At 36.8% G+C, this 72,089-nt stretch overlaps 2 protein-coding genes across 2 annotated transcripts; both read right to left on the bottom strand.

Annotated features, from left to right (window-relative positions):
- Positions 1-45,377: 45,377 nt before the first annotated feature.
- LOC149923289 (uncharacterized) lies at positions 45,378-46,811 on the bottom strand. Its single transcript, XM_090163796.1, has 2 exons — positions 46,273-46,811; positions 45,378-46,126 (listed from the first exon to the last, which is right to left on the bottom strand). Exons 1-2 carry the CDS (start codon positions 46,522-46,524, stop codon positions 45,884-45,886), a joined length of 495 nt encoding a protein of 164 aa, XP_090019922.1. The 5' UTR covers positions 46,525-46,811; the 3' UTR covers positions 45,378-45,883.
- A 6,153-nt stretch (positions 46,812-52,964) lies between these two features.
- LOC149923288 (uncharacterized) lies at positions 52,965-63,270 on the bottom strand. The gene is made up of 3 exons (XM_090163222.1): positions 63,159-63,270; positions 56,812-56,962; positions 52,965-53,305 (listed from the first exon to the last, which is right to left on the bottom strand). Exons 2-3 carry the CDS (start codon positions 56,927-56,929, stop codon positions 53,034-53,036), a joined length of 390 nt encoding a protein of 129 aa, XP_090019348.1. The 5' UTR covers positions 56,930-56,962; positions 63,159-63,270; the 3' UTR covers positions 52,965-53,033.
- Between the last annotated feature and the right edge of the window lie 8,819 nt (positions 63,271-72,089).

The raw sequence follows: 72,089 nt of genomic DNA, 5'->3' as shown, positions 1-72,089 counted from the left end.
TGTTTGGACTGGAGCAATACGGACCAATATTTTTGGGTATTATTGACCCAACCTTTTTAGCGTGTATTATTGCTGTACACTCTGTTTAAAAAGTCTTCGACAGGTGAAAGTTTTGCCCTCTTTTTAATTCTGCTAGAAAACTACAATAGATAGATCGATGGAACCAATTGCAACTATTATTTATTTTGAATTCACAATGGTTGATTCATATTTAGAAAGTGGAAAAATTATTCCTCTACAACCAACGGTTGAGAAGTTATCGCGTTTACAAACTTTCGTCGAAACTAGGAAACACCTAAAATGCATCAAGTGATTATTAATAACGCAACTTCGACAGCGATCCAACAACATATATTTAAATTAAGGCTGGTTTAAAATTGTGTTAACAATTATTATAAACAATTTATAACGATTTAGCTTTTTACAAGCTTTAGCGTATAAAAAAGGATATTCTTAAAACCACTTGCCAAGTTGTCCTAGAAATTTAAATTTTTTAAACCGGCCTTTAATTAATTATATTTTCAATGTTGTTGAATCGCTGTCGAAGCTGTGTTATTAATAATCGCTGGATGCATTTTAGGTGTTTCCTAGTTTCAACGAAAGTTTATAAACGCGATAACTTCTCAACCGTTGGTTGTAGAGGTATAATTTTTCCACTTTCTACATATGAATCAACCATTGTGAATTCAAAAACGCACGAGTCAGTGCCGTAGAACCAATATTTAAAAAGTTGTCAACCATGAGTTTTGACGGTACCCACCTAAACTATTAATTTTTGGCAGACGAAACCGATAAATAACGAAAGATATTGGAAAATAAATAATAGTTGCAATTGGTTTCATCGATCTATCTATTATAGTTTTCTAGCAGAATTAAAAAGAGGGCAACAATTTCACCTGTCGAAGACTTTTTAAACCGAGTGTACTTGTTTTATGGAGATTATATTTTGTGTTTTTTAACTATGCATGACAAAAAAGGAAAAACTGGGAAGTGTTATGAAGGGTTGATACCTAACGCTCGACTCAGACCTGAAGATGCTCCTGAATAGGACGCGAAACTAGTCGTCGCCTTTTATAATAAGTTTTAATCTACAAAAAGTGGTTTTTATTGTCGTCTTTAAGTTCGTTATAAGAAAAATTCAACTAAAGAATATTTTTAATTTTTACTTACCAGAAAGGTGATAACGTTAATATTAGAGGTTTTCATTTTACTGTAAGATACAAAATCAAAGTAAATTTCTTTATTGATTTTTAAAATAATTATAATATTGTGGACACTTTCATTTTATGCTACGAAAACCAAGATATTTTTAAACTTATGAAACATTCTACAAAGTTTGTGTAAGTTCCTATTAATAGGGCGTTAAGTTATCCTTTGCCAAATGAAGAAATTCATAGTTTGTGTAAGATATTGATCCCAGATTTTAGTGTTAAATAAGCGCTGGCTATTTACTTTTCTGTGCTAAATATTTAATTCAATAGTTGCTCGTTTTTGGATTATCTATTAAATACTACATGTCAGCTGTAAATTTTCGTCCCCTTAGGATTAGTAATTTAGTAGGGTTAAATAAACCATAAATTGCGGGTTTCAGGGGTAAAAAGCTTATTTTATTTAAAAATATAGATCAATCAAAGAGACACCGCGAAAGATTTTGAATTTGTATACAGAGCGTATCAGCTAGGCTTATACCCAAGGCACCACCACCGGAATAAGTAATCTAGTACTATTCTTAATTCAGGATACCGGGTTACATGGCGTAGGAGGGTGGTGGCCAACCATTTATGCCACAGGAGCCAACATCTCCCTGCACTTAGTAATACCGTTTACCTGTACAAGGTATTACGGAAATTAGAAACCAAAGATATCGGCGGAAAATCCCTTTAAAGAGTGGAGAGAACTTGAAAACTCAACGCAGAAGGAGTTGTTCCAAGAGCTTTTAACCTAAGAAGTAGAATAATAAAGAATCTTATAAGCGTTCATCATTTGAGGAATTATTTCTTATTACTTATTTTAATTCGCAATCAGGGCACCTGTCGTTTGAAAGAAACATACCTAATTTAAGGCCAATTCGCGTGTGCAGTTAACAAAGAGTCTTCGACGAAACTTAATTTCTTTAAATGATTGGAAGTTTGCCACGACATGCTCAACCAAACTTCTCTCATGATAAAATGAGTGTTTGAAAGTGTTGTTACGAAAACAAAATACGGTTAGAACAAAAACTCATTAAAAATAGATCATAAACACATTATAATGATGCGTTGTTGATCTGCTGAAACGGTTAATAGCTATGCCAATACCAATCGTAACGTTTTCTTTGTCAATAGCAATTTTAAATTGAAATTAAACGAGTTGTATTACATATCTTTATCGATTCATTTTACACTAATTACAATTTATTTTCATTTAATAAAAATTAAATTTTAGAATCGTCCATCAAACTTTTTCAAATTAACTATTCTCAGAAATATATCAAGAAAAGTTGCTCTCCCAATAAACAGTACCGAAGAGAGTACGTTGGGGGGGGGGGGAGGTAAGTGAAATTGCCTAGTAAAAAACGAAGTTTGTGAAGTCATCTAAGTTTGAATTGTTACGGTAGATTTCAATTTAAATGTTTTATTAAAATTATAATCGGTGGCGCCATCCGCTGTTAGCGGCGGGAGCTATATACTATACAAAGGAATTAATAGTACTAATGTACTTTGAAACTTATAAATGGCGCCACCCGTATAATGATACAGTTGACGGCTGACTCAGGCGGGGGGTCTATTCCCTACGTATATGTAGGGTCGCCTTATAAGCGGGGCCACGGGCAATTCGGAAGCGGATTTGGGAGTTTTTTCTCCGGCATATGTAAGCTAGCGAAACCTTTTCTTTTGCGTGGGGCGAAATTTGGGGGGGGGCAAGCCATCTCCACGGGAAAACAAGTTTTGGCTGACGTGTCGACGGGTTCAACCATACGTGAAGCCACCAAACTGCGACTCACAGAAAAGTACGAGGATCTCAAACAACAATACGGGACTGGAAAACGTAAACGCAAAACTAAAAAGAAAACAATTAAGAAAAGACCAAAACGCGGTGGAAAAAAATCATTAGTAGGCCGGAAACGAGCTAGAAAGGTCGTTGATATTTTCTTCTAAGATCATGGGGCACTGTGAAGCGTTGAAAAGTGAACTTGATATTTTTCAAAGCGCACCGATCCAAACGTCAATTGAGGGAGGAAAATGGACCACGTTCAAACCCATCTCTTCGCTGAGAGGCGATACCGTAGAGTTTAATATTCCAGGAAGCGGAAGTACATTGATTTACCGCTTACGTACCTACTTGTTAAAGCTAAAATCGTAACCGATGACGCGGGTAAAGGTTTATTAGCGTCGGACGTTGTGGGCGGTTGTAATAATTTTTTTGCACACGTTATTTAATCACGCGGAAGTTTACCTTAACGGTACCCTACTGTCGCCGTCAGCTTGTTCGTACGCTTATCGGGCGTACATTGAAACGTTGTTAAATTTTGACAAGGGTGTCAAAGCGTCCCATTTAACAGGCGCGCTGTGGTACAAGGATACGCCCGGCGAAATGAATTCGGTCACGGCCAACGAGGGTTTTAAACAACGGAAAGGATTCACGGATCAATCGAAAGAAATAGATTTAATTGGTCCGCTGTTTCCTGACGCGCTCAATGTCGAAAAATATTTAATTAATGGGGTAGATTTACGTATTAAACTATCGCGAAGTAAAGCGAGTTTTGCGTTAATGCGTACGCCGAAACCCGGGGTTGACTATAAAATTATCATTACAGACGCGAGCTTGTTGGTACGTCGAGTCCAAATTGCACCCAAAATACTTATCGCTCACGAAAACGCCTTGTCACGAGCAGCCGCGATGTACGCTTTTACACGAACCGAAACAAAAATATTCACAATCAACTCGAATATCCGAAACACAGTTATTCTCAACGTGTATTTGGGTACCCTCCCGGGTCGCTTGATTGTCGCGCTGGTGGACCACGAAGCTCACAATGGAAAGTTGGCAAAAAACCCGTACGCTTTCGAACATCAAGATTTATCGAGTTTAGCTCTTTATGTGGATTCTGATAGCGTTGATTCGAAACCTATTACGCCAAACTACGACGCTGGCCAATATATTCAAGCTTATCATACTTTATTCACGGGTAGTGGAATTCATTATAGAAACACCGGGATCGATATTTCCCGGGAAGATTTTGCCCAGGGGTACGCGTTTTACGTTTTCGACATTTCAAACGACCATAGCGCGGGTGAAATCATTATTGGAACCCATCCCGACAGGGGCAGATGCGTTTGGAGCTTTCGTTCACTAAACCAGTCCCGCAAACGTTAAGCTGCGTAGTTTTTGCTGAATTTCAAGCCAGCTTTAGCGTAGACAAAGATCGTAACGTTTCTATTGAAAACGTGTAATTATGCATGGATCCGAGATTTTAGACATTTTGAGACATACGCGCAATTTTATGGGCGTATTCGCCTCGGATTGTCTACCCGATAAGATTAATAGTTTCCCAGCGTCACTGGTTGTAAATCTGGACCCCCACGATGAACCGGGCAGCCATTGGGTCGCGATTTACCTTGATAAATTAAAACGGGCTTGGTATTTTGACTCGTTGGCGCTACGGCCCATTTTGCCCGCTATTAAACTTTTTTTACAACTAAATTCGAGAAAAATCACGCCCAACAAGCGGCGACTTCAAATCGACAACGAGCGTTATTTGCGGACATTATTGCGTTATTTATATACGTCACCTATCAAAGCGTAGAAGTCACCAAAGCTTCTTTAAGGGTTTTTCACGAAGATACGTCAAAAATGATATAATGGTCACGAGAAAATTTAACAACCTGTTACGTCATTATAAACGGAGTATAAATTCCCATCGCGGTGGCATGGCGAGAATGGCCGTTGTCGAATTTGACTTTCTACTCGGAAAATCCGCCTCGCGCTCCGGCGGAGAAGGGGCCGACATTGTCGTGAAGGAGCTAGCTATATCAACAGTATCGACCCCTCTCGCCGTTCAAGCTTGGACTTTCAAAGAACCCTATCCAGTACAACAACTTCCGAACGCCATTAAAAGACAAAACGGCTGGGTGTCTAGGAACCTTCACGGTATTTGCTGGACCGCGGGGTATCTGCCATATTAGAAATTACCCGCCTGCCTTATATCAGCTGTATCGAGTGCTGATATGATTTTTACAAAAGGAGACGTAAAGTGTAAATTTTAAGCCGATTATACGGAGACCACCATATACGATTTAGAAACTTTTGACTGTCCTCGAGCTGCGACTTTTGATACGCCCCCGCCAGTGAAATGTCTATTCCGGCATCAGACTCTAAACACCCGACAACCGTGCTCTTTGGAAAAAAGTCTGCTTTTCGCAGAATGGATTACCCAGAACCGCGCTGAAATAGACAGTCAAATACGATGTCCATTTTAAATTTTTTTTGACTCGTAAAAAGAAAAATAATTTTTGTAATATATATCATCTTATAATTTTTTTTGTAAAAAAAAATATTTTTAATATCTTATAAATCCGACTCGTTATTTCTCATTGCTCGCGTCATTTTTTAGATTACGTAATTAATAGTTCATTGGGTCCATTCATTCGCCCAAGTTGGAAAAATATTATTAACATATTTTAGAATTTTAAAGTGTAAAAAGTACTTTTTACGGTCACCCTTTAAAATAAATAACAATGTATTCAGTATAAAAACGTTTATTCACATTTTCTTTACAACGGTTTTAATATTATGAATTTGATTAGTTTTACAATATTCTTGGAAATAAATCAGAGCAGCCATTTCCTTTTCAGTCGGCATTTTTAATTCGCCGAGCGGGGTAGCTGAAGTTGACTCGGTTGATTCCTTTGTGCCACCGCGCTTTTAACATGCCACAATAAGTTCGTTAAGATAATCGATAATTTTATCATCTGACATTTCTTCGTTCTCCGTGTAATGGAGAGATTCACTCGCCTCACAATCACACGCCAGATCCGATTCTTCTTTTATTGTATTACAAGATAGATGAGTCATTAAATGTTGTTGGAAAACTCTCACGGACCGGTATATTTCCGCGCATATCCAGCATTTCTTTGGTACCCTAAGCGGAGACATCTTCCTCTTTCCCATAGCGGGTGGCTTATGAAAACCCCGACGCATCGACGTAATCTTTACGCTTCATTGTGTAGATTACGTCATCTTTATTGAGTCATTTTTTAGATTACGTCATTTTGTAGATTACGTAATTTTTGGGGTTAGACCCCCGAAATATTATTCCGCAGCTCAAAGAGAATCGGGATGGCTAGTCACGAGGATTTCAACACCGTAACCGTTCGGCTAGAAACGTTTAAGCAATGGGACAACGTACACGTGAAAAAAGAAGACTTGGCCCACGCCGGACTTTTCGCTGTAGACTCGGAGGGCATTGTCGAATGCTACCTCTGCCACGGGCAGTTAGGCAGTTGGGAAACCGGCGACGTACCCCAAGCGGAACACAAATTTTATCCCAACTGTCCGTCACCCGCCACTTTGGAGGGCCAAGATATCCCGCCATCCGAAAAATACATCTCCGGCGGTCCCACAACCAGCCCCGACGCCGAGGGACACGGCGACGAAATCGTCACTCTTACCGTCAAACGCCTCGAGGTAGAACATTTAATGAAAATGCTCGTAAAAACGCTAATTTCAGATGGTTCGTTTCAACCCTTTGAGTGAATTTCGGTATATACCCTACGAAGATCGACGTAATTACCATGATATAAATAAAATACATTTCCAAAGACGTATTTTCAATGTAAATCGTATTATACAGCCTGTACTCGAAAAATATCTTAATAAAGACATATAATTTGTATACGCTCTGCTCTTTTTTTTTCCAAAACACTTTTAGCGAGGACGCCCGCTGGAGCTATTTTACGCTACCCTTTTACACCCCTTAGGGGACCCATATATAAGATGGAAAGTGTTTGAAAATACTGGTTTGGAGGCGGAAAAGTGTTTGTCGGCGGAAACCCATTGAACTATTTATTACCACCTCGAAAGACAGGTGCCTTAGGGGGACATTCACTATGACTGATAGGTTTTGACAAGTTGTTGAGGGGACCTATTTAACTACTCGGGTTTATAGCTGTTTGCATAACATCGTGTCAGATGATTCCACCGCACCTACCGAATAGGGACAGGGGGGAGATAAATCATCTAACCTATTGACCTTAAATGGGGGGGTGTGATGCTTACCACCTAAGTTTTATGAGGGGCGGGTTATAACATCGTAAATCATCTAACCTATTGACCTAACCTCTTAAATCAGCTAACCTTTTGACCTAGCGAATATTGCCGCAAATGGGGGGAAAGGGCGGGAATGCTTACCCCCAAAGGGGGCCTGTTTCACCCCCCCCGCGGGACCTCATATCGGTAGACGGACTCACTTACCTCTTGAATGTTTTGTATAAATGTGTTATACTAAAGTTATAATTATAAAACGTAGCTTATTTAACTTTAATGAAGTCTCGGTCACAAATCGCTTCAAAGCGATTTCGAGGTGTAAGTGTGACCGAGGTTTAGGTTTACTAGGTGCCGAATTCTTACGCAGAGCAGAGAAAACGACACTTCTAGGCGATTGTAGACTTACGCCATGGAACAAATTAACGCTAGGGAAGGGTTACTGTAACACTCGGTTTTCACTGGGCGATTTTCTTTGCGTATATAATTTCGCAAAAAGAGCGGAAAACGTAAAATCCGTTTTCCTGAATTATTTTTTCGTTTGTGAGTTTTCATTGACGAAACTATTTTTTTTTTAAATTTCGAATACCGAACCGGAACAGAACTGTCTCGTGTTTAAAAAAAATCAATAAAAATGATATCGTCTGTAAACAAACATGGAGGACGACGTAGTTGTCGAAGTTATTAATACCCTTAAAGTTTACTTATTGTATCGAAGTTGAAAAGAAAACAATACACTAGTAGATTCTGGGTGCGTGATTTGTATCTTAGAAGGTTTCGCCAAGAAGACAAGCAAATCTTGTACAGGAAATGAGAGTGTGTCCGAATTTATAGCCCGGTGTACCTAGTAACAAAAACGATACCACCCTAGTGCCCTAAGCCGGTGTCCCTCTAGCTCGGACAGGTGACAAATCCAGCATGGGTAGTAGAACCCTACTACTGATGGTCGCACCTTTGACGCAACCCAGGTAGCAAAATCTCGTTGATAAACCGTTTGTGAATCGTTGAAACTATGTTGAGAGATAAATGTTATGAAATGGTTGACGATGTCACCAAAGTAGACCGATTATAAAACGGTTGATATTAAGTCTTTTAGTACTAACAGAAACCCAAGCATAAATGTTATATGATTTGACGTTTATTTAACGTATATATTAATTGAAAACCAAACAATTTGATGATGTTAAATTCACCAAGTGTTAACGTTGTAGGATTGACATCTAATAAACGTCGCTATTAAACATTTTAAAAATTATTATACAACTAGACGGGGTGCCCAGTATATCCCTGGGAAATACGTCTGTTACGGATAATAATGCACTTGCTTCCCTTCGTATTATGCCTGTTATATAAGAGTACAGATACTTATCAATAGTACCAATAATAGCACGAAAGTACAACGCTGTCATAAATCTCTCCACGTATGGCACCGTATTTTATATAACCAACTGATTTATGCAAATTTCAAACAATTATACATTGATTACACAATAATTTCCCTTTTATCAAACGGCCTAGTGTCTATAAAAGAAGGCTTTTAAAAAACATTACTATACTTTAATCGTTTTCCGTGTGTAGGGCCAAATAATGAAGAATCTCGGTCTTTTGGCTAAGACCAAAGTGTAGTATCTTGTGTATAGCGGATATACCTAATTATTAAATTAATCCGATTAATTAAAGTTGTTTTGTCGACCGTAACCGTCGAAAACCACAGTTAGGGTACCATGAGATAGTATACCAAATGTGGTCGACCTAAGTGGAAAACTGTAGATTCCTATAGCGGACAAACAAACATATAAATAAAGTTTATATTTAGTTAAATATTAACCACTTCTGTAACATGTTTTAATTATAATATTCTTATTAAAACATGTTTAAGAAGTGGTTAATATTTAACTAAATATAAAATTTTATTATTAGTGGGATTAAAAAATTAGTTGATAGCTAACAAACATAAAAACGTCTCATGTTTTTCAAAAGATATACCTTTAAAAAAGTTAAATAACATAACGTTATTTTAACCTAAATATCCATATTAAAAGTTACGTTTTTGAATGTGGTTAAAATAATTAAAATAACGTGGTTTTTTCAACCTAACTATTTTGATAAAAACATGAGTTCTAAAAGAGGTCAATATTTTACTAAATATAAACATTTATAATTAGTGGGATAATAACCATTAAACGTTATTTTGACCTTAAACCAAATATTGACCATTTTACAAACGTTATTTTGCTACCTGGGAAGCCACTCAACCCAGCAGAAGATGCAGCAAGAAGTGGGCCATTTCCCACTTCGCACACAGCAGTGGGATTAAGAGTGGATGCTGTAGCAACTCCAGCCGACACCATACCTATGTAGGTAAGGAGGCAAATTCTTTTTAGAGAGCTCCTAAAGGGGAACCATGGGCACACAGCAGTCCAAGTAACCCGGCACAGCCGGCACCGGAGTTGTTTTAAAAGGCCGGGAAACAGGACGGCCGTGCCCTCATACGGAGGCCCGCCGCCCCACAGCAGGCGGCCAGTCTACCTGGACCCTCTCCGTTATCCTGAGCCGAAGCTCAGTTACCAGTCCAAACCTGACCGAAATCGGAGGTGGAGATAGGACCATTTGATCGGAGCTAACATCTCCCATTGCGCCACCGCCCTTATGGGTTACAAGAGCCGGACCCCGACTCCCCGGTAAAGCCACCATTTATTGCACACTACGACCCATTTAGGGCAAAGGAAATGAGACAATCCGAATTAAATTTTGTCATTTTAACTTAATACACTGCAGAGTGCAGAACGCTGATGATATACTATATCAGATATTATCTCGAAATTTCAAAATGGCGACTTGAAAAAGGTAAACACAGGCGCTCCCTCGGTTTCCTAAATCACGTGACTAGAAGACTGGATATGATTGGTCTACGTCTACGGGGAAAAAAGCAGCAAAATATTTATCGCAAAAATAGAAATATGACCCGCGATACAATAAAAACGCGACGAGAAGAAAAACACACGACACGAAAAACGACTAAAAAGCCAAAAGGGATAAAGTTTACAATTAGTTTGATGAAAAGGGGAGCACCGACCGGGCGAAGCAGACACCGAAAGGAGAAACCGAAGGGGTAACCAAAAAAAACATGAAATGCTTGTGAACAAAATCCTAAGCCGGAGTCGCGTTTTTATTATCTCGCGCCTCTTCTTTTTATTATTTATTTACTAATTATTTTGTCGGTTAGTCTTCAGTAACCTTTCCGCCTCGAATGCCTTCCGGCCGCAGTACCGCTTAACTAGTCTAATAAACTTTAGTTTCCTCTTACAATGTTGTTTTTTTTATCTTTTCCGCGATATTTAATGTTATTTCAAAATGTGTTCATTATAATTATTAGTGTTATTATTAAAATTTTTGATTCAGGAAAAGCAGAACTTTTCTTCCAAAAATGTTCCGACTACGGTCATTTATTGTACGTTGTTAGCCATGTATTGCTAACGGTAAGGTGTTTTTCGTTTTTCCTTTCACATAATTTTTTTCAACTTTCGGTATTTTTGTTTTTTTAATCTTGATTTCAAAGCATTAACTTGTTTCTTGGTTGAATGTTCTTTTAGTTGTTGTTTAGTACGTCTAACTCACTGTTGTAACTACTTAATTTATAATATTCTGAATAAATTAAACTCGGTTGTTTTGTCTCAATTATTTTAATTATAATTAAAATTTTAAACCGGGCGGGATTGAACCGGGATTACGTTTTAAGTAAATAACTCTGAATTGCGGAGATATATCTTTAAGGGTCATCTCGAGAAATTATTACCACTGGGGACAATTTTTCGAGGAGAGGTATATTTTGGCTTGCCAACTTCTTACTGTGTAAGCTGGTTTAGGGCCCGTTGCAAAAGTTCTAGCCAAATCTTTAGTCCCCGCAAATCGGCTAGGTCGATTGGCGAGCTAGAAAAAAATGGGTTGCAAAAGTCTCCGAAGTGCGATCAAGCAAAATGAGATCTAGCCAAAATAATTCTAGCCGAAATCACGCCTCGCCCACTTTATAATCAATAGGAGAGTCCTATTTTCGCGGTAAATCGCGAGGTTTTTAGGCAGACGACAGAGAAACGGCTTTCGTGAACTCAGTGAAAATTTATCTTTTGTGAAGTTTGCTTTCAAGAATTTTTGATAATTTTCTGTAGTTTGGTGGTTGAAACGTGAAAAATTATGGCACCGCGGGAAGGATATAAACCAAATTATAACGCAGAATGCAACGGTGGTCGACTTTTCAACACTTCACGCTCAATATCATAGTTCTAACTATTAATAATAGTTCATTCCATAACTTCTTAAATACGTGTTTTGGTAGTCGGTAATACCCCAAGAAGTCTTTTTCATCCAATTTCAATGGATTTTGGCGTATATGTTGCACTCTTCTACGTTTTAAAACAGGTTCTCCAGCTTCGTTTTCGCGATTAAAAAAGCCACCTAAATCAAAAATTTATAAATATTTCGCCATTTTTCCCGTTCTAGCCGATTGGCGAGTGGGTTAGACCAGTCGCCAATCGGCTAGAAATATTTATCGCTAGCCGAGTTGAAAATTATACTTTTGCAACGCGTTTCTCAGCTAGAATCACCAATCGGCTAACCACGCCTATTTTGGCTAGAATTATGACGTAACATTCTAGCAAAGCAAACTTTTGCAACGGGCCCTTAGTTGTAATTCGAAAAGTAAGTTTAGGGGTTGTTTATTAAAAAGTTGCGTAAGGATCGGTGTTTTAAACGTTGATTTTGGCCCTGTATATGTTGCAATTTTACTTTAAAGGTATATAATTCTACCGTCCCTTACGAAAATGGAGGATCAGAATCTAAATGTGATCAAAAATTAGACAGATCAAACGGGGATCCAATTAAAATTGGATCCCATTTTGTTTTTACTTTAAGACCTCTCGATAAAATTTAGGATCCAATTTATATCAAATTGGGATCCAAATTGGATCAAGTAAGGATAGATTTTATAAAATTTGAATGCCAATTGGATCCAATTCCGTAAATTTGGATCCAATATATCACAATTTGATCCAATTTCCTAAGTTGGGATCCAATATGTATCACAATTTTATACATATTGGGATCCAATGAGATTGGATCAAAGTGGGATCCCATGAGATTTTATCAAAGTGGGATCCCATGAGATTGGATCAAATTGGGATCCCATGAGATTGGATCAAATTGGGATCCAATGAGATTTGGAACCCGACTGGATCCAATGAGATTTGGAACCCGACTGGATCCAATGAGATTTGGAACCCGACTGGATCCAATGAGATTTGGAACCCGACTGGATCCAATGAGATTTGGAACTTGACTGGATCTAATGATATTTGGATCAGCTCTTAATTCAATGAGAATTGGATCCAGTTGGGATCCATTGAGATTTGGGTCCAGTTGGCATTCAAAGAGATTACAAGTACGGAATTTGGGCGGTAAGCAATACTTTGAAAAAGAGGTAATTTTCATGGCATGGATTATATTTAAAAAACCTTGACAGCAGATACTACACTTTTCACTTAGCCGTGAGAGTAACTTACACTGAAGCGGATTTGACAATAAACCATAGCCAAATGGACGAGAATAACGTCCAACTTTGCGGATAAATTGTTTGATTCTTTCGTTGATCAGATTCTAAAATTATTTTTTTAAATTTCTATAAAACTACCGTGAAAAGTATTCTGTAAATTTCTATAGACATATCTATAGAAAAATGTGTAGGAGAATGACCCATTGCTTTAAAAAATTATACAAAACAATGTTAGATTTTTTTATAAAAACCCTAAGTAAAACCTTTTGAGTAATTTTGAGTTCTTATTGTATAGAATCTTGGTATACGGGTTTATAGTTAAAGTGCTAGGCCAACCAAAATAGTAGCGCCATCGTATTTGGCTAACTCTTCAATGGCCCCACTCTGGGTAGCTACCCAGGCCGAATACTCGGGGTTAGAGAATCGTTTCCTTTCTAGACTATTGCCGTCGAGACCCTGGGATCTTTCGGTCATGGCGGCCTGGAATTAATACACGCGATTGGCCGCAAAATTCGGGAGGTGTATGGTGACCCGCGATCGACCGATTACCTGGTATAGAGAATCGCAATCGCCGTACAACGAGGCAATGCGGCCTCTGTTCTGAACACTTTTCCGCCGGGCTCCTCACTCGAGGAATGTTTGTTTTTTCTACCATAATTGGTTACATGTTGTTTCAAATAATATTTATTCTTGTACATTATCTTAATAAACCCAAGAGGAATAAATCAAATAAGGACCAAAATAGTTATATATTAAAGACTTGTACAGTCTAAAACTACGATAGATCCTTCTTAGGTGAAAGTTAAGCCAGTTCTGGCACGTTGCATCACTACAGCGGCGCCAGAGAGAATATAGCAAAAGGAATAGCACGCAATTTTTTCAGACGAGGTTTATAAACCCGCGTTTGGACTCCGTTTACGAAACAGAAGCCTATTTTTTTTATACTGAAATATGTTATAAAAATTAAACTTCGGTTTACTGAACCCAGTTTTATAAGCCTCGTCTGAATAGGGTATTTGCATGGTTTAGTGACCTAGGGCTCTACTTACAGCTCTGTTTCCGGAAAGCCACATGATCGATTGATTCTGCTCATTCTTTCTGGCCTGCTCAGAGATAATATAATCTTGGGTTTTGACAAACTACTCTAAAAATACTCCACCTTTTTAAAATGCCGCAGCAAAGGTTGAATCTGCTATTCCTCTTGCTTTATTAGCTCTGGTGGCGCCGTTATAAAATCCAAAAAAGGAAGATCAACACAGTTTTTTTACTTAAAAATGCCTCAGACCTTGTACCTTTAAGACAATGGTACAGAACTATTTCGAATAAACGAATCTGAATTGATACTCAACTCATGTAGTTTACTTAATAATTCCGGGCTCATTTGTATATACACAACGACGTATGTAGTAATCAGACCTAAATAAGAAATCAATAGACTCATATTCAAACACCCTCCGACACTAAATGCAATAAGTGGGTGCGAAATCTGAGATTGTAACATCATTATTTGATTACCCAGATTTAATTGCACCGTCGTTTCGCCAAGTTTGTGCAATATCGGGAAACCCGTATCCACCGTGGCTGGTAACCTGGAACCTACGATCGTCCCAACTAATACCAGAAACATGTACTGAAATCTATCCAGTATCTGGAAAGACCAAACCAAAAAATCCATTTTCGAAAATCCGACCACAGTTATTATTCTCTTTAATCCAATGCAAGTGAATACTAGACTTTCGAGGTACCAATTCAAAATGCAAATGCAAAGATATTTATTCAATTCTTCAACTAAATCTCTAAGACGGTTTATATCCTTTCGTACCACGGGGAAGAGTTTGACAAAACTTTTGTTGTCTTGTCTCATGAGATAAAATTTTTCGTTCACTGTTTCCGCCAGTTTGTTGAGGCTCGACGCGAGGAACATAAAGGCAACGCAAAACCATATTAACTGTCCAACAAAAAAGGTATAGAAAGCGACATTGTCCACAACGATAGCGAAGTTCATAACCACTGGATTTATTTTATTAACGTCGCAATAGAGGCACAAGAGGCTAATGGATCGAATAGCGATCTGTCTTCCCAAAGTGGACAATCCGAACAACGAAGACGCGACGGACATGACGATAATATAGCAACAAAAGAAAACTACTACTTTCTTGTAGGTGAGTTTAAGAGACAAGTATCGTCGGCGCGATTCATGTTTTAAAGTTTCCAGAATAGGACCGACCACTCGCTTCAGATTCTTCGCTTGCAGCTTGATTTTGATCATAAGAAATAGAAAACTGACTTTTCCGAACAGAAAGTCTAAGAACGATACAGACATAACGATATCCTTTCGCCAAGCAAACGACACAGCTTCTGCAAAACAGGTATACGTGACGTAAAACGTGATTGCTATAAAGTAAATTATCCATGTTATTCGTGTTCCTAATCGCTTGTACTTATTTATCACGCGACATGCTCGTAACAATATCATTTCAGGTACGTTTTGAAACTGACCGCCGACGTTGAACTCTCGTCGTCAAATAAAATTTCGTTATTAAATTCATTCGATTTGGAAATGTGAAAGTCTTTCGGCGTATGGGCGTGTACTAAAGTCAGAAGCTCTCAGAAATCTTTAACAAAGGCGTTTCCGCCAAACATCAAAATTGATTTAAGACTTCTTTTCCCATCAATATTTACACAATTGCACCCGAAATAGTAGATGTTAGACTAAACAAATTCATCTTTCTATACTGCCTATGTAATTCGCTTGATTCGTGTACCTTCGAAGACTTACCATAAATAATTTTTATATAGCTCGCCAATAAATACCATATAAAAAGAAAAGGTTTGTTTTTCACTTAAAAAAACAAAGACAAATTGCGATGATTTTACTAACTTAGTAAGTAAAACCAGAAACACATAATCCAAAGAAATCATAAATCTTTTACTCCCAATGCGAGTTTCTCGGGGGCGGATTAACACGGACGGAACCCCTGGGCAAAGAAAATTTGGGCGCCCTTTGACAGTTTTTAAATTCAGAAGGATCTCAAAGCACGATATTTTTAAGGAAACCAAATGTAAGGAGTAGGACAAGATCCATGCCACTGAAACCGTTGTAATTGTACAGTTCGATTTACCTTTAACATCGAATCTTAACCTTGAACTCAAGAGAAGCCTTGGAATCGAACCAACATTGAAAAATTATCTGCGGCAAAATTTCAATTACTGAACATCGTAAAAAATTACAGCAACACAATCGAGAACAACAAGAGATGACAAAATTTTGTTTTTCAATGGATTAATAACATTTTAACGGTAATTAAGAACTGCTTCAATGTATCTTTTGTTGAGGCGCCGGTATACTAAATGTAAATAGCAGTATTTTGAAAAATGGGTCATTTTTGTGGCAGGCACTAAATCTAAATAGCAAATTGGTCTTTGAGGCCAGGGGGGGGGGCGTTAAATTTTCTAAGAGCTTACCTTCACTCTCTCCTTGACACACTACGCAAAAGCGTGTCACGGAAAAACGCTGGAACTTCTCGAAGATAACTATCCTAACTTTTATAATCGCGCAATTTAAGCTTAGGTCTCTTATAAAGTTCTGGAACGCGCCGCGCGTGCAAAACAATTTTTTTGAGTCTTCAGCAGCGCGCGCTTTTACGTTGTTTTTCGGTCTCACCGAATTCGCACCAGTGTCGCAGCGGACGCTCGCTTTTCGATTTCCCGAAATTTATTTATTTTATTAAAAATTAACCACTCAATATTTTTTGATGCGGTTTTCGCCATAAATTTTAGTTTTTAATGGGCTATAGGGCTATCTAACTTGTTAAAGCTTGACCGTTCCCCTTTAATAAATCTTTAGACTATGAGTATTTACGGCGAAAAACTTTCAGATCATAGGTGGCATTTTGTCGGACTCTCTAAAATTAAATTGCTATAGTAAACCGCAAGCGGTCAAAGAGGCACAAACAGATATAAAATATATAATACGCAGTGCCTATCTACCACCATCTTTGAGGGGTAAATAGTCGGGATCTATTAGTGGAAACTTAGATCATGGCTATTTGCCCCCAACTTTAGGGTAGAAAATTTCAACGACCGCTCGGACTAGGCTCTTTACCCCTGTCTCCGTGGTTGCTATTTTCCCCCAACTTAAGGTGTTAATAGTCCAGTGGCATAGCTCCGGAAATTAAATGAATTGTGCACTTTCGTATAAAAGCATGAAATTTCCCATGATGGCTAGGAATGCCATAAAAAAATATAAAAAATCGAGCCACATCAAATTATCCAAGATGGCGGCGAAAACTAACTATTTTCTCTTTTTGTTGTCCCATTTGATTGATTTTCATGTTAGACATGTATTTTCGGGTGCTGAGTACGAATTTGAAGTTGAAAATAACATTAATGGACATTTAAACTAATTAAATGAGCCCCTGTAATCCAAGATGGCAGCCAAAATTATTATTTTTATTATTGTTGTCCGTTTTGATTGATTTTCATTTTAGACATGTATTTTTGGGTGCTGAGTACGAATTTGAAGTTTAAAATAACATTAACATTTTTCTATTATTGTTGTCGGATTTCATTCATTTTCACTTAAGTTAAGAATATTCGGGTGCTGAGGACGAATTTGAAGTTAAAGATTAATAATTTCATTTTTAAACTATTTAAATAGCGGTCAAAAATTAAATTATTTTATAAATAATTGGTTTCCCGTAAAAACAATTTGGGAAATAAAAGAATATATATCTCCATTTCACCGTGGTAGTCTAGATAGTCCTTTCGTTTTACGGGTCCGGTAACATAATACGATATATCATGTTTACGAGGTCAAAGGCTTCTTTTTTTAGATTCCCAATTTGTAATGCTTTGCCCATTATAAATGACGTCAACAGGTCAAAATACACAAAAAACAACGCGTTGAAAATTTATTGAAGAGTTGTCGTTGAAAACGGGTAGATTTGTCCGAGTAACACTGTGCTATAGAGTTAATGTACCGCATTACGGGTAGTAATTGTTTTTATAAGTCTATATCTACTACGCACTTTAGTGAATATGTCCAAAAGTTTTCAATTAGTAGACCCGAGTCAGCCATCAACTTCAGGCTTTTCGGCCCAAAAACAAAAAAAGACAAACTGGAGCTTGTGTATGCTATGCCAAGAAAACACCAAGGAACAGTTAACTTGTCCAGCAAAGATGTAGAACAAACCGTTTACGCATTATTTGCTGAAAACGTTAAAGCATTTAACGAGCTTGGAGAATTTTCAGATGAAACACTCGCGAGACTAGATGAAGGGATAGGTATAGAAGCGCCCATGGTGGCCAATAGTGCTAAATACCACTTATCTTGCAAGTTGAAGCATAATAAAACCAAGTTAAAATGAGCACAGAAACGAACCTTTAAAAATAACCCCACTCAAGACAGAGATTCACCTTTGAAGAGAAAACGATACAGTCAAAAATCAGATTATAAAATAAAAGAAGAACGTTTTTTTCTGTGGAAACGAAGATGACAAAGAAAGACTGCACGCAGCAAGTACTTTCCAAATTGATAGCCGAGTTCGAGAATGTGCACTTCTGCTAGGGGACACTAAATTTCTGGGTCGTCTTAGTTCGGGAGATATGGTGGCGATTGACGCAATGTATCATAATATTTCCCTAAATTCACTGTACTATCGTGCAAGGAAAGCTTCTGCCGAGAAAACACCAAGCTCTGAAGCCCAAAACTTGATATCAGGAAGAGTCTTTGTAGAGCTTGTTCTGTTTATTAAAGAAACTCGAAGAGAAAAAAACGTAGCAAATATTTTCAAACTTTCCGATCTTTCAGGCCTATACAATACAAGGATGGAACAACTCGACGGATGTAGTGGTTCAAGAATTAATTCTACACGTTTAAAATAACGCCTGTTGCTTCAATTTCCAGACATGCGCCCACACAAAACCGGGAGGGATGTGTACTTGGCCTTCGATGACGATATCGGAGCTGCTTTGACAAAGCTTGTGAATTAGACTCTGAGAATGATGCTCTTCAACTAGCACATGCAGCCCAGATTGTTCGCCGACACATATTTGATGAACACAACTGCTTCTTAAATGGTTTCTCTGAGGAATGGCAGATAAAATCCATACACCCATTGTTGCTTCAACTTGTCGGCATGATTTTGGAGGGTCCGAACATTCAAAACAAGGTAGAAGATTCTTTGTCTCAAGTAGCACTTACGATCGCTCAACTTTTAAAGTTTAATAGTGTCAAGCATGAAAGATCAATTAAGACGACACATATGAAGCACAGGAGAATCCAGGAGACTAATGTACCCATTTACATAGGTTTAATGGTACATGCTCAAACACGCAAAAAGAAAATTGTTGATCGACTTTCAAGTCTGGGAGTAAGCATATCATATGATAGAGTTTTTCGTATTTCTACAGAAATGGGAAATGCAGTGTGTCAACAATATAATATAGAACAAGTCGTTTGCCCCCCTAAAATGTGGGGTGGTGTGTTTACAACTGCAGCAGTGGATAATATAGACCATAACCCAAGCTCAACAACATCAAAAGAGTCATTTCATGGCACTTCTATCTCTCTCTTTCAGCACCCCAATTTCAATGGCGAGGGCCTTGACCGAAACAATCCCACAATTACGGGTACTAATGTATCTAAGACTATGAATTCTCTACCAAAATACTTCAAAGAAGTGCATCCAGTTGTTTGTAGTGTAAAAGGATCAGCAGTTCCACCAACGAGTATTGCATCGTTAAACAAAGAAAATTTTCCGGAACACGAAATAGCGGAATACAAGTGGCTAGATTATGCAAAGGAATCTATCGCTAAAATACTGTGGATAACATATCCTGGTCTGCATACCACGCTAGCCTACTTCCTACAACGAAAGAATTTGTTACAGGTCCCAGTGTGTTGCTTCCTCTTTTCCTTGAAAGTGCTCATACTATAGCAATGATCAAACATTCAATGGACGTTTTTAAGAACACCGTTCAGCATCTGAATGCTGGCCAAACACCGGTTATCGCTTTTGATAAGCCGTTATTTACATTGTCGAAACAAATTAAATGGAAGTGGCCTGATACGTACGGAGAGGAAAAGATTGTGGTAATGATGGGTGGTTTACATTTTGAAATGGCTTTCTTGAAAACGATCGGCGATTGGCTTAAAGGCAGTGGCTGGGTTTAGGATCTGGTACAAGCTGGTGTTGGAACAGCTGGAGTATGTGATTCGTTTTTGAGAGCGGCACATATTAAACGTACAAGCAGGGCGCATGAATTAACAGTATCGGCACTGTATATACTTCAGAATCGTGCATACCAACATTACCAAAGTCAACAGCTGAGTGAAGAAAATTAGCTTCTGGAGTCTTCAGAATGGCGTTATTAAAAAATAAATCCATTCCTCAATTTAAATACTGGGACACTGTGATCAGATTAGAAATCCTTTTGTTTGTCTACGTCCGTTCTTTGCGAAAAGCGGACTTTAAACCGTATGTAGCTGCGTTGACCACACCAACTACGCTCGTTGGACACCTGTACATCTCAGATACATGGCAAAGCTGGAAATCAAACATCCTACCATCCACAGAGAGTTCAACGCTGGAAACTTCACAGTGAAAAAGACTAATCGGATCTTCTCCGCCATACCCCTTGACCAAGCTCACGAACAAAATAATGCGGTTATTAAAGGCGATGGATGAGCTGTTGGACTTACAGACAACCCAAATGCCCTCAGGCGGAACCTGAAGTGGCCAGATTCATCAACGAATTTCAAGATGAAATTGGAGGTCACTGTTGTGCACCCCACCACGAACAAGCAACAAGTGTTCAGACGTCGTTTTAAAAAAAATGTAAATTCCCTTGTTGAAACCATAGAAGAATTTGGCAACCAATTTTTGGAGGAAACTAGCGATCTACTTGTTTTAAATTCAAAAGACATTGCGGATGCTGACGTCATAAAGTCTAAAGCCAATGTAGAAACAATTGTTAAACAACAGTTCAAAACATTCGTTACTGAACGTCTCGTTGATAGAAGTAAACCACTTGATGATCCTATTAAACCTAATAAATTTCGTCTGTTCCACACGCCAAAAGCAAAACCTTCTACGAAAGGAAAGCAACAGATACTGTCATTGAAAAACAAGGTGGAACTGTTTTCTCGCCTCTACATTGGTTGCCAAACAAGAGGGGGTGATTTGGATTCGTTCTTTAAGCATGAGAACCAGGCTTTTCCTCCATCACTCTCTGATGGTGGAAAGCTTCGTCTTGGTGTAAAGAACGATCTCCTTAAATGTCTTGAAGAGGAGGCAGAACCGCAATCAGATGTCCCCGAAGTTACTTGTTTAATTCTTGACGGCGCAGTCATTGTACAAATGCTGCCACCTCACTCAAAGACTTTTAGTCATTACGCCAAAGATATATTCATAGTGTCCAAGCTTCGAAACGTAACGCGGTTAGATTGGATTTGGAACAATTACTTTGAAAGCTCTCTTAAAGCTGGGGCAAGAACTAAACGGGGGAAAGGGACAAGACGACGTGTGGTTGCGGAAGCAAAGGTTCCAACCAATTGGAAAAACTGCCTTAAAGAAAACGAAATTAAAAAAGAACTGTTTTCATTCTTGTCTTAACAACTAATGCGCCATCCATTAGGCAAGGGAGACAAACAGCTAGTGGTAACCGATGGAAAGATGGTTCTCAGCAACCCTCCTCAAAATATTATCTAAGAAATATTTCCCTGCACTCATGAGGAGGCGGATACTCGGACATGCAGTTCACGCAGCCAACAATGGCCACCACCAGATTCTTATACGTACTGTGGATACAGACGTTATTGTTTTAACGGTAAATGCTACCAATAAACTCTCAATCCGTCGAGCTCTGGGTGGAATTTGGTACGGGCAAGAACATGAGATATTTTTCTGCCCACAATATAGCCAAGAGTCTTGGGCCCTCAAAGTCGTGTGCTCTACCGATGTTCCACGCCCTAACTGGGTGCGATACGGTATCTAGTTTTGCCGGCCACGGTAAAAAGAAGGCATGGGCCACGTGGAAGGTATTTCCAGAATTATCAGGAGCCCTTCTAGCTATGTCATGTGCGCCAAAAGATATCTCAGATAACGTATATGAAACCATCGAGAGATTCGTCATTTTACTTTACGATCGAACAAATACACACAGTGACATCGACAGTGTGAGGTAGAGAGCTGCAGAGCAGCGAAAATACCATACCGTTTCCGCTCCATTTTGTTTCCCGGTATGGTACATATATATCCGTTTCCGGTCCGTTTTGTTTCTCTTCCGTTGTTTCCGTCCGTTTCCAGTCCGTTTAGATTCTCGCCTATTATTTCTGTCCGTTTCCGGTCCGTTTTGTTTATCGTCCGTTATTTCCCTCCGTTTTCGGTCCGCTTTTTTTCTCGTCCGTTATTTCCGTCTGTTTCCGCTCTTGTTTATTTCTAGCCCAATATTTTAGTCCGTTTCCGCTCCGGTTTATTTCTAGCCCATTATTTCCGTCCGTTTCCGCTCCGGTTTATTTCTAGTCCATTATTTCTGTCCGTCTCCGCTCCGGTTTATTTCTAGCCCATTATTTCCGTCCGTTTCCGCTCCGGTTTATTTCTAGCCCATTATTTCCGTCCGTTTCCGCTCCGTTTGATTGTCGCCTATCATTTCGGTCCGTTTCTGCTCCGTTTCATTTATAGTCAATATTTTCCGTCCGTTTCCGCTCCGTTTTTTTATCCGATATTATTTCCGTTCGTGTTCCGCCCTCTACCGCAGATATTTCATCCCCCAAAACCGATTTTCTCATCACCCTCCCCGTAGACTGTAAGGTAATGGCGGTCGATTTGGAAGGCGCGTTTAAGAGTCTATAGTCTCGAAAAATGAGGAAAAATTATTTTATTTTCCTGAATACAGAAATTTACAGAAACAATTATTATTTCTATTGATTTGAATGTAAAACTAAAACTTTACCGCAAGCCGGGTCACCCCGCCAATTTATTCCCCCTTTTCGCTAAACGGCCTTTGTACCTTTTGCGATTCTGCGCATTGGTGTACGCAACGTAGTCGTAAAGGCTTCAATTGCAGTTATGTTTCCCACGAGCCGGTGAAGAAGGGGAATTATGATCTCACTGTCTGGAAAAGTGAGAGACCCAATCAGCAGTCAAGAGAGAAATGAAAACAGTGTCCTTGCTTCAATATACGACGTTTTTTTTCGGAAATTTACTCCGATCCCGTTCCGTTACAAAGCTTTTTCGTAAAATATGCTCCGATCCCGTTCCGTTATAACGATTTTTCGAAAATTTGCTCAGATCCCTTTCCGTTACAACGATTTATCGAAAATTTGCTCCGATCCCGTTCTCTTACAAAGATTTTTCGGAATTTTGCTCCGATTCCGTTCCGTTACAACAAATTTTCGGAAATTTGCTAGAAGTCAATTCCGTTCCTCTACTTTCGGAGTCCGCGGAAACGGAATAATTTCCGCTCCGTTGCAGCTCTCTAGTGTGAGAAAAAATTATTTACAAAGAACTCTAATGTGCAGAACATACCGCCGTCAAAAGCCGATCTTAGACAACACATAAAAAGAGCAGTGTATCAGGGAGGTCATGTGTGGGGTCAGAGTGAAATTGCACATCCTGACCTACCGTCACCAATCAACTGGGGATGGAATTAAACGGATGGTGGAATCCATGAGCCCCATTGGACTGATCTACCCGATGCTCTGTCATCATGCTTTGAGCTGATATCGTGAAAATGTAAAAAACTGTGAGGGGTATAGATGTAAATGTAAAAAAAAAGAACTTCGGTGTACCGGACTGTGCGGATGTGACGGAGATTGTTAGACATTTCTTTATAAATTTACGTGTTAATTTTTTTAATCTATAGAAAAGGAAAATTTCATGCTTTTATACGAAAGTGCACAATCGTTCTGCTATGCCGCTGGACTATATCTTCAACCGCGCGGACAAAGCAATTTTACCCAAACCCAAAAGTCGGGGGTAAATAGGCACATCGAACGTGGCCGGCTATTTTCCCCCAAAAATGATTGATATCTCAATTTCGGTGGGAAATAGACTCTGCCGCGCGCATCATGCTATTTACACTCAAAATTTGTGCCTTTCATTTTCAGCTTGTTCCTCCAGTATACAGGGTGTTTTTTTTGTTTCGGAAAGTGATTTTTTTCAGAAACTATGTTATTTAGAGAGTTGAAATTTTTAATTTAATTTATCCATAGCGGCATAAGTGGTATTATTCTAAGTACCCAAGTCGCGCTGTTCTCTGGGACGTGTTCTCCCCCTTTTCGTGACGTCAGCACGTGAGGTGGTCCAGGGGGCCGTTGCGAGTGCGAAAAATCCCCGAGAGAATCGAATAGAGAAAGATTTGAATTTTATTTCTGCTAGTGGCCCCCACTAGTGTGCCAAACGGGAATTATTGGGGCGGAGGGTTAGGCAGGGTTAGGCCGTTTCTCTTGTATAGGAGATTTTGGGGGAAAGAATTGTAACGACATATATATACCTTTACCCATTAACCTAATTAGTCATTAACTACGTTCTAAAAAGGGGTAAAAAGGGGAAGTCGGTTAAACGTATGTTTACCTTCGCTACATTAATCGTTAAATTAAGGAAATATGAAAATTAAAAAATACTACTTGATAATTAATTAACAATGTAAGTGATCGAACAAAGTTTTAAGCCTTATAAACCTTGCCCTGGTTATAACGTTCAAAAGCGTGGTGGCATGTCAAGTGAAAAAGAAAAAAACTTAAATTTAAGTTTTAAAATAAAATCCACTATTGTACAGTTTGAGATATATATTTTGCGCGCTACACACGTTTCAACTCGATCGCACGAGTCTTCGTCAGGCACTAAAAATAATAATATTTATTTCTTAGCAACAAACGATATAGATGTTTTCTCGCGACAACTTAACGACAAAAAAAACCAATGACAATTATTAAGGAAAGCAATAAAATATATACGAATAAGGCAAGCGGGGAAGTTTAAAAAAGGGATTTGTAAGGGAATATACGATGGTGTAGCGGACCATCTTCACGGTTAATTTGTTTATTAATTTTTGTCACACTCGTCAAAAGTGCAAATAATAGGTTTATGCTAAATATGCGTGAATCCATTGAAATTATAAAAATGAAAAAAATTAATAAACAAATTAACCGTGAAGATGGTCCGCTACACCATCGTATATCCCCTTACAAATCCCTTTTTTAAACTTCCCCTCTCGCTTTATGCGTATATATTGTATTGCTTTCCTTAATAATTGTTTTTTTTTTGTCGTTCCGTTGTCGCGAGAAAACATCTATATCGTTTGTTGCTAATAAATAAATATTATTATTTTTAGTGCCTGACGAAGACTCGTGCGTGCGATCGAGTTGAAACGTGCGTAGCGCGCAAAATAAATATTTCAAACTGTGCAATAGTGCACTTTATTTTAAAACTTAGTTATATGTAAAAGGCTTAGCCAGTTTTCCATAACTTAAATTTATTTTTTATAATGTATGGCAGGATTAATGTCACCAACAAAATTACATTATTAAAAAGATAAAGGACTAACTAAACAAATAAACGAGCGTATTTCGTAACAACAAGCAACAACCCAGCAACACAAATCGTCCCTGGTGAAGAATTTCGGTTTATTTCTTCCCGTAACAATTTTAATTTTAGGAGAGCGTTTGATTTTAGCGAATCGGACTGAAACAATCCACTAAACTATCGTTTGATCGAATTGGTGAAATAACTAGTGAAACAGAGTCTATTTAAAACCGATAAATTTAGCTTTATTTTTGAGGACTTTTATTTTTTACAAGGTGAACGCATTGGCGTTCGTAAGGTCAATGCTTTAGTTTTCTCCGATTTACAGTTCTTTTTCATTGAATGCCAGAAGATACCGTTCAAGCCCCGCTCGTTCGCTTTCCGCTGCCCCCAAGAGATAACACTTAACACGTGTCTTGGTCCTTCTAGAAAAGGAGCATCCGCGAACAATGCGGGGGTCCCCGGTCTCATCTGGCATCCATTAAAAGGGCTTGTCGAACTCGATAATGTGTACGAATACATCATTAACGACAGAAAGACAAGTTTGAAAATACAAAATACTTTTTAAGAAAACCTTTTATTTTTATCTTTTAAATATTTAGTTTTTAAACTTAATATTTATTTTTAACATTCCACATAGTTTAACAGTTTCTTAACACCTGGGACGTCCCAGCATGGTCCATAGAGCCCATCTTGGTCCCGTCCAAAATTCATCCTACGGGACGAATAACAGATGTCCCATTTTAGTCCTCGTAGTAAAAATTCCGCGACATCTGATATTCAGCCCAATCGACGTCGCATGGATCTCTACTATTCGTCCGAAATGTTTCGTCCATCAATGCTATCGAGAGGCGCGTTTATCAGCAATTAATTTTAATTTGTTTCACCTGTATTTGTAATTGAGCCGATAATGATTAATGAACCACAAGATATTAATTTTATTATGAATATTATTATTTAAATTTACGAGTTTATTTACCGTGAATTAATGAAATTACGTGTTAAATCAAAACTACTTAATTATTTAATAAATTTTTCTGTTCTTAATTTTTCTATTTTTTTATACTATTATTTTCTTAATTTTTATTTCCATTATTTTCATTGTATTCTGATGATAATTATTCTATTTGATGAATTATTTCTACAATCACAGCCAATTACTGCGAAAAAGCGGATCTAAGCTGGCCGCGCTAAAGTCCTTTTAAATTATCTGGTAGCCCAGTTTGTAGTTTCTTTTGTACGACGCCATTACTCGATAGTTTGGAATAGGTCACCATAATGCGTTCTAAGCAAACGTTAAAGATTATAACGTATCGCTGATAATATATCATAACTGTTGATTTTTTTAATGATTTTAATTCGATTTTTTAATGTGTCTTTTACAGAGGTAGGAAGACAATATGTTTGATCAAAGTCTATTTTGACTCGTTACCTTTATGGAGTATTCATCTTCGCTCTCACTGAATGGTGGACTTATAGCTCAAATATGTTCCGTGAATAGTTTAGTGAAATTGTAATTCCAAAAGTAAGATTAGTGGTGTAGTCTCTGAAAGCAGAGATAGGCAAAAACCAAATTTCCAAGCTCGCGCTCTTCTCTTTCACAGTGAGTAGTTCGAGCCCACGCTCGCGCTCATCTCTTTTAGTTCAAAAGGGCGAGCCCACGCTCGCGCTCTTCTCTTTGAGTACAAGAGGGCGAGCCCACGCTTGCGCTCTTCTCTTTGAGTACAAGAGGGCGAGCCCACGCTCGCGCTCTTCTCTTTGAGTACAAGAGGGCGAGCCCACGCTTGCGCTCTTCTCTTTGAGTACAAGAGGGCGAGCCCACGCTCGCGCTCTTCTCTTTGAGTACAAGAGGGCGAGCCCACGCTTGCGCTCTTCTCTTTGAGTACAAGAGGGCGAGCCCACGCTCGCGCTCTTCTCTTTGAGTACAAGAGGGCGAGCCCACGCTTGCGCTCTTCTCTTTGAGTACAAGAGGGCGAGCCCACGCTCGCGCTCATCTCTTTTAGTTCAAAAGGGCGAGCCCACGCTCGCGCTCTTCTCTTTGAGTACAAGAGGGCGAGCCCACGCTTGCGCTCTTCTCTTTGAGTACAAGAGGGCGAGCCCACGCTCGCGCTCTTCTCTTTGAGTACAAGAGGGCGAGCCCACGCTTGCGCTCTTCTCTTTGAGTACAAGAGGGCGAGCCCACGCTCGCGCTCTTCTCTTTGAGTACAAGAGGGCGAGCCCACGCTTGCGCTCTTCTCTTTGAGTACAAGAGGGCGAGCCCACGCTCGCGCTCTTCTCTTTGAGTACAAGAGGGCGAGCCCACGCTTGCGCTCTTCTCTTTGAGTACAAGAGGGCGAGCCCACGCTCGCGCTCATCTCTTTTAGTTCAAAAGGGCGAGCCCACGCTCGCGCTCTTCTCTTTGAGTACAAGAGGGCGAGCCCACGCTTGCGCTCTTCTCTTTGAGTACAAGAGGGCGAGCCCACGCTCGCGCTCTTCTCTTTGAGTACAAGAGGGCGAGCCCACGCTTGCGCTCTTCTCTTTGAGTACAAGAGGGCGAGCCCACGCTCGCGCTCTTCTCTTTGAGTACAAGAGGGCGAGCCCACGCTTGCGCTCTTCTCTTTGAGTACAAGAGGGCGAGCCCACGCTCGCGCTCTTCTCTTTGAGTACAAGAGGGCGAGCCCACGCTTGCGCTCTTCTCTTTGAGTACAAGAGGGCGAGCCCACGCTCGCGCTCTTCTCTTTGAGTACAAGAGGGCGAGCCCACGCTTGCGCTCTTCTCTTTGAGTACAAGAGGGCGAGCCCACGCTCGCGCTCATCTCTTTTAGTTCAAAAGGGCGAGCCCACGCTCGCGCTCTTCTCTTTGAGTACAAGAGGGCGAGCCCACGCTTGCGCTCTTCTCTTTGAGTACAAGAGGGCGAGCCCACGCTCGCGCTCTTCTCTTTGAGTACAAGAGGGCGAGCCCACGCTTGCGCTCTTCTCTTTGAGTACAAGAGGGCGAGCCCACGCTCGCGCTCTTCTCTTTGAGTACAAGAGGGCGAGCCCACGCTTGCGCTCTTCTCTTTGAGTACAAGAGGGCGAGCCCACGCTTGCGCTCTTCTCTTTGAGTACAAGAGGGCGAGCCCACGCTCGCGCTCTTCTCTTTGAGTACAAGAGGGCGAGCCCACGCTTGCGCTCTTCTCTTTGAGTACAAGAGGGCGAGCCCACGCTCGCGCTCTTCTCTTTGAGTACAAGAGGGCGAGCCCACGCTTGCGCTCTTCTCTTTGAGTACAAGAGGGCGAGCCCACGCTCGCGCTCTTCTCTTTGAGTACAAGAGGGCGAGCCCACGCTTGCGCTCTTCTCTTTGAGTACAAGAGGGCGAGCCCACGCTCGCGCTCTTCTCTTTTAGTACAAGAGGGGTAGCCCGCGCTCGCGCTCTTTTAAGAGGAAGAGCTAGAGCTCGCGGTCTGCTCGTAATGAGAAGCGCCCTCTCTCAGAGGCCGATAGATTCTGGGAAATTCACATTCAGAAAAAGCACCACGTGATGCGATCGGTGAAGAAAGACGGGAATCAATTGTTTTAAATTTCGCTCTCTAAGGGCGGCGCTGAAGCTCGCGCTCGAGCTCTTCTCTTTTATCTCAAAAGCTGAGGCTCGAGCTCTTCTCTTTTATCTCAAAAGCTGAGGCTCGTGGTCTTCTCTTTTTTTTCAGAGGCTGATTTTGCGCTCGCGCTCTTCTCTTTTATTCTTAGCGACCATTTATTTAATAAATTATAATTATAAATTTTAATAAATGGTCTCGCGCGATATTATTTTTCAAATATTACTACTTTCACGTTTGCTTTTGTTTCACTTGAAAACCAAATTAGGGTTAATTTTCGTGTTTTACGTTGTCACTATTTCTTCAATAACTTTTCAACCACAATTCCGATTAGAAAAGTGAACCCAGATTTGGTTTTTAAATAGGATAACGCGTCGAACGAGCCCAAACACGGCAAATTGTACTAATTTTTTCGTGACGCCATTTCGGAGGGGTTTTACTATTTCCGGTATGGGTTGTGCCCTACTAGTGGTAGTGCATTATCGTAACCGGCATAATATTTTCGTGAGGGTATTCTTTCCGTGAAGCCCTCACTCGGCTCTTTACCTAAAATAGAAACAAATTGACTGCCAAACAAAAACGGCCAGAAACTTTTGATCAGGACTGTACATGAAGTTTTTTCATCAATTATTGAAAAATATAGTAAAGAAAAATATAGTTATAAAACATTTGGTATAAATATAAATATTCACGATTAATTTAAAATTTTAAAATAGAAAGATAGCGTAACTTTTTTTATCACATACTGTCTACGTCATAGATAGGTTGATGTTTATTGGTTGCTACTAGTGCGAGCTGGAGATAGAATTTTTAGGGGATTACAGGAGGAAATTTTACTCCCATCGCTTTCTTTTGATCCGAGTTTCCCGCTTTAAGACCCTCATTCGATGGAAAGTAATGGAAAGATAAGCCACTTTTGTTGTTATTATTACTGCAGGAAGAAACTGCACAATACACTGTGGCGCCCACGTCTTCGGTGGCATCTTTCCGTAGAATATAAATATTTTTATAATGACTAAGTATAAGAAATAATGATATAATTCGTAAACAATACCTTCTTATCGATTTTTTCTTCAATTTCTACTTTGAAAATAATATTTTTACACGTAGCCGGCTCGTGAATCTCGAACCGCGTGGTCCGCGAAAAGAAAGTAAAAAAAACGCGCTTACAAATCCTCTACGCGATAGTAGAAAGAAGACTTCTGGAAATTCCCCGCCGCTCGAGCGCGCCGAAATCGACCAAACTCATGACGTCAACAATTAGTAAAGTTTTGACGCGGCTACTGAAATACCATTATTTTACATTAAAATATAAAACAAAATACTAATTGAAAGTGCTAATATGTATACAGGGTCTTTTTTTTTTTGCTCGGAAAAGTGTTTTTTTTTTCAAAAACTATTTATAGTACCGATTTCAAATTTGGAAGGTCAATTCTCTATACCGGGGGACATCAGTTTGAGAAATTTGAGCGTTTTCGGTAATGTTTTTCACCAATTTTGAAAAATTATTTTTCGACCACTAGGTGCGAGATAAAAAATTTCTATTATAAAGTTGTAGGCCGTCATCGAAAACCCTTAAAAATTGTTCACTCGACGAAAAACAACTTATTTATCAGTGAAAATTCGAGCTTGAAAAATTTACAAGTTGGTGAAGCCAAATTACGATTGTTTGAAACGATAATTGAAAAGGGAACAAGTCTAATACAAACGTAGTAGAGTTTTCACACTTGAAAAAATGTACACGTTTGGTTTTTAAATGCAGATATTTTATTCACATAAATTCTTACAAAACATTTTCAATAATATCACCATTGGCTGCAACACAGGTTTGTGCGCGGACAATTAAGTTCTCAAACGCTTTCTCTACCATTTCTGGTGTGACGTCTCGGCAAGCACTGATTATTCGTCTAATGAGTTCCTCCCTAGTTTCAATGGGCGTGGCGTATACCTTTGCTTTAACGAATCCCCAGAGAAAATATTCCAGCGGTGTTAGGTCAGGTGACCTTGCTAGCCAATGCACTGGACCATTTCTCCCTATCCACCTTTCAGGAAACTCGTTGTTGAGGTGCTCAGTTACTTGCCGGGAAAAATGCGGAGGGGCTCCATCTTGCTGAAACCAGTACTGACGTCTTTCAGCCAATGGAAGGTCGTCGATTGCGTCACTCAGTTCGTTCTGTAGAAAATGTAAATACCTTTGGCCGTTGAGGTTCGTCGGCAGGAAAAAGGGACCAATCAAACGGTTTCCAACAAGTCCAACCCAAACATTGACCCGTTCAAATTGAACCTGGTGATGATATTCAAAACCCCAATGTGGGTTGATGTCAGACCAAAGATGGCTGTTTTGATGATTAAAGGGCCCATCTCTAGAAAATGACGCTTCGTCGGAGAACAAAACATGGCGCAAAAATTGTCTATCTTCTTGGACAGCATTTAGTAACCAGTTGCTAAATGCATAACGTCTTTGATGGTCTCCGTCAATTAGTCCTTGGTGGAGCGTAGCTCTGTATGGGTGATAGCGATTCTTACGAAGAATTTTCCACTCACGATTTGCAGAAAAACCCAAATCAGCAGCGGCGTTAGCGCAACTGTGACGAGGATATGCCACAAAGTACGCGAGTACATTGTTCTCGAAGTCTAAATCCGGTTGACCCAATCCGCGAAACCTAGGTTGCAAGTTACCAAATTGATTGAAATCGTGAATTGCTCGTCTTACTGTATTTACAGATGGTGCTCCATTTGGATGTCTTTCTGCGAAGATTTCAGTCACTCTTCTAAGGTTTTGCGCTGCTTCTCCATAGTAAATGGCAACTATCTCGGTACGCTCAGCTACTGAATAACGAGGCATTGTTCGAAATATTATCAAACACTGATAATAATCTCCCAAAGTTTTCCTTTAAATACCCAATGCATGTTTAGGATTGACCTATAGCCTCGTGTTTTTTAAATCCGGTCGTTTTTTTAACCAAAGTTTCAACTGGATTAGGTAATTCGGTTTCAATTATCGTTTCAAACAATCCTAATTTGGCTTCACCAACTTGTAAATTTTTCAAGCTCGAATTTTCACTGATAAATAAATTGTTTTTCGTCGAGTGAACAATTTTTAAGGGTTTTCGATGACGGCCTACAACTTTATAATAGAAATTTTTTATCTCGCACCTAGTGGTCGAAAAATAATTTTTCAAAATTGGTGAAAAACATTACCGAAAACGCTCAAATTTCTCAAACTGATGTCCCCCGGTATAGAGAATTGACCTTCCAAATTTGAAATCGGTACTATAAATAGTTTTTGAAAAAAAACACTTTTCCGAGCAAAAAAAAAGACCCTGTATATATTCGGATTCAGGACTTAAAAATCTATCATAACGTGTAAGCCAAAGAACAAAATTTTAAATTAATCTGAGTTGGCACTATCTCTTTAAATGGCTTAGTTTTATTTTGCTTCTGATTTAAATATGAATTTTATTATATTTTTACATGTGTATAAGGAAGGTTTTTTAATTTTTCAATAGTTTAGTCCGAAATTTATTTTGTTATATAAAAATTAAATAACTATATAAGTTTTGTAATTTATATGTTAACTGCTAATACTTAAGTTTCCAACTTTCGAAAACTTATCGCAAAAATTTAATAACTTTATATAATAAATTTAAATTCTTAATTTTAATGCAGTGTTCGTGTTATTACAATCAAATTGTACACTTGTTGCTGGATTTTTTCCATTATCTTGTATTATTAATGTTTTAAAAAAAATGTTAATATCAAATTTGGCTTTATAAATTATTTGTTCAGAATACGATATCCAATGAACGTCCTAGTTTTATCCCTATTGAACCAAATTAAAGACCCAAACACATCTCTAGGTTTTATAGAAAGACATCCAGGGCACGGCCGCCGTAATCGCCGACGGACGTCCGAAAACTCGTCCCCGGGACGTACTACGGCTCTTGACAAACCGGACATTTGGTCGTCCTTAATCGTCCAACCGACGTCAACACCGGATTTTATGATGTCTTACGGACGAAGGCAAGATCCGAGTGTGACGTCTATCGGATGTCCAAAGGACGTTTTTGTGTTTGCTAGGAACTAGAAAAGTATGATTTAATCAGCTTTATTCTTGCACCCGTCCTTATTAGATAACTGATACTTGATAATTTCGTCCTGATTACATAGATGGGCAACCCTCCGGGGGTGGGGGGCTTGGAGGGCCTCATTGAAATTAACGTAACACCCTCCAGCCCTTAAACGTTTCCTCCGAAGGTTTGTCCAGGTATGCGGGATTAACCTTCTTAGTTCACCAATAGCAGCTTCACTAGTTGTCGCGTTCTGTCATATTCTACTTAAATTGCTTAGCTTTTCGAAAATCAATGAAAAAGGGATTTATAGTTAATGCACCTTTAAAATTATATAAATTTAAACGTAATACAGTTCTGAAATCATTTTACACTAATCATAATACACCACTAAAATCGTTTAACTCTAATCATAAAAACGACAAGTTTTTGAGGCTTCATTACTTTTCGGATATAAAACCATTAAATTATAAAATAATGTCAGTTCATTTTTGGCTTATCAAAAATATATGTAGCAGATTTACAGCAACATAACAAATATTAAAGATGCATCTAATTATTACAAGTTTAAAACTTGGTTACCTACTTTCTTTGAAACGAAGTTCAGTGTAATGAAAGGACCCCGCAGAATTCCTAGAGAAAAATGCTCTCAGTCCATTTTTTTAAAGTTTTGAGGCATATTAGTTCTTAAAGAGTAGAACAAAAGTCTTCAGAGCCGCAAAGCTCAAAAGTTAGTAGATTTGGAGATTATCTAATTCCCAAGTCACCACTACAGGCCTAAGTCAACTGGCAGGAGTCAAACGATTAAAAAAGGATTATATATAGTCACCTCAAAGTAGCGAAATAAGTTACAAATTTTAAACCACTGTAGTTACAAAAAATGGTTTTTTAAAGCTTAACGACGATTACATTTTTGTTAACATTATTTTTAAGCAATGTTTTAATACGAAGGCCAGAATTAATATTTTTCAGCCTTATTAAGAGTTTGTCTTTGAGCACTGTTATGGGTCTCATGCGATGAAATTAAAATAACCAGTGGCCCCGCCAGTAGTAGGCACGTGCCAATATTGAAAAACTTTAGGCCTATTTTAGGGGCCTCTAAAATTTTTAAAAAAATACCGTTTTTTTTAAAATTGCCATCTAGCCATCTAAAAAAGAAATCCCATTCAATTCCAATTTCCTTTTGAACAACCTATACTCGAAATCAATATTACCTGAATACACTACCAAAGGCAGCAATCTCTGTGCTTTCTGCCTTTGGAAGTGTACTCTGGGAACATTGATATAGAGTATATGACAAAAGACTGGCCCGGGATGGGGAAGTCCGTCCTGCAAGGGAAGCAGAAAAAGTACCTGTTCACCTCAGTGATAACTTAGCTCCAACCAACACAATAAACATAAGCTTAGTTTCTAGGAATTCTACAAAAGGGGGCATAAAGCGAGAAACTGGATTTCTTTGTTACGACTTAAACGAAGGGAATTTGCTATAAACGTGGTTTTAGTCGATAAGTGACAACAACTGTCAACAAGTCCCAGGTCCCGCCGATGCGATATTAGGTGCATGTGTGAACCTGGCTCTAGTATATTTTCATTTTTTTACGCGAATGTCAGTTCCCTCTCTGCCACGTGCTAAATTTTTGAAAGCCATTTCAAGAATGAGCAGACATTTTTGGGCACTTCAGACTAAACAATAAATAACCTATGCCTCGTAATCATAATGAGCCAGTGCAGGACGCCGTGTCGAGGTGTAGGACTGACGCGACGCCTGATAATTTATTATTGAATTGCTTCCTTTTTTCGCTAGAGGCGCTTATCATTTGGAGATCGACGTCAATTCTAATCCTCCTCACACATAGCTACGACTAATTATTTCGAACACTTACGGAATGTAATTATAGACTTATATTTGTAAAAATGGTGTATATGCTTTTGAATCTCAAGGTGATCTCCGAAATTCTTAAATTATTTTGAGGTTTTGAGCGAGGGGCAGCTCTCTCCAATGATTATTAAGACACCCTCGTATTTGATTAAATCATGATAACATTAATTTAAAGTTAAATAATAATCAGCTACGAATAATCATATACGTTGAAGCAAAAGTAGCATAAGGGTCTTATACTACTTTTGGTTAAAGTTAGTGACCATGGTAATGAAGTATAAAATAAATAAATATATAAAAGTACGACGGATACTTCATGGTTTAAAATTTTATATTTATTACAATTCGCGCTTTCGGGTTCGAAACCCCTTGTCAAGCGAAGTGACTCGGTGGCGATTTAAAACCCAAGTGCGGATTTCGTAATTTTGGAGCTGATGTTCGGACAGATTTAAGGATGCTCAAGCTGATCTCAAGGTTTCTAAAGTTTTTCTTTCTCCGTAGGGCAGGGGTGCTGAAATTTCCAATTTAACAGATTTCGATTAAGAAGGTCTGGATTACCAAAGCATTTTCAAGGTCGAGATTGCTCTGTTTAGTTATTTTTATTATAACTTATTTCACTGCCGGGCGCCTTCCGAAACTTGCGTTGGCAACCCTTTAGAAAGAGGAAGGGTGAAAGCGGGTTTTCCCTTACGGTTAAGAGTATGGAAGAGCGAAGCATGGCTTGAGTTCTAGATGCCTAGTATAAACAAGAAGGTACCTGGAAATTCGTGGTTTTTTCTCTCTTATTCACGTGTAGATATTATTATTCAGGGTAGATATTAATACAAAAATATTAGAGATTAAAAATCACCTCAACTCAATTATTGCTAATTAATTTCACAATTTAGGAAATTGTTATCGTTCATAAATTTATAAAGAAAAACACTAAGTGAAGCTTTCGAAAATTTGATTAAAATAAAGAAAATAAATATGACAAGTCACGCAAAAACGAAAAAAAAACCCTGAATATTTTAGTTTAATAAATTCTACCATCAGAAAGGATTTCAGGAGTCAATTAGGATCTACTTCTCGCCATAATATAAGTTGAGAACTAACTTAAAACAATTCCTAACAATCTTAAGCAAAATCTACCAATAACCGTTAATACACTGTGAATACTTAGCCCTGCCTGCAGTGCGTAAGCAAAAAAAAACAACACTCTCCCATCAAAGAGAATATAGAGAAAAATACACGAAGCACCTGGCCGCGAAAAGGACGAGTATCTTAACTCGCTTCCAGAGGGCGCAATGTCGATAGTAATTATCTCACGCGGCGGGTGAGATACGACAGAGAAAAAATTTGATAGTAGGGTTAAAAGCGGGTGGGGTTGGGAAAAACGGGTTTTTGTGTTACAATTTCAAGGTCGACATCGCCATTTTTTAAAAATCGCCCATTAGAGCAGTTTGGGTGATAAACTGATATAGGTGTACCGTGTACTTGTGTGTTAAGTAACCTTATGAGGGCGTTAAGGTAGAAAAGACAAGGAGGGAGATAACTATTCGCGACCGGAAACTATCAGCAGACGCTATGCGTTTTTCCTCATCGTTATACGTAACTTTGACTTCATAATTAATGATACTTGCATTAAAATATAATTTTTGCATCGTTTGCTTATATTTGGATAAGTTTATTTAAGAAAAAATGTTCTTATGCCTTTTTAATTTGTCTGTAGCAGACGCTAGATCATTGGCGCTTCCTCGGAGAAGCTTACGCCGTTACGCCACCTAGACTCGTTTCGGTCGCGAATAGGGGAACGTGTCACGTAAACAGTACTCTTCATTAATCCGATTTTATTATGATAATCAAGTGTTTGTCATTGCCGCAATAACCAACAACAAACCTTAACAAGTTTTCAAGGGGCATTTGGCCGGATGTCCAACCCTCGGGATGGGTACGACGCATATAGGGCGGCGACCATTTTTACGAACCTTGGGAACGACGGTAGTCTTATCTTTGAGGAAGAATCGTGCGAAAAGCGCCACTAAAATTGGACTGCTGAAGATGATGACGTTAGCGTCGGCGAGGGGCAGTCGTTGCATGGCTTCGAATCGCAGGAAAACACTCGAAAAACCGAAGACGCCTCGCAACAACAGCAACACGACGAGGGTCCTGTTGCGAAACATGGGTTGTCCGATGTGGATGGCCATGGTATGATGGAACTAAAAAGTGGAAAACATGTGGCGGGGCTATTGTTCCAAATAGCCACATCGACACTATATAATAATAAAAAAAAGCTTTATGCTATGGGTTGCGGCGGTTCTTCTGGTCTTATCGGGTTTCCGGGTCGGGTCGGGTTTTCGGTCTTGTCGGGTTTCCGGGCCGGGCCGGGCAAAATCGATTTTTTAATTTATCGGGTCGGGTCGGGTCGGACAAAAATTATTTTCATTTTTTACGGGTCGGTTAGGTCGGGCAAAATTTAATTTTAAAAATTTCGGGTCGGGTCGGGTCCGGCAAAATTTTATTTTATTTATTTCGGGTTGGGTCGGATCGGGCAAAATTTATTTTTACGTTTTTCGGGTCGGGTCGGGACAGAAAAAAAGTGGGCCCGACTCGTCTCTAAGGTGTAACCCCCTCCCCCTCCCAAAACGGCCGCCATCTTACAAATTTCGGTTTTTCGGATTCTATGGCGTAACGGCTAAAGCAGGCATTATAAATGTACAACTACAAACGTACGACCGCCATATTGGAAATTTCAATATTTTGGTTTCTACGACGAAACAGATACCGATTGGTGGAAACTTCGAAAAGTGTTTATTGCTAAGAAAGGTATTACCTATCAACAATATATTGTGCATTGCTTACGTCAAGTCAGTTAAAATATACAATTCAAAATCATACATATAAAACATTTTAAATAAAAATATTTTACTAATCTTCATCGAAAGCATCACTTTCATCATGGTCTTGTACGCAAAATTCAGAGTTAGAATTTAAACATCGCTGAACATATGTGGTTAGTTGAAATAGCATAACAACTCTTAAAATATTTGCGTGATTTGGTCGAAGTTGTGGATGACGTAGGTAAAACGTTTTAGCAGCAACTCGGGCGTTTTTACCTTTCTCGTGATAAAGTCCAACCATTTCAACCTTTTCTAGGGAAGAATACCTAATATTATTGGTTTTTTAACAACTATTCAACCTAAAAATATAATGCTGTCAGCCCTAAGTGAGTTTTTGAAATTTTATTACGAAGTTTTTACGATGGCGACCGTGCTACAATGTAACAAGCGTGAGAAATAGCAAGTGTCGGACCAATTTTATTAAATGGAAATTGTACCAGGTTGAAAGGTTATAAGCCTTTGATCTCGATTTCCTATTTCGCAAATCAGATCTGGTCGAAGCTTGTTAGTCATAAAATGTGACAGGGAACACTTTCCTAATTGTTACTCCTACGGATCTCAAGATAATTTTCGAATGAACTTGTGGAAATGATTCAAGGCCATTGATATCTTTATATTCGGTTGACTTTTTGAGCACTTGATAACACCCTAAAATTTCAAAATCGTAGCTAAAACACATTTTGAGAAATTCGCCCTGATCCATTGTTTAGTTAACACCCTGTAGGGCGGTCGTAAGTTTCTAGTATTATATTTTTAATGCCCGCTCGGAAATTGAAGCGGAATATTTGGTTCGATAGCAAATAATATACATAACAAAAAATGGTTAAGAGCGTTCCTCTATCTCGAGCCGTTTCACCGTACAATCAGAAAAACCAAATATTCCAAGATGGCGGTCGTACGTTTGTAGCTGTATATTATTATTGCCTGATTGGCATTGGACGCGAAATATCGTGTTCGACAAGGAATGGCAGACATAAAGAAATAAGTAAAAAGACCGTTTCATTTATCACTAACTGTTTCGCCGTAAAAGCTGGAAAATCGAAATTTCCAAGATGGGGGAGGGTGCAGTGGCGTAGCTGAGAACTCAGAGGCCCCCCCGCAAAAATCTCTATGAGGCCCCCCTTTTTAATTTTTTTTTATGGTTAGCGGGGCCCCCCCGAAGCTCGAGGCCCCCCTTGAAGCTCGAGGCCCCCCTTGAAGCTCGAGGCCCCCCTTGAAGCTCGAGGCCCCCCTTGAAGCTCGAGGCCCCCCCGCACCGCGGGCCCTGCGGACCATCAGCTACGCCACTGGGGGGGGGGGGTTCGATTGGAAACCCTTTTCTCGATTGAGTGTTGCATGTTTCTATTTTGTTCTATGTTTGACGGTTTTTGCGTATGATTTCCCTGAACTATTCATACGAAATGAAGAGACGGATTTTCTGTCACTCAAACCTTATTTAAGGTATGACTCCTCCAAGAAAACGTTAACCCTAGTTTCAAGGACCACCTCCTATTTAGTTTTTAGTCACAAATTAGGCAGCGTAGGATTAGTCTCTGGAGTTAAATCATTTAGTTATCGATGCTAACCTATAACTGTTTCATAATTTTATTCACTTATCCAATCTATGTCCAGAGGCTACATGATTATATTTCTTATATAGTTTTTCATTCTTATTGCTAACTAAATATAGATGGAATCAAAAGCTTAATTTTTGAATCTCGTGCGCTTTTCTGATTTTCATATTTCATGCCATTTTCTGATGACCTACCCATACAACACTTTAATTTTAACCAATATGGATTTTACAAGCTCTGAGTAGGCAGCTCTAATACCGAACGTCGGTGATGGTGTGATCGATTCCCTCTTAGTACTTTGATCATACAAATCCATAAACAATACGGCGTTTTGTATTTAAAACATGATAAATAAGAAAAATGCAGCCAGATATCCAATATGGGTAAGGCTAAAATTCTTGATAACAATCTAAAAAGACTCCTATCTTGATCTTTTTTTTATCTTAAAACTGTTTTGTTCAACCTAAAGAGAGAGAACAATTATGATTCGGAAGACGATGCCCCGGACATATTGGCAAAAACTGTCAATTTGTGGCCAATGGTGCAACTCTGTTTTTTTAAGGTTTCTTCGGGCGTTTTAAGGGGAATAACCTTTAAAATATTCAACATATTCGAATGATTAATTTTTTTAAAAAGATTGCTTCTTAATTTTTACAAGGGGAAAAATGGTTTCTGAAACCAGAATCGGTAAATGCCATATGTAAATGTCGTAGCCCAATTTGTTTTCTACATAGGATATCGTTAAAGCTTCTCTCAAAATAAATTAACAGTTTTTATACGATATTGAAGAAATTTTACTTCTGCGGTCGTGGAAATGTTTTATCGATGCCCGGTCGTTGTAATCACGTTTTACTATAATTACAAAAATGCTGTATTTGGGTTTAAAATTGAGACGCAATAACAAAGCATGATTAAAATTTTGGCAATCAGAGTCATTGCGCTATTTTGTGATTGTTTCAAATATTTGATGAGAAAATCAGCGTTGCAATTAGGTTGAACTTGAACGACGCATTGAAACAAAATATTTCAAACCTGCACCTTGGAAAAAGGCGAAAGGAAAACCGCTGTCGGTGTGGAAAATTCTAAATACCGCCTAATGCTTAAGGGTTTTATTAACGAACAAGATTTTTATAAGAAAAACCTTAAAATATTTTAAAATATCTGTTACTCTAAACGTATTGTTTTAAAGTCAATTGAGCGTGCTCTATTGATTCCGTATTATTACTCTCGAATTTCTTAAATACACTTTTCCTTGTTTAATTCCAGTCAGAAGTTATTTAAATTATACCTCATTATACCTCATTATACTTGATTTATTTCAAAATATAATCAAAGCGAGGATATTTCGTGGTATAGGTATGTTGCCGTTAAGTGGCGCCAAGAAATATTAGTCATTACACTATTTAACACGAAACTTTTGTCAAATTTAGCATAAACTGAGAGTGAATATCAAAAATTGGAAAGTGGATAATGAACATAAAAAATGCAGCTTTATTCAAGGTGATACATTGCTATAGCTTCCCGTTTGAATATGGCTCGGAAACCAATGTTGCCTAAAGGAAGTAAAATATTATGTTTTAAAACGCCAACTCTAATTATTATATTTGGACTGAATTTAGATTAAACTAAAAGGGGACGACTTAATTAGTGACGCCGAGAAATATGCCATAACACTATTTAACACGTAAGGCTGATCGATTTTAACCTATAGTTAAAGAGATAATAATGAACATTTTTAAAGAAGCTCTATACCATTTTCCGTTTCGGCACATTGTTTCACCACTAGATGCTCGATCAAAACTTTCAACTTGAAAGTGGTAGCCCGTCATTGGAAATCTATTAACATCGTTGATTCAGTTAAAAAATACCGATTGTTTTGTGAATAACGAGACCTGACAAGTAAGTCAAGCCAAATTGCAATTCCTGACGCAACCAAAATTATAAAATAGAAAATGTTATAAGCCTAAGTAACAGTAATTAGACTTATTAATAATGTTCAAAATAGGAAGGTGGTTTGCTTTGAAATCGAGTTATTTTCGTTTCTATGAATAAGGTGTACTATGAATGTATATTGGTTTAACCATAAGTTAATGATACCTCTAAGTACACAAATGGCTATGCTGCCTATGGCGGATATGCTTGTCCAAATTGACCTATGTCTCTCCGTACTGCGTATCAAAGTAGCCTTAACATAGACTTGGAACTGCCCAAGCTGACGTTTCTTTAATCCTGTTTGGTTTAGAACATTCGTTTCCCCCGCAGAGGCAGAAAAACGTTTTTTTGCTATTGGTTTATTTCTCTCATGTGACTGAACTAAAATCGCCATGATTATTGGTTAATGAAAATAGCTCATAGTTTTAACGAGCCAATGGGAGCGATGTCTACATTTGATTTTAGAAAGTTAGTATAATTTTATTGTAGTGTTTAATCCATGATATTATGTCTAATATGTGTGTTAAACAAACCCAGTGCAATCTTGCAGCTGAAAGAGTTATTATCTTGAGTGGAAAGCGATGTGAAAAATTGTCTCAAGATGATTTAAAAGTAAAAACTTTAAAGAAAGGCACTCAAACGCTAGCGGTAAAGTTTTCAGAGCCAAGGCTTAGAAATGGTAAGTAAAATTTCCAATAAGATATATAATGTTAGTAATTAAATTTTTTATTTAATCTCTTGTAAATTGTACTCAAAGGTGTAAAATCTTGCTTTGTTCAAACCGACCCTATTTGTGATGAAGAGGGCAGTCTCAAAAAATGCATTTATTTCAGCGCTCAAACTGATGTTTTTGATATTTTTGGTCATCAACAAGAAAGAGAAACGCTTAAAAGCCTACTTGGTACTTTTAGAACTAAAGAAGAAATATTTTCAATAGTAATTGAAAAATCCATCGCTTTGAATCTTGATTTAAAGGTAATCTAATATAAAATATTTAATATTAAATATTTTTGGTGACAGAACTGTTACTGTTTCAAATAATGCTTATTTTGGCCTCATTCAAGATGATGTTGATCCTATCTACGCAGTCTTCTATGAAAATGGGAAAGTCAATTTACACATTGTATTTCAACCAGTCTACATTTTAGATTTATCTCCGACTAATCCTAAATGGGACATTGACTTGGACAGTGTGATAAATATGTTATCTTGCAAAACTTATGTCTACTGCCCTGGTATTAAGTTAAATAGCGATGAAAATAAATTGGCCCAAGCAACTTTATATAGCCATCCGTTTCCTAGACTTCAATCTGATTTATGCCCAGTGTGGTACCCTCAGGATTCCAAAGTGTCTACAAGGCTAGTTAAATGTGTTCATTGCAAAAGAAGTACCTCTTCGTTGCCAAGGTCATTAAAGAGAAAGTTGGAAGAGACCCCGGCTAGAAAAGCTAAAAGAAGCAAGATTAACAGCAAAGGTCAGATTGAAAAGAATAGCTCGGGCCAGATTTCTGCTAGCTTAGAAGGTTAAGAAACTAGAATCCCAATTGGTTCACCGTACAATTTTATTGGGGGATGCTTCGTCTGAGGAAATGACTGCGATCACTGGAATTATAAACCAAGACTATCGTGACCAGCTAAATGAAGCCTTAAAAGATGCTGGTGCTCATAGTGAAGTTTTAAAAAATGTTTGGGATAAGGATTCTAGTCGCTCAAACATTACTAGTGATAAAGCTAAATTTTTCCAAAACCAGCTAGAGTAAAAAAGTTCTTCCAACACTGGAAATAGGTGGAGTGCTATTACATTGAGAGTATAGCATTGGCAATATTTAATCGCAGTCCCGCAGCTTATAGAGCCTAAAAAGTATTTAACATTTTAAATCTCCCTTGCACAAATACTTTAAAAAATAGGTAAAAACACCTAAACAACCAGCCAGGTATCGATCAAAATTATCTCAGTGAACAAGAAGAGCACTATAAATTGTTTAAAGAAAAAACTGCCAAAGAAAATAAATTAATCCCAAAAGGTGATGGAGTTGTCATCTTTGATGAAGTTAAAGTAATAGAGAAAATCATGTGGAATTCTAATAATCATACATTTCAAGGATTTGCTATGGATAAAACTGAGTACCCGTTCTTAAATGACCTTTTAACAGACCCCATCACACCAAGCCCTACTTCGTACGTTCTTCAATTCATGTGGAGAGATTTAACTTCAGGGTTTGATCTCAACGGACCTTCTTTTACTTTGGATAGTTCAGCAAAACAAAACCTCTTAATGGGGTGTATTATGGAAACAATTAGAGTTTTAAGTTCATTTGGATTCCAAACGTCTTGCTTAGTTTGCGATGGTGCCAGCTCCAATCTAGCCACGGTAAAAGCTACAATGAACTGGAAAGGAAGTTTTGGAAGTGAAATCGCTGACTCTGACAAGGATTTTGAAATAAAACCCTATTTCCCAAATCCATTTTTGAGAAAAAGAAATATATATTGGATCATATGTCCTACACACGAGCTTAAAAGTATGGTTAGTGCCCTCCATTCGTCAAGGCAGAATGGATCAAAGAGTTTTATGAGCAATGAAAACTACTTTGGTTGGGAGGAAATTCGTAACCTCAAACTTCGAGATGATGACAGAGCAAATGAAGATCTACTTAGAGCCGTTCCTCTCATGCACAACAGCTACATAATTCGTGATCAGTGGACTCGGTTGAACACCAAACCAAGTAAAATAATGCGACAGGAGGCAGTTCTCGGAGAGTTGTACGCGTTCGGTAATAATAAAGAAACGGACATGCAACAACAGAGAGGAAGTGCGAGGGAATGCTATAAATATTTAAGAGCATGCAATCAAATATTTGAAATGGGTCTACTCTCTCATGAAAAAATAGTAAGTACTAACAATAAAGCTATTAAATCTATCCAAAAAGGGTATTCCTATTTTGTTGACTGGCTTTGCGAAATAAAGGGAAATGACCCGAACATAAATCTAGAAGACCCCCAACAAAAATCATTCCTTTCCTGGCAAACCTGGGATCTTCTAAGGATTTGTATTTTTGGATTTCAAATGTTTACTGAAGATTTTTTAGCTCGCTACCCTGAACATTTTGTTGCACCAATACGAATCAATGGTAGTGCAATTGAGTCGCTATTCTCCCAACTAAAATATACTACAGGTAGTAAATTAAGTGGGTTAAATTACACTCCAGCTCAAAAATCTGTTAATGTCATTCAAAATGTTGTCAGTTAAAATGTTTGTAATAGTGGGTATCGAGATAAAAAATTATGTATTTCTCAAAAAGATATTTGAATTATAAACAAATAATCTGAAATATATTTTAGACAATTTGGTTTTTATTTAAATTAAAAAGAAATATTGTGAAAATATTTAAATAAAAAACATTCTGAAACATTTGAATAATTAAAAATTGTCAAATATTTATTGGTACAGAGTGGAAATACAAAATAATTCTCATTCATACTAGCAACTTTGACACTGTATATATGGAAGGATATAAATTAATTTGTGATAAAAAAATTAATTATACTTTTTGAAATGTTATCTAAGTTTTTAGTCTCAATGCCCCTTTTAGGACCTCAAAAATATGATAATGGTTTTGCCTCAAATTCCAACTTTTTTACACAAATATTGCAATGTTGAACCCAACCTGATACGCGACTAGGGGATAGCCTGTCTTTATCAAAAGTAGCTTCATCCGTAATATTGCAAAAGTTGAAAGCTACGTCAAACAGGAATAGTTAACTTTTATGTTTGGCAAAATAAGATGTAGTATCTTTGACTGAAAATCGACTATAATCTTTAACACAAGTAGCTTTATAAATAGGGTATAGCCCACCTTTATCACAAGTAGCTTCATCCGTAATAATGCAAAGTCAAACTAGAATTGTTAAATTTTAGGAACTTTTATGTTTGGCAAAATATGACGTAGTATCTTTGACTGAAAATCGACTATAATCTTTAACACAAGTAGCTTTATAAATAGGGTATAGCCCACCTTTATCACAAGTAGCTTCATCCGTAATAATGCGAAGTCAAACTAGAATAGTTAAATTTTAGGAACTTATACGTTTTGCTAAATATGAGATATTATCTTTGGCTGAAACTAAACTATATTCTCTAAACTCTTATAATGTATAAGGAAGGGACAATTCAAAATGCAGCTATGGTACCTTATGATAATTTTAAGGGTAATGGTCCCGCCCCAAATTCCAACTTTTTTACACTAATATTGCCAAGTTGAATGCAACGAGATACAGGACTATTTAATTATAGGAAGTAGAATCTTTACCACCAGTAACTTTAAAAGTGGGGGATAGACCGTCTTTATCACAAATAGCTTCATCTGAAATTTCAAAAGTGGTAGTCCTAGGCTTCATATTTTGTTTTTTGGATTTTTCATTTCCAATTTGTACTTTGCCATTTCCTTTTTGGCTTTAGCTTCTTTTCTTAACTCTGTTTCTGCTTCTTTCTTTAGCCTTGCTTTTTCCCTTTCAATTGCTTTCTTTCTTTTCACTTCTTCTCTTTTTGCTTGTTTAATTATTCTTATTTCTTTCTTTTCTGCTACTCTCTTCAACATTGCTTCCTTGGCTGCATTTTTCTTCAATTCCTTACTCTTCTTTCGGACTAGCGGGTTCTAACTCCCTTTGGCGTTGTTGTTTTGGTCATTGCCCTTAGCATTTTTTCAATTTTTCCTTTTTCGCATATTGGTACAGTTTATCTCTGAGTGTGTCCCCCCTAAGTCCAAGCCCCTCGCAAAAACTGATACAAATTCCTGAATTCTACAATGAGTAAGTTTTCTAGTCCAAAATTTAAAACATAAGCTTATTGCATCAGTGTAGAGTCTATCCTGTGGATGTAGACTAGCAATTCCCTCCAAGTATAATTTTTCAATATTTTTGTTTACTTTCACGGCTGAGACACAAGTCTAAAATATAAAATTTAGAAATCAATGTCGATAGATTTTTAGTTTTAACATGAAGGAAAGACAAGGAGCACTGACTCAATCTTTTCTTGAACTTTCGTACCTCAAAGAGCTGAGTCAGCCCTCCTTGCTTTTTTAATCAATCCTACCTTAATCAAATTTTTCTCAAGTTTGTTAAAGCCATTTTTATTTGCATGCTTCCTGATGGTCTCGTTTAGTTCCATAATATAAGGGTAGAAAGCATTTTTGGGATATGCCATACCGCCTCTATCTCGTTCGATTAATTCTATGGGTAGATCACCAGCATCTTTTTCTTCTTGCGTCATTTTAATGGCAATGGTCAAATTGTACACTCTTCTATGGTTTTGTTTGGTAATAGCTCGCAACCTAGGATTCTGCATTTGTGTTTTGGAAATCTTGCAAAGCTTTTCTAACGTTCCTCCACTTATTCTTATCACAGAATTGAGGCTTTCATTTTTCAAAACAGGGCCTCCTTTCGCAACTGGTTCTACAGCAGGCTTAACCAACTGTCACTCTTGAGCAAACCTAAATATTTAAGCGGTAAAATAAGTTAATGACTTTTAGAATGTTCATTAATAGATACGCTTACCTAGATCATTTTCAGTCCCAAGATTTGAGTATTTTACGATGAACTTATCTTTGAGATTAGAACCACTAATAGCTCTTAAGTAATTAATCAGCTATTTATTACCCATTGCATATTTTAACATTTCCTCCAAGTTCAATTGAAAAAATTTATCATTTGAAGATAGCAGCCTTAAATTAGTGTCATTTCTGGAAGGGTTTTATACAACGTGAACTTCTAACTGTGACTTTTCACTTAACTCTTTAATTAAATGCGGTATTTTATCCATAATTTTGGCTGTCTAATTTTTTTCAATATAACTTCATTATTAGTATAACATTCTTTCCCATGAAAAGACAGTTCTTACTCTGCGGCGTCCACGCGACTCTAGCAGACGACATTAAAATTATAAAGAACTCTCTCCCTCTCCCCCTCCACCCCGCTAAGGCACGCCCACTAAGGTACGACTAGTAAAAGTAGCCCCTCCCCATATAGTTTAATTGTCGACCGCACAGCGGCGCTGGGTCCGAGATATTTTTCAAATCTTTCATTTTCGCGGGAATCGGAGGGACAAGATTTGACATCACATTTTCTGGACAAAGATTCCACCTTGAAAGGGCTTATTTGTGTACTTAGAGGTATCATTAACTTATGGTTTAAGTGATATCCGCAGATTTTCGAGTGAAGTCTGAGTTCCTACACAGTACTGATGAGCTCCAAAAGGGCGAAACCGGTCAACTGTTGGAATCTGTCTTAAATTTTGACTTTTGATATAAAAATTCAAGTTTAAATTATCTATTAATCAAAACACCACACATTCACAAAATTTTATAAAGTACTATTCATCACAACCAAACCAAACAAAGATATTTACTGTAGACAATTATTCAACCATTTTTCCCAAAAAATAATATAATACATTTTGAATTAAAATTCAGTTAAATACTCAAAACATTTGGAAAAATACAAAAATATACCAATTCTTCCTTGTTTAAAAGTGCAATAAAAATATGGATACATGTATATTATTAAAAAAAACTCTAGCAATAATATTAATAAAAAATAAAACCAAAGTTTATAATAATGACGAAACGTGAATAAATCGTACACAAATTAAATTATAACGAATCTTATTAAAGCGAAACAAAAGGAAAACTGAAATGAAAACCAATAGGTGGAAAACGAAAACACAAGATGTATTTTAATGACAGTATAATTGAAACGCGTGAATCTCAATATTTAAAAAAAAATAAAGAAGCTATTAAGATAAAAAATGACGGTAATTTAAATTAAGATTAAGGGAATTTTTTTTAAAAATTGGGGGAACAAAACTAATATAAAAATGGCTTTTGATAAAGAAAAAATATTCTTATATTGTAAAATTTAGTTTAAATAAACGCAGAATATAAGTTTTTACCTCTCCGAGGGGACAAAGTCCCCTAGGAGGGGTTATACAACGACCGTGTCTGTCTGTGGGTCTGTGGGTGGTTCTGTGGGTGGGTCTGTGTGTCTGTCAGGCCTGCGAACGCGTTCGCATTTTCGGTGCAAAGTGTAATCACTGCGTACGCAGTTTCTCGAGATCTCTGCGTTCGCAGTTGCTAGTAATTAGGGAACAAAGTCGAAAAACCGTGTTTGCAAAACCACCGTGGGACGGTGAGCGTTAACGGATTAATTTGCAGTCGGGGTTGGTTTGGTGGTTTTTTCTCGTCAACGCTCGCCGTCACGACAGGTTTAATTCAGTGGTTTGGATATTTCGCTATTGTAATGTTTATGTGTAGGGTGGTAATGTTGTGTTATTGTTATGACGTTTGTGGGTGTTGAGTTTGTGGTGTGTATGTACGGGTGGTATCTCTCCAACTCTTTCTTATTGACTTTTGGGACGGACCGAGTGCTGAGTGTAATGCTACCTCTCAACATCCAATGGCAGGGTTTCCACCAATTGTTCACGGTATTCGTCTTAGTATCAATTTGCGATCGCATCGGGCGGGTTTCGAACCCGAGACCGCCTGTTTGACAGGCGGACGTTCTACCACAGAACCACCGACACTTATTACGTTTCATTGAAAATTAGACCTTCAGCTTTATCGAAAGCGTATTTAATAGAGTACGAAATTTTGGTTTAATTGAAATAGAGCAAGATTTCGTGGAAGATTTAAATTATTGCATCGAAGAAATTATAATTTAGCGATTTCTCATTTGATTAAAAACAAATGCGTCACCCAGGTTTCGAACCCGGGCCGTTCAGTTAGGCAGTCGAGCGCTCTACCACGATAACTTCAAGCTGTACTGCAAATAAGACACTCATTGTAAGCATAATAGTTAACAAAGTCTTGAATTTTTTTACGAATGAAATTGTGAAGGCCTAATGTGGTTTTTTTACGAAAAAATTATAAAGACTTAATCTTGTTTAATATAATAAGTTGCTTTATTTCAATTTGGTACTTTTGTTTAGGGTTTTTTTAATGAATGGAGTTAAAGATTTTTTTCTTCTATTATTTGACGTTTTATTTTTGCGGTTGTATATTTGTTTTATCTTTTATTCTTTTAAAATTATTTACTTCTTCCGCAAAATGGTTCATTTTTTGGAGGAACCTTTTTACTTATTTTTTGTGTATTAATGTTTTGAGAACCTTTACGTTTGGGAAAGGATAATTTTTGACGGAACCTTCAAAGTGTATACGTCGCATTTTCAAAATATTTAATGGTCAAATCTTGTTTTAGCGCAGTCAGCAGATAAGATAAAGGGTATAGAACCCGTTAGTTTTTTGTAATTTATTTAGTTTTTTCAGTCGTATATTCTTATCTATTAGGTTTAGCGTATTGGTTTTCAAGCTTAATAATTCATTTATTAACAACATATCGAGTTGGTCTGGTTTTCATCTCGGTCGTAATTTATTTTAAACGTTTTCTCGGCTGATTAAGATGTTTAATGCAGTTCATCAATTGGGTTCGTTTGAGTTTATTTATAAAGAACCCTAACTATTCCCTCTACGGTCATTTATTGATATACGTTTAGTCAAGTGGCTTTCTGTGCTTTGTGAATGGTAAGTTTTTCACTTCTTGTTAATAAGTTTTTTGGTGGTGTGGATATTTGGATATCTACGATTCCTAATGCAGTCATTGATATCCTGGGTGTGCGAGTCATTATATGATATTGGAAATTGCACGGTTTTGGTCTTTTTCATGCGGTATGTGTCACAACGTCAACAGGATGGTTCCGACAGTCTACGAGTCGTCCACTACCAGATATCTACGGTATCTTGATCGGGCGAACGTTGAAATAAAATGAGCGTTAACTATGCGGCAAGTATTTCGTAAGCGACAAAAATACAAATACCCTCTGTAGATATTTCTTTCATTAAAATTGGCTTCGTATTATATTTAACTGCTAAACTTGTACCGTAAATAGGGTTAAAGTCAATTGTGCATTGTTTTAGTACGTCTAACTCACTGTTGTAACTACTTAATTTATAATATTCTGAATAAATTAATCTCGGTTGTTTCGTCTCAATTATTTTAATTCAAATTAAAATTTTATACCGGGCGGGATTGAACCGGGATTACGTTATTAGTAAATAACTCTGAATTGGGGAGATATAACTTTGAGGGTCATCTCGAGAAATTAATACCGCTAGTTGTATTTTGATTGTGTTGAGCTTTTGGGCGGTATTGTTGGCTTTAATTATAATTTTTTCGTGTGAAGTGGTTTAAAGAAGGTTTTCTGTGTTATATCGTAAGCGATAAAAATACAAATACCCTCTGTAGATATTTCTTTTATTAAAGTTTGCTTCGTATTACATTTAACTGATAAAAATTTCTGTAAATAGGGTTAAATTCAATTGTGCGTTGTTCTAGTTCGTCTAACTCACTGTTGTAACTACTTAATTTATAATATTCTGAACAAATTAATCTCGGTTGTTTCGTTTCAATTATTATAATTCAAATTAAAATTTTATACCGGGCGGGATTGAACCAGGATTACGTTATTAATAAATAACTCTGAATTGGGGAGATATAACTTAGAGGGTCATCTCGAGAAATTAATACCACTAGGGACAATGCTTCCGAGGAGAGGTACATTTTGGCTTGCCAACTTGTTTTAAATTGTAACACTTAAATAATGTGTTCAAAATTATGAAGTATCAGATGTATTATATAAATATTATTATCATTTTGACCATTAACATCGAATTCAATTTAAAAATTATAAGTGTTGATTATTTAGATTAAGTTTCGTAAGAATGATTTAAATACGTAAAAAAATGAAGACTTTAAAAACTATTAATATAACCTTCCGCTTAAGCCAAGTTTATAATTTTCAATGAACCGCAAGTTCGTAACATGTAACGTTGGTTCTGTGGTAAAACGTCTGCCTGTTATGCAGGCCCTTAATGCAATAACTGGTGGCTTTACCGTGGAGTCGGGGTCCGGCTCTTTTAACCGATAAGGGTGGTGGCGCACTGGGAGATGTTAGCTTTGTTCAAATGGTTCTATCTCCACCTCCGACTTCGGTCAGGTAGGGGCTGGATACTGGGCTTCGCCTCAGGCTAACGGAGAGGTTTCAGGCAACCTGGCCACCTCGGCGGATTCGGTAGCCTGCTGTGGGCGGTGGGCCTCCGTATAAGGGCACGGCGGTCCTGTTTCCCGGCCTCTTGGAGTCCCACCGGGACTTCCGGTGTCAGCTGTGCCGGGTTAATCGGACTGCTGTGTGCCCGTCGTTCCCCTTTAGGAGCCCTCTCCAAAGGGCTTGGCTCTCTACCTCCGTAGGTGGGTTGCTGGCTGGGGTTGCTATAGTATCCGCTCTCTATCCCACAGCTGTGCGCAAAGTGGGGGCTGTTCGAACCATTGCTGCGCCTTTAGTCGGAATGAGTGGCTTGCGTCAAGGGTGAGACCATTAGTAGTAGGGTTCTAGTACCCATGCTGGCTCTGTCACCTGTCCGGGCTTGTGGACGCTGGCGTAGGGCATTCTGATGAGACCACCGGTGTAGTAGGCTTTTTGATTCACTTGGAGCACCGGTATATAAATTTCTGACCGCATGCCTGTTATGCAGGAGGACTCGGTTCGTCTCAAATGTCAATAAGAAGAAGTTGGAGAGAAAACACTTATGCATACAAAACGCAAACACAACAAACTCAACACCCACAACTGTCACAATTAAACATCCAATTAAACTGATTTGAAACCGTGGTGATGATGAGCGTTAACGAATAAAACAACCAAACCCAACCCTACCGCATATTTATCCGTTAAAGCTCTCCCAAAACACGGTTTTTCGACTTTGCCCCGGTAACGCGTTTTGGACTTTGCCCCAGGCAACGCTTTCGCAGCCCACAGACAGACACACACACACCGACCTACACGTTGATTGCAGTACCCCTCTTAGGGTACTAAAAATGAAGTTTTCTTAACTCAACTAGTTTTGAAACACGTATTTTCTCAACCGGTATATAGTATTTCCATCCACCCTCACTATTTAGATAAAAGACAGAGTGACCTGAATAAAGAAAGTTGAAACGAGAATTTTAAAAACGATCAAGTTATTATCAAGCAAGTCGAGGTTTTATAGATTATTAATTTTAATAAAATAAATTAATAAAAAATGTTTTACCGATAGATATTATATTATATTTTCTGGTTAAATTTGAACACCATCGAAACATATTTAATTTTAAAAGTAGTTACACATTATCCTCCCCCCCCCCCCCTGGTGTCAGTGTGTTCGGAAAGGGGGAATTCATCCCACAGAGTTTTTTCATATAGATTTCCCCAGGAAAAAATCGGCTTAAAAGTATAACTTTCCCCTACTAACGCCTTGAACGATTACTTGACGACTCTCAACAGAGTGGGACCTGGACTCGGAGAATATTTGTTCCACCTAGAAACTTTGGGCTGCAGAAATAAATTTAAAAAATGTTTTTAATTTCTTATATTTTTCGGTGTAACTACAAACTGATCGGTTGGCATGAGGGGCAATCATGGTTTTATTGAATTGGGGTGTTAAAATAAGAAGCGTAAAACGAAATTTATTCCTCGAGTTTCATAATTTGAATTTGAAATCTAAACGCGTTTACGATAATAACATCAGCGCCGGCGATTGTTTAGAAACTGCGCCATGAAAAAAGGTTTTTAGTCGATGGTTGGTCCTGATTCTTGAAACCTTAAATTCGCTCGCAAATATTTGGGCATATATTACCTCCCCTCTCCTCAAGCCCTTTATTTAAACCAAAGGTGCATAAATTTCACTCTCGAAGATCGAAATTTTTCCACTTGCGCGGTTATCATATTTTTATTATTCTTTTATTTTACAAAGAATTCAACTACAATTACGGACAGTCGCAATAATATACGCTCTTAGAACCCACGAAGCATGGAGCCTCAACTCCGTTAGGGCATGTGAGTTTTGAGCAGTCCATATTTGACGACCCGTCTTCTCCAGCTTTGTGTTTTCGGTATTTACTAATATAACACGCGCAAACGCAGGAGTTGTCACCAGAGACTCTATTAACTGAATAGCAAAGCGCTTTTCCAATACCTATCCCCGCGCAAAGTGAATCGCTGCAGTTGGACAGTGAGAGCTCCTCAGACGCCGGGCAAGCTTTGTAAGAAAGAAAAAGAAATATGTAGACAGATTTATAGCAACGGCACATTCACAGAGATACGAATCGGTAAATTTCCCTGGCAATTTACACGGTAAATTACTATGGTAACAGTAATTTACAATTTTCTCGAGAAAATAACGAAAATGGTAATTGCCCTGGTAATTACCAATTTACCATCAAATTCGTGTTGAACTGTTTCTCATTTGTTTTATTAAAAATCACATTCCTATATCGTCTGCTAAACAGGGCCGTCTTAAGCTCTCAGGCGCCCCTGGACTCAGTGACGTCACGGGCGGCTAAAGGGCCGGGCAACCCGGGCAACTGATTTTATGCTATTGGCAACCACGATCAGGACACCGTGTCAATTTCGGTCGTGACGGTATACGGCAAAGTCCGAACCAAATATTTCCAAGGACTTTATCGAGGAGTCCAGTTTTGTCTCAGTTAACGCGACAATAGCAGGTCAGAGAGTTGAGAGGTAACCTCGGAAGGCTGGGATTTTATTGCAGAGCAATTCCATGTTGGCGTAGAGGAGAGTCCGTGAAGAGCGTCGGGACGGTCAGGCCGACACGGTCGCTGAATTGGAAGTGTTTTTATGCACTGATACTTTTCATTATGGCATTATAATGGAGTGTTTCAAGTTCCATGTAAAATGACCATGTACCATAAAGAAGGTATTAAATATGTTTACACAAATTATTTAGAAAGTGATTAAAGCGATTATTTATTGATATGAAAACCGTAAATTTATAACAGGGACATGGTAATGTTTTTTTACGGGGCGGGGTAGTTAAATTTAGTTTCAAAATAAAAGGGGTGCCAAAAATCCCCCTTGCCCGGGTGAAAAAAATTACTTGAGCTGGCCCTGAGTGACGTAGTAAGAGGGAAGCACGGGGGTGCCATGCCTCGGGGGCCACTCATTTTTGGGCTCCATAATCTGTTTGATGAACTTTTGGTCAAACAATCATCAGTCATTAGGGGGCCCCAAAATATGTTTGACGACATTTTTTCAACGAACCGCCAGTCATTAGGGGGCGCATTTTTAGTTATGTTTAAAGCAAAAAAGGGTGACATTCAAGAGATTTGCCCCGGGCGCCACAAACCCTCGCTACGCCCCGGCCTGAACTAATAATTCCAGGTGTCCTTTTCCATTTTATTTATTTTGAATTTATTCAGAAGAATACAGATTATTTTTTGTCTTATAATTTTAATTAAAAAGCGACCGTTTTAAATTGGCAGACGGCGCCCCTCTACAGCGCGACGCCCTAGAGCCTAACTCTACCCTAGGAGGATTCAAGTTAACCTGGAGTGGTCGTCTCCCGTTTCCGGCTGGGCAGTAAAAAATTCACGGACATAACAAGTATCGCCATCTATCGTAGAATCTTTACACTTTTAATCGGCTTTTCGTCTGCTAGTTTTTCTATTCGCGTATTTCTAGTCCCGTGTTTTTAGTAAGAATAGACAATGAATTTTAATATTCGAAAAGTAGCAGACGAATTTTTTAAAAACATGTCCGTGATTCTGGCTCGTGCTGCGTTGCCGTAGAGAAAGAGGGGAGCTCGTAGTGGGGGAAAACACTTTTCTATTCCAGGGTACCGAGTTTTCATATTCCTAGCTCTACCTAGCCGAATGGTAGATATGGGCCTGCTGCTGAGATGCAAGTTTTGTTTTCACTTTTGGTTATTCATATGCCTACTCTGCGTTAGTTTAGCATTAATTCGAAGTGATCTAGCGAAGTTTTATGGTGATATTTCTATAAATTGCTACTTCATTTAATTAACTTATTAAATTTTATTTGGTGAAAATGGGCAAAAAAAAAACAGAAAGTAACCCCAGTTTAATCAAAAAAATAAGTTAACGTCAACGGTACCTGTTCAACTAAGTATCGATGAATCTGACTTATATTTTTAAACAAATCAAAAACTACGGTAATTTACCACACAACGGTAAATTGCAGGGTACATTAACGCGTAATTTACGGATTTCCAAAATTACGGTAATTTAAGAACTCTAAATGAAGCCTGGTTAACTTAGACCAACACGAAAATTTTTACCGGTAGCTGCTTTTTAAGTCCAAAGCACATACGGTAATAAAATAGTTTGTGTTCGAATTAATAATATAGTGGTTGAACCAGAACATAACACAACTGTTATCATTAAAAAAAGAACCTTTGAAATATTGGGTTATGCGAAATTGCCTCGGATATTACAACCTTTAACAGAAGCGTAAGAACGTTTTGTGTTGCGATAAGGGGAGAGGGTTACAGCACTATTGTCTACGTAACTTAGTCTTTTTGTTTAGTTGAACATATGTAATTATGTTAGTACCCTGATTGTGGGTTCATTTATTTGTTAATATGTAGGTTCGTATAGGAATAGGTGTATGTGAAGTGGTAGGAAAGTAGCAGTAAGCTAACCTTGTTTGTAGGTAGGTAAGTAAGTGTAGAATCAAAGGGATGTAAAGGTGTATGTTTATAGGTAGGTAGGTAGGAGTAGGTGATTGATTATATGTAGGAAGGTGAAATTTTAGATGTATATATGTGTATATTTGTGTTTGAACTGACATTTTCAGTATTCACCTTTCGGTGTGGGTTGGTCAATCCACCGTTTAGAAAGCTAGTGATTAGCCTACTATATTAAAATATTTGTTCATACTAGAAGTACGGCTATATTTGTACTCGTTTTGAAATTTTAGGGTGATAACATTTAAAATCCTTCAAGCCCCTTTGGTATTGTTCAAAGTAATGGATATAATGGAACGTTTACTAGAAAACGTGTTTCTGAAGAAATCTCGGGTAAACATACTCTAAAATGGACTTTTCCAACCCTAAAACGTAATTTTATTAGTATATGGTAAGACTTACGACTTCTAATTTTTGTCAACTCTCTAAACTTTTTAAGGGCTATCGAATGCCACCAACGTTAACTCTGTGTTCCTAGGGGGAAGCTAACTTGGTCGTTGGTGGCGCAGCTTTAAAATTTTGGTGCAACGTTTTGAAATATAACAATACTAAGAATGAAATATCTAAACAGTTAAAGTTATACCTGTTTTGGCAATTATATTTATGCTTTGTTAAAAATAATTACTAATCCCTAGCCACTGGGGAAAATGGCGCAAGTGATACCGCGATCGGACTTTTCAGGAAGATTCTTTATTCTCAATATATCTGCTTGTGTGCCAGTATATGGAGTAAAAGAGCGGTAAATGATGCGGACACTCATCTCGGACGCGCCCATAACAAGATTTTATCGGAGAAATTCAAAACTGCTTGAAATCCTTTTCCGCGATGATTGTTTTACATCTTTCCGCAAGTTTCCGTTTAGTTTCTTATCCTGCTCCGTTTTTCCCTGTCTTAGTATTGTCTTACTAATTCCTGGCGTTTCCGATCGTGTCACCTGTCGCCTATTGGTTGATCTGTGATTCATTAAGTATCGACTCGTGATGAAAACCCAATTCAATTATTTTCGACAACCATTCAAAATCAAAGGCGAAAATATTTACCTGGATAAGCATAATGCATCCTATGAAATGAGTCATAGCGTAAAGGTAGTTTGCACATTAATCCCTGGAGAACAAAAGTCAGACACGACACCGAGATAAGAAAAGATGAGCCTCTCATATTGATATATTCTTTACACTTTCGAAACAGCAGCTACGAAAAAAATAAAGGTTCTTAGTTTTAGGAAAAGACAATAATTATAGCAGCACAAAGTACTTTAATCAGCTAGGCTAATACCCAAGGCACCATCTTCTGCATAAGTCATCAAGCGATTTTTAAAGCCATTAATTCAGGTGGCCGGGTTACAATGCGTAGGAGGGTGGTGGTAAGCCCTTCATGCCAAGCGAGTCAACAGCTCCCTACACTCACTATTACCGTTAACCTCCACACTTCTAATTTCTATCTTTAAAAGACAACCTTTATTCCAGTGGCGTAGCCAGAAATTCGTCAAGAGGGGAACGAAGTATGTGAATGTTAAGAGGGGATCGAGAAAGGGGTGTAAATTTAGTGCAGTCAAAGGTAGGCCCAAGGGGCGGGGTCTGGACACGGAAACCCCCCCCCCTTGTCTACGAAACTGCTTTAATCCGTTTCTCACATTAGATTGTTATCAGATATGTTTATCTGAAGGATATACCCGAACATCTTCAGATTTTCAAAAGCAGATAACAACAAGACGTACGACGGTCAGACTACACACAATCCTTCTAATGCGTTAAGTTTGTTTGAGATATTCACAGCAACCTGCAACCAATATATATCCACAGTTACACATAATTGTGTTTACACTTATTTGTTACTTCTAGTCATACTTTGAAAACATCGAAGATTCCTTCAATCAGTGTCACTCTTATTTTTCACTTCTGATCACACTTATTTGTTAGTTCTGGTAAGACGTTGAGTGTCACACTTATTTTTCACTTCTGTCACACTTATTTCTTCTAGTTAAACGACAAACAATAGTTCGATCAGTTTCATACTTATTTGTTACTTCTGATCACACTTATTTGTTACGTTGAGTGTCACACTTAGTACTTCTGGTCATACGCCGATGAATGGGTCGATCAATGTCATACTTAATTGTTACTTCTGGAAGCGCGGCGCACTCTGAACGGCCTCGAAAAACGCTAGAGGGAAACGTGCACGTAGACCTCTATAAACCCCCGGATTTCCAATTTTGGAAATTGCGGGGGTCCGTATACGCTGCGCAAAAAACCTTACTTAGAAATTAGAATTAAATTTAAGGAACGTTATTGCAAATCTAGGTTATATGTAAACCACAGCTATTCAAAAATATAACTTTTATGAAAATCGAACTTAAATTAAGGAACTGTATGTAGATTTTTAGGCGAAAATATAAAACGACGAAAATTGGGGTCCCGTAAATTACACTGAAAACTATACTTAAATTTCATATTTACTGATATAATTGAAGTTGTAGGTCCGCTGAATCCTAACCTATCCAATAATATTTTTTTTAACGTTATGGAATTTAATTTTAAATAAAATATCTACAAAGCGAAACCACCGAAAATAGAAATTGGGCATTTGCCAAACTTCTAGGGCTCCGATTTGAAAACTTAATGAAAGGCTATCAATGGCGATGTATGTACACTCGAACGACATATCAATGACTTTTCTAGCCCTAACCGTTGAAGAGGTATGGGCGACACGGCGCCATCGGCGGCATCGGCATCGGCATCGGCAACGGCTACACTGTACGTGAGACTAATACACACAAATCCTTAGGATTGTGTGTAAAAACGGATAAGCGTAACCGATATCTGTCTACTAATTATGAAAAGTATTATTGTAATTATTTGGATTCGTTTTTTTCATCAAGAATTGAATGAGCAATGCCGGTCTATCTGTCGAACTGCAATTATTCGTTTTAGAATGCAATTCCGTACAAAGAGAGAACTGATGTAAATGAAACAAGTTGGCAAAGCCAAAATATACCTCTCCTCGGAAGAATTGTCCCTAGTGGTATTAATTTCCAGATAAACCTTGAAGATAGAGTTATTTTTTTAAAATGTTATCCCAGTTCTATCCCGCCCGGTATAAAATTTTAATTATAATTAAAATAATTGAGACGAAACGACCAATTTTAATTTTATCAGAATATCATAAGTTAAGGAGTTAGAACAGTGAGTTAGACGTACTATAACAATGCACAATTGAATTAAACCCTTTTTACAGTGCAAGTTTATCAGTTAAATATAATACGAAACAAATTTTAATGAAAGAAATATTTACAGAGGGTATTATAACGACCGTTCGCTAATTGGGCCGATTTTAATTAAACGATAGTTTATCGAAATTTTGTTAAAAGAATATTCCCTAAGGCCGCGCGATAAATTTACGAGAATAATTTCCCTTCGCCGTTATATCGAAAATTTATTTGATTCGGGATTGCCAGATCTGTAATGTTGTGGGCGAGTGATTAGAAAATAAAATGGCAACCAGAATTATGCAAATTTATAAATGTTTATTTTTATTCAGAACAGTCTATGGAACGTTCTAGATTTAACTTTCATCTAGGACGCAACAATATATATCACTTCTACATAATTGTAAAGAACTGGTACTCAAGTGTCCAAGACTAGATTTGTCTTAGATCATCGTGATTGAAACATAAACCAAAACACATTTACACTTAAGTAAATATCATAAATTATACTGAGTAATTTTAACTAAATTCAAACTACCTAACTATAAACTCTGTCTAAATTAACAGCTGAGAGCTGTTCTCTACTAATTACTTCCAATCTACTTAACAACCTCACAGGTTGACTTGATAATTTCAAGGGTATAATTAGGTTATTCCAATTCAAAAAATATAATCAATTTCATCTTACAGCTGACTTCAGTTAGTTCACAATTACTTTAACACTTTCAGTCTAAAACACGCACTGTTCATACACTTAAGTCCATTCACTCACGTTCCAAACGCGAAGCAAAATATAACTCTTTTCTTGACCGAAGACCGAACATACTAATTAAAACCGCAAAGTTACCTCATAACTTTTGACCGACTCCAGGACCCCGTCCTGTAGTAGTTCGTCTGACAGCCAAGAACTAAGAAAGACGATTTCTTCTATAAAGGCTTTATATGCCTTTATTTTGTGTTTTTTTAACCCGTCGAGATTTTTACCAGGTTTGATTGATAGTTCCCCACACGGTGGCGCTATATTATTACTTTGATATAGTTTCCGCGGGAGTTTTGAATAATTATCCTTTTTCTAAGCGTTATTAAAAGGTAACAATGAACTACTTTTTGTGTTTTAACGATATTTTGTTAAGAATTTAACAAAAATTTAAAACAAAACAAAAAACCATACCAAAGAATAAACAAACAAAGTTCAATAAACAATATATACAGATATTGTATTAATCCATTTAGTAAAAAAAACCCGCCTTATCATAATTGTTCCTTTACTTTAAAATTTTCCCTAAGGAAGTCAATGGCTCGGAGTCGGCGGTGAACTATCCGCATTGTTACAATGCGACCCGAGTTCAATTCCTGATCACGATCAAATTTTACATTAAAATACTAAAATATTTCATTAAATATAAGATTAATATAATTTATAAATATTTCATTAAATATAAGATTAATATAATTTATAAATATTTCATTAAATATAAGATTAATATAATTTATAAATATTTCATTAAATATAAGATTAATATAATTTATAAGTATTTCATTAAATATAAGATTAATATAATTTATAAATATTTCATTAAATATAAGATTAATATAATTTATAAATATTTGATTAAATATAAGATTAATATAATTTATAAATATTTCATTAAATATAAGACTAATATAATTTATAAATATTTCATGAAATATAAGATTAATATAATTTATAAATATTTCATTAAATATAAGATTAATATAATTTATAAATATTTCATTAAATATAGGAATAATATAATTTATAAATATTTCATTAAATATAAGATTAATATAATTTATAAATATTTCATTAAATATAAGATTAATATAATTTATAAATATTTCATTAAATATAAGATTAATATAATTTATAAATATTTCATTAAATATAAGCTTAATATAATTTATAAATATTTCATTAAATATAAGATTAATATAATTTTTAAATATTTCATTAAATATAAGATTAATATAATTTATAAATATTTCATTAAATATAAGATTAATATAATTTATAAATATTTCATTAAATATAAGATTAATATAATTTATAAATATTTCATTAAATATAAGATTAATATAATTTATAAATGTTTCATTAAATATAAGATTAATTTAATTTATAAATATTTCATTAAATATAAGATTAATATAATTTATAAATATTTCATGAAATATAAGATTAATATAATTTATAAATATTTCATTAAATATAAGATTAATATAAGATTAATATAATTTATAAATATTTCATTAAATATAAGATTAATATAATTTATAAATATTTCATTAAATATAAGATTAATATAATTTTCAAATATTTCATTAAATATAAGATTAATATAATTTATAAATATTTCATTAAATATAAGATTAATATAATTTATTAATATTTCATTTAATATAAGATTAATATAATTTATAAATATTTCATTAAATATAAGATTAATATAATTTATAAATATTTCATTAAATATAAGATTAATATAATTTATAAATATTTCATTAAATATAAGATTAATATAATTTATAAATATTTCATTAAATATAAGCTTAATATAATTTATAAATATTTCATTAAATATAAGATTAATATAATTTTTAAATATTTCATTAAATATAAGATTAATATAATTTATAAATATTTCATTAAATATAAGATTAATATAATTTATAAATATTTCATTAAATATAAGATTAATATAATTTATAAATGTTTCATTAAATATAAGATTAATTTAATTTATAAATATTTCATTAAATATAAGATTAATATAATTTATAAATATTTCTCGAAATATAAGATTAATATAATTTATAAATATTTCATTAAATATAAGATTAATATAAGATTAATATAATTTATAAATATTTCTCGAAATATAAGATTAATATAATTTATAAATATTTCATTAAATATAAGATTAATATAAGATTAATATAATTTATAAATATTTCATTAAATATAAGATTAATATAATTTATAAATATTTCATTAAATATAAGATTAATATAATTTTCAAATATTTCATTAAATATAAGATTAATATAATTTATAAATATTTCATTAAATATAAGATTAATATAATTTATTAATATTTCATTTAATATAAGATTAATATAATTTATAAATATTTCATTAAATATAAGATTAATATAATTTATAAATATTTAAAATGATGTAGAATAAATTATAGTACCTAAAGTTATAACTTTGTAAAGGACATTCGCCAAAGCTGTTTTTTAGAAAATCACCGTACATTAACAAGCGTTGGTGGCTGAGTGGTTAGAGTACATCTCTTGCACGAGGCAGACCCGGGTTCGATTCCCGGTCGGTGCCTAAAAATCGCTAATTGATACTAAGACGAATACCGTGTACAACTGGTGGAAACCCTGCCATTGGACGTTGAGAGGTTGCATAACACTCGGTCCGTCCCAAAGTCATTAAGAAGAAGTTGAAGAGAAAACGCCCATACAAACACAAACTCAACATCCACAACAATCATAACACAAACTCAACACCCACAACCTTCACAACACGAACTCAACATTCACGACCTACACATTAACATAACAATAACGAAATATCCGGTGAACGTTGACGAAAAAAGACCAACCAAACCAAACCCATCCGCAAATCAATCCGTTAACGCTCACCGTCACATGGTGGTTTTGCCAACCCTTCGAGAAACTGCGTACGCAATGATTAACCTTTGCCCCGAAAATGCGAACGCGTTCGCAGGCTTGACAGACAGACCCACAGACAGACAGACATACACGGTCGTTGTATAACCCCTCCTATAGGACTTTGTCCCCTCGGAGAGGTAAAAATGTTAATGTTATTACAATTTTAAGAATGTCGGACCCCTTAAAACAAAAACGAGTTTCGCTGATTTTTGATCGAAAATATCGCAGACGAAATTTGAGCAGATAACCAAGATTTGTTAATCAGTCGCTGCCTTCCCAATTAGCGCTTCCAACCGAATTCTACGTTGCACTTTTTTATTATCTTTGCGAATATTTTTGACACAGCAAACATCAGGAATATCCGATGGAATCTTAATTTGTTTATTTTCTTATGCATTTCTCAAATAATGTTAAACTATATTATAGTTAAGTTTAATTTATGTCACCCTAACATGAAAGTAATTATAAAATGCTTACCAATTTTTTTTTAATCTGAATGCTTGTGTGAGCAACGTTTCAGTGTTTGAATTGTTCGGAAGCAAACGGCGTTGAAGCAGAGTCGGAGGAAATTGTTCCTATGTGGAGGGACAAATGTATTTTGTAAAACTAGGTAATCACCAATTGTTTAACTGTCAAAAATAATTAATTCAATACACAATTCTATAAATTACGGGCTAAACGAGCCAAATCGCTAACAAAGACCACATCAGGCTATTTGAGTGGGACTCGCTTTGCTTATTCGTTGGTATTTAAAAAACGATCATCCCTTTGTGGTTGGTGTTTTTTAAAACTTTACGGCTCAGATCAATTGGTTGAGTATAGCTATATCGGCTTACGTGAGCACGGGCGGATTGGCAACGATTTTGACTGCTTGGAAATTTTTAGTCACCGCCACCAAAATATTAGTCTCGCAGCCCCCATACCAAGTGCTATTTATGAGAACGCAACTACAATTTGTATGATATGAAAATGCAGCGCACTAAATACACCATAATTATTTTATTTAAATATGAATGTGTATTTTACAAAAAAAAACACACAAACATGAAAGTTTTACCTAGCTGTGATCTTCTTATTATATTCGAGAATATCAGTAAATGAGATATTTTCCATTTTTTTCAGACTAACCTAGCATTAAACTTAGAACGCACTTACATTAAACGTGAACCTAAAAGTAAACTAACTAACGTAAGTGTGTTCTAAGCTTTAAAAAAATTTCGCTGTAGAGAAATATTTCTGTAACGAATAATCCCTGTATTAAAATTTTTGTCACGATGCACAGAATCTTTTCCGTTACGAAAAATCCATGTGAGGAATATCATTAGTAACGAAAATTCCATGTACGGAATATTTTTCGTAACCTAACTTCCATGTACAGAATATTTTTTGTAAGTAAACTTCCATGTACGGAATATTTTTATAATTAAACTTCCATGTGCGAAATATTTCTCGTAACCAAACTTACATGTACGGAATATTTTTGGAACGGAGTTTCCGTATTCTGAATATAAACATATCTTTCTTAAAACTTAATTTCCGTAAACTGAATATTTTCGTTACGAAATTTCTACGTATGATATATTTTTACAATCACCGTGTCTGTCTGTCTGTGTGTGTGTCTTTGTGTCTGCCCTGCGAACGCGTTCGCATTTTCCGTGCAAAGGTTAATCAATGTACGCAATGTCTCGAAATCTCTGCGTTCGCTGTTTTTCGTAGTGTTGGCAAAACCACCGTGTGACTGTGAGCATTAACGGATTGTTTTGCGGTTTGGTTTGGGTGGTGTTTTTTCGCTCACTGTCGTGACGGTTTGGGGTATTACGTTTTTGTAATGTTTATGAATAGATTGTGAATGTTGAGTTCGTGTTATGACGGTTGTGAGTGTTGAGTTTGTTGCGTTTGTGTTTTGATGGTTGTGCATGTTGAGTTCGTGTTATGACGGTTGTGGGTGTAGGGAATGTGATGCGTCTTTGTTATGATGGTTGTAGATGTTGAGTATGTTGTGTTTGTACGGGCGTTTTCTCTCCAGCTCCTACTTAATGACTTTGAAACGGACCGAATGCTGAGTGTTATGCAACCTCTCAACGTCCAATGGCAGGGTTTGCACCAATTGTTCACGGTATTCGATTTCTTAGTGCCGGCCGGGAATCGAACCCGGGTCTGCCTCGGGCAAGGGATTTACTCTAACCACTCAGCCACCAACGCTTGTCAAGTTACCGTGTTTTTCTAAAAAACCGCTTTGGCGAATGTCATTGACAAAGTTATAACGTTAGGTACTATAATTTATTCTACATCATTTTAAATATTTATAAATTATATTAATCTTATATTTAATGAAATATTTATAAATTATATTAATCTTATATTTAATGAAATATTTATAAATTATATTAATCTTATATTTAATGAAATATTTATAAATTATATTAATCTTATATTTAATGAAATATTTATAAATTATATTAATCTTATATTTAATTAAATATTTATAAATTTTATTAATCTTATAATTGCGGCGTAGCTATCGACTAAAACTGTACCTAAAGTGTGACATATGGACTTATTTCCTAATGAATGATATGAGGGACATACAATTTGGGATAAGGGAAAGGATGTAGGGAAGGAAGCTAAAACCAGTGGCGTACCGAGGGTTTGTGGCACCCGGTTCAAAATAATGGTATGGCGCCCCAAAGTATGTCATAAACAAAGTAATGAAAGCCACTAGCTTCACGTGTGGACATTTTGTACTAAAATGAGGCGGTTTATAAAATAGTATTTTTTTTATAAAAAGGACTATTACTGACACCAAAAGTCACACAACACCCATAAGTTAAAGTTAAAGCTTTGCTCATGCATTTTTTTCTTACATACTTTCTTCGTCAAAGATCAATCAGTAAAACCATAAGTTTATGAGTTACTAGCTCCCTATTCTTTGTGCTTACATGGTTACTAATTAAATGTAGTAATGAAATAAATACTAACTTTCAACATTACTTTGGTACAAAAAACGAAAAGCGTATAACAAAATCAGAGATATAAAAATATTTTTTAAATCGGTTACTCCATTTTGAGTTTTATTATTATGGTTACGAACTATTTAAAATATAAAGCAACAACAACCGACACCTACTAGTACTTTAAATTATTTTCTGTTCAATTCTTGCTAAATGTTTTTACAAACGTAAGAGACTACTTCTGCAAATGTCCGTTAAGCAACTAGAAACCTCAATCTTGGCTAGTGCTTCTAACTGTTAACTAAAGGCAATCTCTTACTATTTTCTCATATCGGATAGATTCTTAAACAGTTAAGCATATAAATTTGCTAATCTGCTCGGAAGTTTTATCCGATAGGGTGGTAACTGATTTGTTTATCCGAAATTTTTAACTGATCAGCAAATAAAAAAACGGATATTCTTCCAGATACCCGTTTTATGATTTTAATGGGACTCAGTGATTAAATCTTACGCATTTGCTTGCTACAAGTTTGTTTTTATTTCTAGTTATTAGATATGTCGGTTTTTTAATTAATTGCTGTTTTATCTTGCTAAAATTTCGTCCCTTTATGTATTACATTTACTTGTATAGCTGCTCTGTTTGGTCTAAAGAGTTCGGATTGCGCCCAGCAGTCAGCCGTTATGTACGGTTTATCGGAAAAATTCGACTACCTGTTAAATCTGCGGTTGATAAAAAAGTCGGTTAAAAGTACTATTATTGGCCTTTCGACTAAACTATACCTTGTAAAGCCCGCATTTGCATCCTTAAATGTATGCTTTATCCCTAACAGCCTTTCCCTTTACATCAGAGAGTTATCTCGTTGTTTTGGTCCATCGCTGCTGGGGAAGGTAGAGATGACTCATCCTCGCTCGCGTCGTCCACCTTCGGAATTCTCCGTAAGTGGCGACCTCTGACCCGAACGGTTAAGAGCGGGGTAGAGTTACCGGTGACGCTAACTATTGCACCACAGTGAGTCCGCGAAGTTTCTTGGTGGGCTTTCTTCTCCAGCCAATTAGGTTGGAGATCAGTAGTCATCCGAGGGGCCCGCTATATAAGTGACGTCGGGACACTACTCACTCTCTTGGTTCCGTAGTGCGACCTAATCAGTCGAATCTTAAATATTCTCTCTTCTAGAGATAGTTATTAGTTGCTTGCCATGCCTTGTAATCTTTGGTAAATATATATAATATTATTAATAAAAAGTATTTTACAGTTTGACTCTCGTACATGGGTAAGACATAAGCCGACAATTTCCAGGCTTCACAACCTAAAATGACCAATTTGACTAATTTCACAACAAACAAGTTCCTTCAAATTATTCGGAGTCTGGTCTTTCTTTCTGACGTCTTACGTCGTTATTTCTCTTCTACCGATAATTTAATATTATATAATGATTAAACACCCAACAAGATCAAATCAATTGATCGATTGAGAGGACTAACTCCTTTGCCGTGATAACATAAATTTTGCATTAAAATCAGGATCGACGTGTTTCGATGATAGGAGTCTCGATTAAAGTATAAGGCTTTTTTATTGGCTCTTTCACATGGCCAAATGCTAATAAGTCGTACATTACAATAAGTAATATATAATCGTCATAAGTATGACAACGATCGATGACGGTATGTCTGTCGGTATGATTCGAAACCAAAAAGTCGCCCCTGCCTTTTCTCTTTTTGGCATTACATATGACACTAAAGACGCGGCGTCTAGGTATCAAATTCAAAAATAGGTACCGATTGAACTAGGCCGTAGTTAGTGAAACTGTGATTTATATGGTCACTGACGAACTAGATTTTCAATAAACCAATTTCGTTTTGAGAATTGTAAGAGTAATACCAATTATTATATTATTTGTGGTCTTTTTTTACTGGCAATCTCTTATCAAGGATATCAGAAATGTAAACAATGTTATGAAATTTATTTATTTCTAAAACTTCGGGTAATTAGCGATGTTTTTATGTATAAATGAAAACGTAGTTTAATAGTCTTGTACCGTACAGACATAATAAAGTGTCTTCGCAAAGCTATTAGCTGCTAGAAATAACATTAAGGTGATTTGTGAGCCCCTGGTCCTCAATTGCAGGCCCCCTCATCAGTAGCGGCCCCAGCAAGTTTTTCTGGTGGTGCGAGATCTCATTGTGATGCAGCGCGAGGTCAGGCGATTGGGTCAAAAGTTATTGGTCCCGTCATTCCGATCCTGTGTCGGCGCAATACCTCGCGTACAAAGCAGGGGGGGCGATTGGGGCCTCAGGTTGGCTTAATAAGCTATAATTTACGGAAAATGGTAGAAAAATCCATCAAAGAATGATAATATTCTGCCCTCTTTCGTGATTTTTACCAAAAGCCAGTCCATAAGTGGTTCTTATTCGATGGTACTCACATAACAAGCTTTAGTCGACATTAATTTTTGTTTTCACGTAGGGCCTCACAAATCTAGTAAAATAAGTCACTTCAAGTCGATTTTTAAGGCCTCAATTAAATATGAAAGACTATTTTCGGTTTAAACATAAAATTTGCCAAATGAAAATATTAAGTCAAATAATAGGGGGGCCATCAATGGAGAGTCATGGGGTTTACATTTAAGGAACATTATTAGCCTACACCTAAATATCTCTTGGTGTCGCCACTGGTTCGAAGAATTCTGGACGGGACCCAGCTGGGCTATATGAACCACGTATTATTAGGACGTCCCCGGGCTTTTATGTTTGCTGGGGAGTTGTATTACCTGATTTAATGAAATACATTTGCGACTAATATATTTTATGCCTTTTGTTTAGTACATAAATTCGACATTTCGATTGTCCATTCTCTGCCTAGATTTTAAACTTGAACCGCATTATTTTAACCGTGAAAATAACGTTTTTCTTTATGAGCGCCCTAATTTTGAAATTTATTACATTTAAGGCGAATGAACAATAATACATTTGTTAAGTAGAACGATAATTGTAAAATTGGGAAAAATCATAATAATGATTCAGGAGAACATGTGAAGCAAGATGAACAATAACATATTGAAAGGAACAAGATGTCACGGACCTGTGGGTACACACAATTCTCAAGATTTTCTAATTTTGGTGGTGGGTAAAAGTAAAATTTGATATAAACTTCAATTACCGTGTACACTGTCCGAAAAGTGTGTTCGTCTTATTATTTAAAATTTTAAAAGGCGATAATTTATTGCTGGAAAAGATGTTCTTAGCTTGCTGAAAAGAACAGAAAAACCCTAAAGTACACTTACAAGCGTAGGTTTTGTCCTACTTTCGTCTACAAGATCCAAAATGTGAAATTGATAATTTTTTCTCGGTTAGTAATTTGATGTTTTACCATGTTTTTCATATTCCTCGGGGTCGATTTAAATATTGAAAGTGTTGGAATTTTTAAACTATGAAAAATGGATGGCGAGCTACGGCCTGGAGAGAAATCAGAGAATACGAGTTAAACTAATTGGCGCATTACGCAAAACTTACATATCAGACAGTCAAATGAAAAAAAGTGCGACCCCTAAACAACCTTCCGTAACGTATTAAAATATACGTCATAAATTTAGACAAGCCAGAAAGGTTTTGAAAACTATGTACGTGAAAGTGATAAGCGTAAACAAATGTTAACAAACAAGGTGATTGGTTATGAATCGATAGACGCGCTAGTTTTTTCAGAACAACTACAAATATTAAAGGGTGTAAATAATTAACAGTAAGCGGCCATTTTTTAACGGATATTAGAACGCCCAAATATGATTATTAACACCCAGCAAGAAACTCAGAATCGTTTAACCATGTGTGTAAACATTAAATACACACTGAAATCTGTATAACCAAGAATTTATTTATATCGACGGGAACGGTGAACGCCTTACGTCCCATCGCGGGCGGGGGAACGAAACAAAAGATTTAATGAACTAAATTTGAAACTACCCCGCGACTCCTTCCTTTTTACCTCTCCGAGGGGACAAAGTCCCCTAGAAGGGGTTATACAATCACCGTGTCGGTCTGTGGGTCTGTCTGTCAGGCCTGCGAACGCGTTCGCATTTGTGTAGCAAAGTGTAATCATTGCGTACGCAGATTCTCGAAGGGTTGGCAAAACCACCGTGTGACGGTGAGCGTTAACGGATTGATTTGCGGTTGGGTTTGGTTGGCCTTTTTCCGTCAACCCACACCGGATATTTCGTTATTGTTATGTTGTAGATCGTGAATGTTGATTTCGTGTTGTGACTGTTGTGGGTGTTGAGTTTGTGTTATGATTGTTGTGGATGTTGAGTACGTGTTCTGACGGCTGTGAGTGTTGAGTTTGTGTTATGATGGTTGTGGATGTTGAGTCTGTTGTGTTTGTATGGGCGTTTTCTCTCCAACTTCTTCTTAATGACTTTGGGACGGACCGAGTGCTGAGTGTAATGCTACCTCTCAACGTCCAATGGTAGGGTTTCCACCAGTTGTACACGGTATTCGTCTTAGTATCAATTTGCGAATTTTTGGCGCCGGCCGGGAATCGGACGCGGGTCTGCCTCGTGCAAGAGATGTACTCTAACCACTCAGCCACCAACGCTTGTTAAGTTACGGTGTTTTTTAAAAAAATAGCTTTGGCGAATGTCCTTTACAAAGTTATAAAGTTAGGTACTATAATTTATTCTACATCATTTTAAATATTTATAAATTAAAATAATCTTAAATTTAATTAAATATTTATAAATTATATTAATCTTATATTTAATTAAATATTTATAAATGATATTAATCTTATATTTTATTAAATATTTATAGATTATATTAATCTTATATTTAATTACATATTTTAGTATTTTAATGTAAAATGTGATCGCGATCAGGAATTGAATTCGGGTCGCATTGTTACAATGCGGATAGTTCACCGCCGAGCCATTGACTTCCTTAGGGAAAATATTCAAGTAAAGGAACAATTATGATTATGAACTAAACGGATTAATACAATATCTGTATATATTGTTTATTGAATGATAATTATTCAAAACTCCCGCGAAAACTATATCAAAGTAATAATATAGCGCCACCGTGTGGAGAACTATCAATCAAACCGGGTAAAAAATATAATCTCTTCAATTTTTCGAACTTTAGTCAAATCTTGACGGGTCTAAAAAACGCCAAATTAACGTATATAAAGCCGTTGCCGGCAATAAAGAAGATGTAGTCTTTCTTAGTTCTTGGCTGTCAGACGAACTACTACACTTGAGTCCATTCACTCTCGTTCCAAACGCGAAACACAATGTAACTCTTTTCTTGACCGAAGACCGAACATACTAATTAAAACCGCAAAGTTACCTCATAACTTTTGACCGACACCAGGACCCAGTCCTGTAGTAGTTCGTCTGACAGCCAAGAAATAAGAAAGACTAAATCTTCTTTATTGACGGCAACGGCTTTATATACGTTAATTTGGCGTTTTTTAGACCCGTCAAGATTTGACTAAAGTTCGAAAAATTGAAGAGATTATATTTTTTACCCGGTTTGATTGATAGTTCTCCACTCGGTGGCGCTATATTATTACTTTGATATAGTTTTCGCGGGAGTTTTGAATAATTATCATTCAATAAACAATATATACAGATATTGTATTAATCCGTTCAGTTCATAATCATAATTGTTCCTTTACTTGAAAAAATATTTAATTAAATATAAGATTAATATAATCTATAAATATTTAATTAAATATAAGATTAATATAATCTATAAATATTTAATTAAATATAAGATTAATATCATTTATAAATATTTAATTAAACATAAGATTAATATAATTTATAAATATTTAATTAAATATAAGATTAATATCATTTATAAATATTTAATTAAACATAAGATTAATATAATTTATAAATATTTAATTAAATATAAGATTAATTTAATTTATAAAAATTTAAAATGATGTAGAATAAATTATAGTACCTAACTTTATAACTTTGCAAAGGACATTCGCCAAAGCTGTTTTTTAAAAAAACACCGTAATTTAACAAGCGTTGGTGGCTGAGTGGTTAGAGTACATCTCTTGCACGAGGCAGACCGGGTTCGATTCCCGGCCGGCGCCAAAAATTCGCAAATTGATACTAAGACGAATACCGTGTACAACTGGTGGAAACCCTGCCATTGGACGTTGAGAGGTAGCATTACACTCAGCACTCGGTCCGTTCCAAAGTCATTATGAAGAAGTTGGAGATATAACGCCCATACAAACACAACAGACTCAACAACCGCAACCGTCATAACACGTACTCAACGTCCACAACAATCATAACACAAACTCAACACCCACAACAGTCACAGCACGAAATCAACATTAACGACCCACAACATAATAATAACGAAATATCCGGTGAGGGTTGACGAAAAAAGGCCAACCAAACCCAACCGCAAATCAATCCGTTAACGCTCACCGTCACACGGTGGT

Source organism: Leiobunum rupestre, chromosome 11 (assembly GCF_980474605.1).
Source record: "Leiobunum rupestre chromosome 11, qqLeiRupe1.1.hap1, whole genome shotgun sequence".
NCBI classification, from domain to species: Eukaryota; Metazoa; Arthropoda; class Arachnida; order Opiliones; family Sclerosomatidae; genus Leiobunum; species Leiobunum rupestre.
The sequence above is the reverse complement of the archived record's forward strand: the minus strand, read 5'-3'. Positions and strand labels throughout refer to the sequence as shown.

What these genes read in the sequence shown, in the direction of transcription:
- LOC149923289 (XM_090163796.1), bottom strand. Translation starts at nt 46,524, where the DNA reads ATGCAGAATCCTAGGTTGCGAGCTATTACCAAACAAAACCATAGAAGA. An exon ending in TTGAGAAAAATTTGATTAAG is followed by an intron (nt 46,127 to 46,272) that starts GTAGGATTGATT and finishes TTTATATTTTAG; the next exon opens with ACTTGTGTCTCAGCCGTGAA.
- LOC149923288 (XM_090163222.1), bottom strand. Translation starts at nt 56,929, where the DNA reads ATGAGAGGCTCATCTTTTCTTATCTCGGTGTCGTGTCTGACTTTTGTT. An exon ending in GATGCATTATGCTTATCCAG is followed by an intron (nt 53,306 to 56,811) that starts GTAAATATTTTC and finishes TTTCTTACAAAG; the next exon opens with CTTGCCCGGCGTCTGAGGAG.